Here is a 55902-nt window from a genome sequence, read left to right as displayed (position 1 = left end):
CAATCACTTGGTTTGGCTCATTCCAGTCTTAATGAAGTGTGAAACATTCGCACCGTTGACCAACACTTCACAAGTTTATGATGCATTATATTACCCGCATATCAGGAACAAAACGTTGAAAATTCTGCCTTGCCACAACACATCGGAACTTAATCTTATTTCAATGTTATTTTGTCCTATTACGCAACAGATGCAACAGGTGGATGTTCACCCAAGGGTGGCAATCATGATCATTTTTTTTCGCGAAACATTACCTACATGGTTGATTTTACAAGGTCAACACTTTTGACTCTGTGTGAAAATAAAATTGTTTTACCAATGCTTTTAAATCTGAATAAACTGATCAGCGTTCGACTTTTGAGATTGCACTGTGGATATTGCACAAACATTTTTCAGGATTCAAATTTGAAGTGAGACAGCAAAGTAAATCAGCTCACAGTGCATCACAGTGATTATTTTGAAATTCCATCAGTCAATCCATTTTTCGATCCGCTTTATCCTCACAGGGGCCACGGGGGGTGTTCGAGCCGATCGATGAAAAACCTTGTTTTTGTGAGCTGCACTCCAGAACTTTTTTCTACCTACACAAAAGGCCCCAAGTATTTCTCAAGTTCACAAATCTGTCTGAATATGCATTCGCAAACATTCCTTGGCCGAAATAATCCGGCCACCTCAGCGATAGGATATATCAAAATGCAGATTAGACACCGTGATGATTACAAATGCGTGCTTTCATCTGCCCGACAATAAAAAGATCTTAAACGTGTAGTATCTTTTCCACCTGTACAAAAGTACAGAAAACCTACAAAACATCTACAGTATTTTCCGGTATATAAGGCGCACCCAAAAGCATTCATTTTCTTCCAAAAATGACCCTGCGCCTTATACGCAGGTGTGCTATGTGTATACTGTCAGCAGCCACAACTCCATTTTCCCCTGTAGAAGTTGTGCGTATGCGCTATTGTGCCTTATAATGTGGTGTGACTTATATTTGGAAAACTTATATATTTATACTTCATATTTGGAAAAAGAAAATCATTCATTGAAGGTGCCTCTTATACCGTAGTACAGTGTGCCTTATATAGGAAAAAAGTGAAAATACATCATTCATTGGGGGTATGCCTGGTACTCCGACGCGCCTTGTACACCAGAAAATATGGTATTTACCAGGCATTCAGTGGCACCACATCGATAGTATATCTCTAAGCATCCCCAACATCTGACAATCACAGCGATTGATGGTGTAAGTAACAACAGTCATTTTGGACCCTAATCTATAGCCCGGCGTCTCAAGGGATGAAGCCATCACACGTTACTCTCGGCCTCATCCTCAACGAGAATGGTCACCGCAATTGCGAGAAGATGTATTTGGAATGTGCTCGGCTCAGCAACCCCCTCTCCGGTCCACTAAATCTGTGAAGGAACTCGCAATGGGAAAATGTCACAACCCAAGGACACTACAAGGACCTCGGCCTGACACTGCCCGGAGGTAATTGGGGGGTGAGTCAGTCAAGGAAGGTTCAAACCTCCTGTTTTTTTTTAAGTACAAATGAGAGAAAAAAGGAGATAGAGAGGTGAGAAAAAGAAATACATGTAATTGCTCAGTCTGCATGACCTCCCCCACACCCACAGTAGTTCAAACTTTATAACTTCATTGCTTCAAGACTAAATAATATTCTTGATACAATTGAAATGATACATGAAATGCTTCAATAATCTATTTATCATGAGTCTACTGTATATGGCTCATTTATGAAATGAGCGTACAAACACGTTTACCCAAATATTCTTGAGTATTTTATCCGTATGAGTGTAATGTATGAATTTGTTTTGAAAGCATTTTTATTTTCTCAGCAAATTTCAAAAGTCCAGCAGCAAGCACAAATCTCACATGAAGGTATTGATTGTGCTCGATGACAAAATCTATATGGAACGCACTGAAGTATTAGAAAGGAGAGCGCCGGGAAAAAGAAAGCCAATGACCTGCTCGATCGAAGGTAGGACAATCTAGCGGTTGCGTGGTTGAGCGTCGCACAGTCACAGGATAACGACATTTTCATGGACTGCAAATTATGAGGGTGTATCGTGAAATTAAAAGCCCGTGTGTGCAGTAATTGCTCAAAAGGAGCTCAGGAAATTCCCCTAGGGAAAGCGATGTGTGGCGGATGTTACATGCATGTCCTCTCCATTAACTAATTAGAAGGATGGGGCAGTTTAATGACGTATTGCTAAATGTGTTGAATATGTCTCGTGTCTGTTTGTCACTGGTACAAAAGTGCAGCCGCTTTTCACAAGCTTGCCTTAAGTAGATCAAACAGATGCTTGGGTGTAAATTAAGGCACGAATCAGAGAAGAGCAATGTGACGATCATCTTTCATTGTGTGTTTGTGTGTGTGTGTGTGTGTGTGTGTGTGTGTGTGTGTGTGTGTGTGTGTGTGTGTGTGTGTGTGTGTGTGTGTGCATGTGTGTGTGTGTGTGTGTGTGTCATACCTAGTCCCCACCACATCACAAAAACTTGGATTTGTGTGTGTATGTGTCTGTGTGTGTGTTTGTGTTTGTGTTTCACACACCTAGTCCCCACCATGTTCGAAAACGTGTATTTGTGTGTGTGTATGTGTCGCACACATAGTCCCCACCATGGAATGAAAAGGTGTATTTGTGTGTGTGTGTGTTTGCGTGTCACACGCCTGGTCCCAACCATGTTCGAAAACGTGTATTTGTGTGTGTGTTTGAGTGTGTGTTTGAGTGTGTGTATCAGTCTGTGTTTGTGAGTGTCACACACCTAGTCCCCACCATGTTGCGAAAACGTGTATTCGTGTGTGTGTATGTCTCACACACCTAGTCCCCGCCATGCCGTGAAAACGTGTGTGTGTATGTGTCACACACATAGTCCCCACCAGTGGAAAAAAACGTGTTTAACGCGTCATTTTGGGTTCAATCCTCATTATGGCCACCCTGTATTGAATTTACATGTTCTTCCCGGGCATATGTGGGTTTCCTCCAGGTGCTCCGAAATTCCAAATATATGCATGGCAGGCTGATTGAACAGTCAAAATTGTTCGGAGATGTGTGTGTGTGTGTGCGTGTGCGTGTGCGTGCGTGTGTGTGTGTGTGTGTGTGTGTGTGTGTGTGTGTGCGTGCGTGCGTGCGCGTGTGCGCGTGTGCGTGTGTGTGTGTGTGTGTGTGTGTGTGTGTGTGTGTGTGTGTGTGTGTGTGTGTGTGTGTGTGTTGATGTGGCCTTGACAGTCAATTCTCAGGATTGTTTCAAACCGCCCCCTGAACACTGTGCCTAAGCGTTATGGATAAATATGTTGAATCCGAAATACCCATAGAAGACATTTTTATGATCATAGCGAAAGTCATCTTGTAACGTTGCTTGGAAATAATGTAGGCTTGTGGCCCTAATATGTACTCAGTTATGATTCCTTTTTAATTCATGCAACCATCACATTCACTTGTCTGGAATAAAAAAAGATAAATTCTCTGTGTTCGGAAAGCAAGAAATATAGGGCCTGTGTGATTACTCAAAGTCGTCAAGAAGATGGGTATCAATCTCATTGGAGTCGCTCTATCAAGCACAATGAGATGGGGACTCTTACACTCCCTATCATTTCTCGGTTGGATCATTAAATTCTCCTTTGGTCATGGTAAGAGGACTTTATTCCTCCTCTAAGTTATCCTTTCGACTCCTGCAGATTGGCAAAGTGACAAGTCAAATCATTGCCTTGTTCTGGATGGGTGTACCGTGTCCCACGATTTCATTTGGGGATCTCTTTATAAATGCTTTTCTTTCTAAAACATATTGGAAAAGAAGTTTGGAGTCTCCACGAGTGTTTCGCTTGGTGAAACAAAAATATAGAGATGAAATGGTTACATCTCAAGTGATTTACAAAGCAATGTCTCAATGAATAATAGGCGAGAATCTTCAAGATCACACAGAGGAGAAGTGAAGCAAAATAAAAAGTCCATATAAATTGCTACTTGTCCAGACAAAACTAAAAAGTCTGTCCTTCAAAAAACAACCAAACCGAAGTCTACTTTGAGACTTGTGTTTCCCTCATTGAATATCTATTTTGTAGAAAATGAGTCACTAACTGGTCCTTGAGAAGATATTTGCAAAACTGATGAAGGACAGACACGAGTATACCGGACAATGAGCGTCAAAAACACAAAGAACCACAGAAGAAACTTAACTGCTACTTTCTCAAAGTTGACTTCAGTGTCCGCTCCTTATGGGATCTGATATAACTATCATATTTTCCGGTATATAAAGCTGATAGAGATTAGACAGAATAAGAAGTTATCATATTTAAAAGTTTCATGCTGTTATATGCTTAGTCAACATGTGTGACTCGATTGAAGCACAGACAACCTGGGGTCAATCAGGTCAACAGACACAGCGAGTTAAACTGTCAACTTCATCTAGGAGATCTGGCCTTGGACAGAATTTAGGACTTGGGATACTCCTTTCTCACTGAAGTTATTTACGACTTGAACATCCTGCACAGGGAGAGCTCATTAGCCATGTTACAAATTTATCAGCTCATGTAAGAAACAATGTTTTATTGCTTACAGCTGTTGGGGCTCAGAACGTCCAGAGGCGTGGTATTATAATCAAAAAAACTATGTTTTACTAATGTATCACTTTAATTTGCATGTACTCTCAATAAATAGCTTTGCACAGGGCTGCAGAATTCAGACGTCTGTCATGAATGGCTACGTTTCCTGCCGGCAGTATAGACGATCTTTCTGGTTCCGAGTCTTCGTCCACAGTGTCTGACTGTCATATCTCTGACAAAAGCGCACACAAAAGCCTTGATTTTCTTCAAAAGATGACCCTGACATTATACACAGGTGCGCCTTACATATGTGAAGTAATATTGAGCCACAGCAGGTCTCGGAACTCTCTGTTATCCCCTATAAAAGAAATAGTGCGTAGCCCCAGCCTCTACTGTAGTGCCTTATAATGGGGTGTGCCTTATATTTGTATTCTATTGATATATTATATTTGGAAAACTTTTTTCATTAAAAGTGAGCCTTATTGTTCAGTATCCTTTATATATGGAAAACGTTTGAAAATGTATCATTCATTGGGAGTGTCCCTTATACTCCAGTGTGCCTTAAAAACCGGAAAATACGGTAATGGTTAAGGTGTCGCGGTATATGGCTCGCATGGATGCATACATTTAGAAATAATATAAAAACTATATAAAATTCATTGGGACTAAAATGACTGTATACGAGGAAGCATACATAACTGCAATGCAAATGCCTGGATTTGGGTAAAGGACGGAAAATCAGAACCTCCCGCGGACTGTTCAAATTCAGATCACACGTGCAGTGATGAGAATAAATATGATCGCATTAATCATATTTGTGTGGACTGCTTGGTAATTCAATCAAAAGGCGACTTCAAAAGAGAGTTGAGCTGCTTTTATTTTCTTGTCTTCGCAAGAGTCGGAAAAGCCACTTAGCACTTTAATGAGATCAGAAGAGCTTAGATGGAGCACTTTTCTAAAACGTTCCAATCCTCCATCACCTGTGTTTTGGATTGGATTGGATTGGATTGGATTGGATATGCCTTTATTAGTCTCACAGTGGAGAAATTTACATTTCACAGCAGCAAAGTTTTAAAAAAGTAAAGTAAAGTAAGTAAAGTTTTAAAAAGTGTTTTGCCACATAAGGGAAGGGACGAGTGTGTGCATTTTGACTGGAATTTTGAACGATATAGAAGATAAAGGTGAAGGCTTCATTTCATAAGAAACTAATATGAATCCTTTTGGGTGGCACTGTGGTCCGCTGGTAAACATGTGTGCCTTACAGTGGCTTTCATTCTGTTTTCTCCATAAACAGTGATACCTTGGCTTACGAACTTAATTGGTTCCCAAACAGAGTGTGTAAGGCGAAAAGTGTGTATCCCAAAAATAATTTCCTATAGGAAACCATTAAAATGAATAAAAACAATAATCCGTTCCCAGGTCCCCATAAAACATAATTTTCTACTTTCTAATTTTCTAAGCCTTATAACTACAGAAAATATACCTTAATTTATGTATAATAAATGGACTATAGTATTATAATTAAATAAATAAAATGTAGTGTATAATAAAGTCGTTTTATTTACCTTTGTGATGGTTGTTGATGGCTTGACGGATTGGAGTGGCTGGTTTCATCAGCATTGAACACTTGATGAGGAACGTAGCCTTCTTCATTCTTTCTAATTTTACCTTGTTCCTCATCAATTGTGTTCTGTTTAGCTGGGTTGATAGCTTTTTGCATCAAGTGTGCAGATGGCTTGTGCGGGTTATTTGTGGCGCCTGATTGATGGGAATTTTAACCTTGCAGTCTACACTCTGCTTTTGAACTATCAATGTTGAAACGAGTCCAAATTTCACTGTTTTCTATCCATTTTGTCCCTCTCTGTCTGTCATCTGTCTCTTTAATGTTTAAACCACCTCCCCTCACTGCTGCGTTCTTGACCAATCACATGGCTTTAACCGAAGACTGGGGGCGGGGAATAGAGGACCAAAACAAGACGGCTGTCGTTTTCTTGTTAGATGAACGGGCTCGTTTGCGAATGACACATCACTCATTGAGGCAGCTCCGTGTGTATCCCGAAAAATAGTTTGTATGCCAAGGTAAAATTTTCATAAATGTAACGTTCGTAAACCGAAAAGTCCGTAAGCCAAGGGGTTCGTAAACTGAGGTATCACTGTACTCCAGTTTGCTCCCACATTCCAAAAACATGTATGGCAGGTCAGAATCAGAATAATCTTTATTGGCCAAGTATGTAGAACACGCAAGGAATGTGTCACCGCTAGAACACGCTTCACTCGTATCATCATAAAAAAGACATGACAAATAAGTATGGAGGACAAGAAAATGTCCTTGAGAATTTTGAAAGGTGCTTAGAAACAAAATGCATTATTATTATTATTATTATTATTATTATTATTATTATTGTTATTATTATTATTATTATTATTATTATTATTAGCGTTATTGTTATGATGATTATTATTATTAATATTAATATTATTATTATCATTTTTATAAAGGCTAATCTAATACGACAATAAGACAATGTGCAAAATATCAAGCAGAGAGGTTCTGGTGAGTACAAAGCTGGCGCTACAATGATTAGAACGGGTTTATTATATAGTTATATTTGGGCTACTGTTTAGAGAGTTAATGGCGATGGGGGAAGGAGCTGTTCAAATGTCTGCTGGATTTGGTGCGCATGGATCGGTAGCGCCTGCCTGATTGAAGTCGCTGGAAAAGGTGGTGAGCAGGGTGTGGAGGGTCCAGTAGGATTTTCTGTGCCCTTTTTTTTATTCTTGGCGGTGCCAATGATTTTTTTCCGCTTTCCTAACTGTCCGTAGAAGTCGGTTCATAGAACACTCTAAAGTGTCTGTAGATGGGGGTATGAGTGCAGATGGTTGTTCATCTATGTGTGCCTTGCGATAGACAGGTAACCGGTTCAGATAGGCTCCAGTACACCCATGACCCTTGGAAGGATAAGCGGATTATAAAATGAATGGATGGATGGATGATTAATTTTGCCCTTACAAAAATCCAGTATTCTGTAGCTGGGTTGAAGAAAAAAACACTCCTCTTGATGCTTGAAGGCAACTGATCCCTCTACAGGAATTTATTAACACATTTTCCTCACAATAATCGGGTGATGGAAGCAGTGTAGGCAAAAGGTTTTTGATAAGTGGGAAATAGTATCTTGAACGCCTGATTACTGATGATCACGTGGGAGTATTCACTAATTGCCTGGTTATATTTTCGGCGTGTTTCTAACACATTTCTATCCTCTGGCATCACCCTTCACATTTTCAATGTGATTTCTATATTGACACAAAAAAATGTCCCGCAGGCCTCACTGTCTTGTGGGAGCAATGTGAACATGACACCCACCCACACACCCCCAAAAAAGTCAGATTCTAGTAAAATGCACACACTTATCAGTCATTCATTGCTTTCTTGGGGTATACTCAATGATTTATTCAAAGTTGGCTCGCAGCGGTGGATGATGCCATGGAAAGCAATGGCAACCCACCACAAAAAAAGGAGCCACTCGAAGAAAAAGACAGCAACCCCTGAAAAGACCGCAAAATTGATGCAATCAAAACCGGCGATGATAATTTACTCATGTCTCAATCGGTTTGGATGAGCAGTACAATACCCACTGAATCGTCACGGTTGTACAAAGTGATCTAACAGAGCATCAACACAGCATTTACTGTGATTGCCAACTACAATACTTTACACACAGTTGTACCTTCACCAAACATCCATCGAACTCGACCACAATATCCACTATCCCGAAAAATATCCACCGCACCCTCTGTGCTTATCTCGTAATTTACTGCCTATTAATCCAGACAACCACTGACTTCTCCCCTTTGTTTTTTGGTTTATGTTCACTGGGAGGCAAATCGTTTCTTTAATGTTCCATTGTAAACACAGCAAGAGAGAAGATGGTTATGTTTAGGGACAAATGTAAACTGCAAGGACAACAAATTATTGCCAATGTGTTAGTTATTGAACAATATATTGCCGGTTAGTGTCAATAACAGTAAAATTGAACACTGACGTTCCCCACCTTACAAACGACATACGTTCCAAGCGGTCGTCCGTAAGGTGAATTTGTTCGTAAGTTGCTTCAGTGCTATAGTTTGTATGGAATGTATGTTTAAGTCAAACACTGAACAGGAAAGTATAAAACAGACGCTCTAACAGTCATAAAATCAATTCACATCTACAGTAGTACAACGACATATATCCTTGGGTCTTCACTAAGCCATTACTGAAGCTGCTGGCACGTAATTACTGAATTGCATGCCAGCAGCCATGACTTTTTGTTATGCAGGGCGTCCTCATAGAGCAGGGGTCGGGAACCTTTTTGACAAAGAGAGCCTTAAAAGTAAAATATTGAGAAAGGCTTTTCACTGAGAGCCACACACACGCACATGTGGCCACTTTTCAACAAAATGTTAGAATGTATTATTTAAAATAACTTTGTGATGGTACACACCATTAACATGAATGGTTTTCCGTTCCTCGTGTTTGGTAAAAATCCAGCCAAACGATCGGAATGAAAGTCAACTCTCCGGGTCCATCCGCGAAGTTACTGCTAGCAAGCCTGCACACTGCTCATTAGCTTCCACACTTGCTTTCTGCTGTCTCTCGCAGCTCTCAAGTACAGTATATTGATGCTAACGTTAGCATGGGGCTTGTAAAAGTGCCACTGACATTCGACTGTTTCATCGATGGTCTTGTTTCATTGCAAATTAGAATCAGAACCTTTTATCTCCACAATGGTGAATCCTTCGGTTTAGTCAACCTGAAGTGTATATTTTTTTACTCGTCTGGCTCATTTAAAAGGGGCGTTTACCTGTTTCAACAACGGCCAGTATCATCCAATCAAAATTGCGCTTTCCGCCAACCTAGGTCAGTATCATCCAATCAAAATTGCGCTTTCCGCCAAATGAAGCCCAAACAGGAAATGAACAGCGAAAAAGCGAGAATATGTATTTAATATTATTGGCGAGCCAGATGCAATCATCAAAAGAGCCATATATCAGAATCAGAATCAGAATCAGAATACCTTTATTCGTCCCGCAATGGGGAAATTTGCAGTCCACAGCAGCAATTGAAGAGGGATGGGGTTGGGGTGGGAGTGAAAGGATAGAAAACAAGATATTCTAAGCATAACAAAATAAAAATGTCAACTGTATACTGTGCAAATGTAGATGTGCAAAAACCGTTCTATAAACAAGACTGTACATAGTGCAGAATCAAGAGATGCATTAAGATATATTGCAACAACCCATATTTACAAGTGTCCAGTTTTTTTGTTTTTGTTTTTTTTTTTTCACATGTGATCATTGGGAATTGTGAAGCCTGACAGCAGTCGGTAGGAACGAGCGGCGGTACCTCTCCTTCTTGCAGCGCGGGTGTAATAGTCTCTGGCTAAAGGAGCTACCCAGAGCTGTCAGGATGGGCAGGAGGGGGTGGGAGGGGCTGTCCGTCATAGCTTTTAGTTTAGCTAGCGTCCGTCTGTTGCCCACCTCCTCAAGAGAGTCCAGCGAGCAGCCCACGACAGAACTGGCCCGCTTGACAAAGCGCTCCAGTCTTTTTCTGTCCCGGGTGGTGATGCTGCCTGACCAGCAGACAATGCCATAGTGGATGGCTGATGCCACCACAGAGTCATAGAAAGTCTTTAGGAGTGACCCCTGAACTCCAAAAGACCTCAGTTTCCTGAGGAGGAAGAGGCGACTCTGTCCCTTTTTGATTAGGGCATCCGTGTTTGTTGTCCAGTCCAGTTTATTGTTGAGAGTAACACCCAGGTACTTGTAGGAGGTCACCCTCTCAATGTCCGAACCCTGGATGTTCAATGGTGCAGGTGATGATTGTTTCCTGCAGAAATCCACCACCAGCTCCTTGGTTTTGCCAGTGTTGATCTGGAGGTGATTCTGCTGGCACCAGTCCACAAAGTCCTTTGTCAGTCCCCTGTACTCCCTATCGTCTCCCTCTGTAATGAGGCCGACAATAGCTGAGTCGTCAGAGAACTTCTGAAGGTGGCAGGTTGGGGTGTTGTAGTTGAAGTCCGAGGTGTAGAGGGTGAAGAGGAATGGAGCCAGGACTGTTCCCTGCGGCGCTCCGGTGCTGCAGAGAAGCCTGTCCGACTCACAGTTCTTTACCCTCACGTACTGTGGCCTGTTTGTGAGGTAGTCTGTAATCCAGGATGTGAGGTGATGGTCGACTCCGGCATGCTGCAGCTTGTCCCCCAGTAGACTGGGCTGGATGGTGTTGAAGGCACTGGAGAAATCGAAGAATGTGATCCTCACCGTGCTCCCAGCATCCTCCAGGTGCAGCAACGCCGTATGGAGGAGGTAGATGATGGCATCCTCCACACCGATGCTGGGCTGGTAGGCAAACTGCAGCGGGTCCAGCGATGAGCTTGCCAGCGGTCGCAGGTGGGTGAGGACGAGTCTCTCCAGCGTCTTCATCAGGTGAGACGTCAGCGCCACCGGTCTGTAGCTGTTGAGCTCTTTGGGGTTGGCAATCTTGGGCACTGGGACCAGGCATGACGTTTTCCACAGCTGTGGAACTCTGCCCAGCTTCAGGCTCAGGTTGAACAAGTGCTGGACAATGTCACACAGCTGGTCGGAGCAGGTCTTGAGGAGTCGGGAACTGATGTCATCCGGACCTGCTGCCTTCCTCACCTGCATCCTCCTCAGTTGGTTCCTCACCTGCGCAGTTGTGACAGACAGGCAGGAACCAGGAGGCAGAGTGGCGGCTGAGGGTGTGGCAACGGTTGGGAGGGCAGATGTTGGTTGTGGAGAGCTGGTCGTGAGAGGGGGCAGGGAGGGTAAGGCCACAGTGAGAGTTGGTGCAGGTGCAGCTACAGGTGAAGTTGACGGTGGGCCGGGGGCGGCTGGCGTCTTGTCAAACCGATTGAAAAAGCGGTTGAGTTCATCTGCCCAGTCCTTGTCTTTTTCGTTCAATGTCACTGGGCTTTTGTGGCCTGAGATGTTTTTCAGGCCCTTCCAGACACCAGCGACATTGCTGGCTTGCAGCTGCTCCTCCATTTTCATCCTGTAGGCCTTCTTCCCCTCTCTGATCTTCCTCCTCAGTTGGATCTGCACGGCCTTCAGTTCCTCTCTGTTGCCCGACACAAAAGCCCTTTTCTTCTCCTTCAGGAGGACTTTTATGTCGGGATTAATCCATGGTTTGTTGTTGGCAAAACACCGCACAGTCCTGGTGGGTACGGTGTTTTGTTCACAAAAGTTAATGTAGTCTGTGATGGTGTTGGTGAGTGAGTCAATGTCTTCCCCATGAATCTCAGTAAAGAGCTCCCACCTGGTTGAATCAAAACAGTCCCGCAGAGCTTCTTCAGCTTCTGTGGACCATCTTTTGATCGTGCGGGTCACAGCTGGTTGCCTCTGGACAAGGGGTTTGTACACAGGCTGGAGATAAACCATATTGTGGTCTGCTCTTCCGAGAGGGGGGAGGGGGGAGGGTTTGTATGCATCCTTGGCGTTTGAATAAAATAGGTCCAATATGTTATTGTCTCTGGTGGCACAAGTTACATACTGTGTGAATGTTGGGAGGGAGAATTTCAGGGAAATGTGATTGAAGTCCCCTGAGATGATAAACAAGGCGTTGGGGGACTGGGTTTGCAGCTTGTTTACAACAGATATGAGGGCATCGGAGGCAGCGCCGCCATTTGCCGTAGGGGGAATGTACGTCGTCACGGCTATGACGTGTGAGAATTCCCGTGGCAGGTAATGCGGCCGAAGGCTAACGGCTAGCAGCTCGATGTCCCGAGTGCAAAGTTTTTCCTTCACCGTGATGTGCCCAGGATTGCACCATTTGTCATTCACAAATACAGCAATCCCCCCTCCTTTCTGCTTACCGCTGCCTTCATTTCTGTCCGCTCGTACGAGTTGGAAGCCCTCCAACTCTGCGTGGGCGTCCGGAGTGATTGCCGAAAGCCATGTCTCCGTGACGAGTAGCAAGCTGGCTTCCCGGTACTCCCTCTGATGTCGCGTTAGCGCCGCCAGCTCGTCCATTTTATTTGGGAGCGATCTCACGTTCCCCATGATGACGGACGGGAGAACGTGTCGGTATTTCCTCGTTCTTTTGCGGCGATCTTTCCCGGCCCGACATCCTCGTTTCCTCCTCTTCAATTCATCGGGGATGTCTGGTGCGGCGGCCGCTAGTCCGCTATTAGCCCGCCACGCTAGTAGCTGGTCTCGACTGTAAACAATGGGATTCCGCGTGCGCGTGGATTCCCCGTTCACAGGAGCGATGAAAAAGTAAAAAATAACGGCGATGAGCAAAAGAAAAGATGCCCATCTCCTCTCCGTAGGTTTATGGAGCGAGATCAGGCAAAACAAAAACGGAAAAGTAAAGAAGTGAAAAAGTAGACAAGAAAGGGAAAGAGCTGCTGTGGAGGCAGCCACACAGGGGGGCGCCATCTCGCGAGCCACAGGTTCCTGACCCCTGTCCTAGAGCGTCAACTGGGAAGAGGAATTTTCTCCCCGCCCACATACTCTACGCAGCCAATCGTGAGCTAGCTCGGCGGATCGGGGCCTGAACTCGTTGGCAAAACTTCAGCATAGACAGGCGCTGATTGGCCATCCTTGGTGTCCATCACGTAAACATCCAGTCGTGTCCGTGTATGTGCGTGAAGCACGGTATGCAGCCAATTGCAAGCGAGCTCCGCCGGAAAAAGGCAAGCAATACAAATTCTAACTTACAACATCTCTGTCCAAACAGTTTTTGACATACAGTACCCGCAACAATGTTCGTATATTTTGTGTAACTTGAATGTTCGTACATTGGGAAGATTTAGTATTGTAGTTATTTTGCTGCGCGAATTATTGTGTTACACTAGTTTTGCCCACTTGTACAGCCAAAACAACAATAGAACAAGTGTGACATTTAAATTTTAAATTGGAGACGCTGAATGCCCTTTATTGAGACAATACAAACACAATGCATGCGGTTATCATAATTACAGTCAGCAAAAATAATTAAAGTGAGGCAAAAACACAGACTATTGAAAACTGGGTAGTTGATTTGATCTTTGTGATGTTTAATTATTGGTCCCGCATTTTGATTCCAACTCCTGCCTTCATGTGTGAAGTTAGCCTGTTACTCCCACATTCTTAAAACATGCATGGCGGGCTGATTGAACGCTCCAAATTGTCAATAGGTTTGTGTGACCTTGGATTGTTGTTTATCTGCCATGCGATTCCCCCCCCCCCCCGAACACCGATTTGTTCGAACTGTGAGGCGTTCGAGAACCGAGGTACCACTGTACGGTAATTGACAACAGCAAATTTTCCATGATAGTTATCAAGGGTATGCATATTGAACAAAAAGAGACCACAAATTAACAAAGTCTGAGCTATAATGATGAATGTTTATTGGGCTTTTACCATGGTAAATATGACCCCCACGTTTTAGAGTAAAATGAACCAAACATAAACACAATTAATAATTGAGGCAATGGGGAGTAGAAGTACGTACGTGATGCATACATTATAACCGGAAATTATAACATTATAACCACTAAGGATGCCAGATTTAAACATTAATTCATGTCTACCCAAGGATGCTACAAAATGTCCAAACATAAAAAACTGATAACTACTACTACTACTGCTGCTGCTGCTGCTGCTGCTGCTACTACTACTACTACTACTACTACTACTACTACTACTACTAATAATAATAATAATAATAATAATAATAATGATAATAATAGTAATAGAAATAGTAATAGTAATAATATTAAATGATGGATAACTAAAAAATAAATACATAAAAATAAATAAATAGATAGAGAAATAAAATAAAAATTGGCAGGGAATATCTCCCATGAAAGCAATCTTCTCACGCAAGCTACTGAACGACACAGATATGGGTTGTTCATATTGGCATGCAAAGGATATGAAAGTTTGGCTCAAGCGATCCATCAATGTAAAATACACCCATAGTCTGACCTTGGTGTGGATGCATCAACAAGCCAGAGAGGGGCAAAGAAAAAATATACCAGTCTTTCCACTCGTTCAATTCATACATTTCCCACAGAGCCAGAGAAGGGGCATAAATTATTTACCTGTCCAGATATGGCGCAGATGGAAATGAAATAAAAAGAGAGCAAAGGGGCAGAAGAGAACAAGAAAGAGGTTGATTGAGTCATTAAAAGCTTCCACTAGCGTTCTGATAAAAGAGGCAACAACACTTATGTTGACAAGGTAACCTCTATTCTCCACGCATTGATTGTATCCATCTTCCCCCAAGAACAAAAACGGCACAAGGATCCTGATTGGGTCACGTGCACAAGCCTAAAATACTTTTTATGTACTTCATTTGTCATCTAAAACTTTACCGAAGTGAGGAATTATTGTGGTTGTGTCTTTCCTCTTAATCGATGAAAAGGTTTCTTCAGCCATCATCTGTACTTCTTTGAACATGTCGGACGTTTCGCTTCTCATCCAAGAGGCTTCGTCAGCGAACTAAAATGTTGCAGGTTGCTCTGGCCCTATATACATATCCCTACTGTCCAGAGGTGGCGGTGCCAGACCTCTGCTATGATAGGTCCCTCCTCTGAGGTTGGGGGGAGCAGAGGACTATTTCCTGAGGTAACACTTATACTGCTATTGTCCTGACTGATTATGGTCTGCGACTGGCCTGATATCACTGGCCTGATATCACCTCATCACAATAACTAAGCCTATGTGGTAACGATCTCAGAAGTGTGTTGTAAGCACGATCCAAATTAAACCTCACACCACCATGCCAATTTAGTGAAGGGTTTTGCTGTTTTATAAAAATAGCTTCTTTTACTCCCTTTTCAAACCATTTTCTATTTTCGTTCGCTAATTATCTTCTAATGAGTGTTCAACACGAAGTTTTCAGACCAAACAAAGTACCGCAAAATGCATTGAGGTGATGCAAGGTATGTTCTTTCTCGCTGAGGGGCGTTGCTTCAGTGACGTAGGGTGAGGACTAGGCACCAACTCAAAAACAAGGCTTCCGGAATATTCAGCGCGAGTCTTAAAATGTAAAATATAGCTATATGCGGTGGAATCTTTGTAAAATACGCTCAGTAGAAGTCATTTGAAGCCATTTTACAAATTATGGACACAACTTGTCCAGAGACGTCGGCTGTCCTTTAAATTGCAATTGCGAGCAAATCATTTCCCATACGATGTCGGCTCACATCTGCCGTCGCTATTTTAACCGCCTGGTTGGTTTGGATGAAGGTCCTCAGGTTAATAAAATGTCATGAGCCCGCATGGTAGCCCGTGGGGGTACCCTTTTAACAATTAATTCTTACTGTGCACTTGACACTGACGAAACACAGAGCGAACCCACTCATAACTCTGAGCTCATCCGCTATAAGGATATGCACCACCGTCATCGCTTACCGGGATAAATTACTCGGCGACGGCGCGTGTCTTTCCTCCTTTTTTCTCCTTCCCCGCAGAGCAAAGTCTTTGGGACGTGGGTGAGGGGAGACAATCACTTTCCAAGCGAACTATTTCCTAAAATGGCTCGTGAGACCGGACGTAGCGTCTCTGAGGCGGCGCTGACAGAGAGATTGGGCAAAGGCGGTGTGGTTAATGACATCACCCGAAGTAATTGCAATTAATTCACCTATAAGGTCGCGTGTCAGCTCAGCAGTTGATGGATGTTTCTCATCTTCCCCTTCCGGACTTGACTTATTTTATCAATGACAGTCAAATCAACACGGTGACATAAATGGCCGCACAAATGCGGCTGTTTATCAAGCTAGCAAAGTAGGTTGAAATGAAAGCACCCGTTTCGAATGGTTATGAGAGATGTTATCGAGCTTGCTGGTCCCCTAATTTCCGTTTGCTGTCGTCGTTTTATCATACGACCACCCTCGTTTTATTGCTATTCACCGTCCCCTGTACGTCACACATGCAGTATATGCGGTCTATGTTGTGACAAGACAGTGACAGTTTTATTACCATGTTGAGATAAGCTAGGCAAATAAAAACGGCAGATAGTTGAACATTCATCTTGCATTTACTTATAATTCCCTTTTATAAAGTGACACGCTCAGTCAGTCTCCAAAATCGATGGTGGGAAAATGAGATTGCTATTTTCTATAGCGCTCTGCTAAATAGCATCCGTTTTAAAGGACAACCGACATCTTTTTTTTTTGTTTCCTAACTGACATCAGAAAACGTTTTATAGCATCTAAAATACCCAAAACATGCGGGCTGATATTTTTAGTCAAATGCAAAATACAGTAAAGTCTCGTTATATCGATATCGGATATATCGATAGTCCCGGTTATATCGATACTATTTCTATGCACGCACGGAGAAAATTACATGCAAACAGGGTCGGATATATCGATAGTCCCGGTTATATCGATATTTTTTCGGACTCCCTTGAATATCGATATAACGAGACTTTACTGTACCAATAAAAATGAGTTAAAGTGTCCCAAAACTACTTCAAAATGACCTCGGAGATGCCGAGTTTCAGAAGGTCCCGCCCCTTTGTTTGTGATGTCACGCCAGGACGTCTTGCCTTGCTCTAGAATCAAAACAATGATTTCAGATTCGAGGAAGATGCTTTCTTGTTAGTCATCCAGTAATGAATATGATTCAAATAGTTCTGAAGAGGAAAGCATAAATGTTTGCAATTGATTGAAGAAGTCCTCACGTATCAATTCGAGCTGTCAGGACTCCAATGTAGCGTCCCAGAAAATGCACAAGATGGCGCCCATGCTCCGTTGGAAATGGGCTGATTTGTCTGCTGGGAATTTTTGTCAAATAGTAGTCTTGGTGCAACACGCAACGATTCATCATCGCGTTATTTATTAGTTTTCCTTCTAATTTCGCCATCAACACGGATCAACACGATGTTTTCAGACCAAATAAAGTACCCAAAATGCATTGTGTGTCGCTTTCTCGGTCAAGGGCGTCCCTGACATGACGTCACGTCAGGCATCACCATCAACTCAAAAACAAGACTTCCTGAATATTTAGCGCGAGTCTTAAAACGTAAAATATAGCTATATATAGTGATTTTTTTGTAAAATATGCTCAGTAGAAGTCATTAGAAGTGATTTTACAAATTATGGACACAACTTGTCCGAAGGCGTCGGTTGTCCTTTAAGGGTAAATTATGAGATGAAAACTATCCCAAATGAGTTTGGACAAGTGGTGGGACATTGACATTCATGCCCCCCCCCCACACTTCAGGGTAAATTTGAGTTTTGATATGCATATTTTCAGTGAAGGAATTGTAGTACAGAGTGAAAAATGGCATAACACAGAAAGAGCCCTCCAACTCCACACATGAAGAGCAGATCGGATATTAAAACCGGGAATGTCTGAAAACTGAGAGGGAGACATGCTAAACCAAATCAAACGCGACAATATGCAGCATCCTTTTTTTTTCTGGAGGAAGCTGTTGCCAACCGACCACTAACTATTTGGTGCCAAAAAACGTAGAATAGCATACTGAGAAAAGAACAATAACATTTTGTGCGACAGCAGCGCAATAGAAAAGCTACTGTGTACATTTAACCCTCATATTATGTTAATAATAATAATAATAATAATAATAATAATAATAATAATAATAATAATAAATTTAATTTACTTTATAACACCTTTCAAACTCTCAAGGTCACTTTACAGTCACAGGATAAGTTTTTCTCTGGGTGAGCAGCGGTAGCCAGACGCACCAGCGTTCACTCAACCCGGAAGAAACTCAAATAGATTGAAACCTAGCTAGCTGATAGATGGGTAGCTCAATAGCTAGCTAGCTATAATATTGCTACCTCGATAGTCAGCTAGTTAGCTAACTAGATAGCTAATATAGCTAATAGATTGAAAATAGCTAAAAATGCATTTAGCCATCTGTGATTAAAATTTGTTGCTGACCAAAGTGATGAATTTTACCCATTTCCATTTTTGTGTTGACTAAAACACTGGATATCCTCTCCTTTTCCTTTCTTCAAAACAGTCCTAAAATATCCCAATGGGATAGAACATACGGTGCCTCTCTTTTCCAGTATGTTTATGACATCTCAGAAACAGTTGTTGCTGATGTCGACTATTATTTGATTGTTTTGTGTGGATTTTTACATATGGGTAAAAATGACCCACAACATAATAAATGTCTGTGTAAGCTCTCAGTCGTACAGGAGTGGTCCATCGATGAGAAGGTTTCTTCAGCCGTCATCTGTACAAAAGTGAAGGTTTCGGACGTTTCGCCTCCTATCCAAGAGACTTCGTCAGCGAACTAAAGTCTGACTGGTCGTATCGGCCCCATTTATATATCCCTAATGTCCAGACCTAGTGGCGCCGGACACAGCTATGATAGGTCCCTACTCTCAGGTTGGGGGGGGGCGCGGGACCCCCCCCTTGTGGCCCCACTGATTGTTCCTACATTCCTGACTAACGATTGGCCTATTACCCCCACTCCCCCCGGTATCACCTCATCAGCATAACGACCCTCATCAGCATTGCGAAAGTTGCCTAACCTGTTTTGCCTGAGCAGGCTATTGTATGAACGATCCAAATTGAACCTCACACCACCCGACCGGTTTAATGAAGGATTTTGTTGTTTTATAAGAATCGCCTCTTTTACCCCCCTTTCAAACCATCTATGTTCTTTCGCTAAGATTTTAACCTCATTGTCGTCAAATGAGTGGTTAGTAGCTTTTAGGTGCAAATGTACTGCCGATTGAGGCCCACTAGTATTATCCCTGCGATGTTGATAAAGTCTTTTTTTGAGTTCAGTACATTGGGGAGACTCAACAAATTCTCAATCTTAGCGAAAGAACATAGATGGTTTGAAAGGGGGGTAAAAGAGGCGATTCTTATAAAACAACAAAATCCTTCATTAAACCGGTCGGGTGGTGTGAGGTTCAATTTGGATCGTTCATACAATAGCCTGCTCAGGCAAAACAGGTTAGGCAACTTTCGCAATGCTGATGAGGGTCGTTATGCTGATGAGGTGATACCGGGGGGAGTGGGGGTAATAGGCCAATCGTTAGTCAGGAATGTAGGAACAATCAGTGGGGCCACAAGGGGGGGGTCCCGCGCCCCCCCCCAACCTGAGAGTAGGGACCTATCATAGCTGTGTCCGGCGCCACTAGGTCTGGACATTAGGGATATATAAATGGGGCCGATACGACCAGTCAGACTTTAGTTCGCTGACGAAGTCTCTTGGATAGGAGGCGAAACGTCCGAAACCTTCACTTTTGTACAGATGACGGCTGAAGAAACCTTCTCATCAACATAATAAATGTGATTTTTTTTTTACATAATATAAGGGTTAAACAAATCACCTGGCATTCATTTGTGACTACAACTAAAATGTCACTCTTGAACGTGTCATTTTCAAAACCTGGTCAAAAAGTGCAGAGCCAAGTGAAAACACCATCCTTGTAGTTTCTAACGATGCACTTTAGTCTTCTGGCTAGACATCCCAACAAAAGCGGTGTTTTATAATTCATCTTCCTGCTCTGCGCTCACAGATGCCAAATCACCTCTCTCACCTCTTTTGTATGGCACTTAATTCCAATGCCAATTTCAGTGTTTGGGACATTCCCTATTGGCCTGTGAGGCAACAAAATGACACAATAGATTCTGGTCCCCCCATTCTCCTCTGGCCTGTTCTCATCCTGTCGATCCGCAACTACCTCCAGACACACACATACACACTATATAGTTCTAATTTCCTGGAATTCTGAGGAGAGTAGATCTGCTCTCTTCTGTCCCCCGTCCTGTTATCCCCCCCCCCCGCCCCCCCTCTGTGGACATCCTTGCAAACAGATTGCAAATAACTTTGGTGGCAGGTCCAACACACTCCCCACCTTCATCCCCTACCCCATTAATGGGTTTACTCGATGGAGGGAGCCACTACCCGTCACAGATCCACCTGCCTCATAACCCCACCCGGCCCCGATTCCCCCACCCCCACCCCCTCACCCTCCATTTCTTCTCTCTTTCCTGTCATACCATTTACCTGCTGGGAGGCAATTTCATTCCAACTTGAGCGATCTGCCTCCTGTCGCCTCACATTTACTTGGCAAATGCACAGGATGATGATATAATGATGACAAATTCGATCTCATTTGCATACATGCGTCAAAATTATGTATTGATATCGACGTCACTGAAATGAAAGAAGCAGAAAGTGATGTTCCACGTTAAGTGTAGAGGTAGCTTTCCAACTCGAAAGCTCATTTCTCACTGGGCTGTCCCAATGTGAAGCGGTCGTGTGACAGCACAGACAAATGACGATGCATCAGTTTTCAGCATGCCCGTATTTGGAAGTCCTGGCAGGAGACCGGGGTATACATACACGCAAAGGCGGGCATTTTATATCATTTTGTCATCCGTCAGTGATATCCATTTTGGTCAGTCCATCGATCTAAACTGGAATTGTCAGTCAACGAGTTCGTATTGGTAATCAGGTTGGCATGTCAATCAGTCACTCCTCCCAGAGCCCCACCAAAGAAAACTAAACAAAAAACAAGAAAAACTAATGAATGGTGCAACGGATGAAAGATCCTCTGTTCCGTCTTCATATATCATCAATAGAAACAATCTTGCTTGTATTCATGCATATATGGAACTGTGGCAGCTTGGAATTGAAGCGGATTTACGTGGGACAGGAGATGTGAGACATACTCTTTTCGTCAATGGATGCCACAGCTTCGTGTTTGCTTTCAACATTTAGCTTGTAGCAAACGTGCACATTTCACCATGACGTCCCTGATCCACTGGCGAAAAGGATGCTTTGATCTTCTCCTCTTTCATCTAGAACTGCTTCATACAACAAAAAAGGCTGCAGAAAGTGCTTAAAATGGAGTCACTGTCTTTTTGTGTTGTGTCACATTAGTTGTTATTTAGTTTTTGTTGTTGCTTTGACTTGAAGATGGCGCCGTGAGAGTGGGTGCCTTTACAGCAGGTCCTGTATTTTGGTTTTCTACTTCTTCCTTTCCTCTTACATTTGTCCATCAGCAGTTGACCTGATAACACTGTCGGACAAAAACCTATTTTTGTCAGTGTTTAGTCCAACATTTTTTAATTGTTATTTTTTTCCATTATTTGTCAATTGTAGGCGAAAAGCATGTTTGTAAATGTGATCTGCTGTCATGATGTGTTTTTGTTGATTCGTTCTGTTAGTCATGTTGATCTTAAGATAAATGAATTGCCTCTTATTTGCTGTTTTTGCTTTGTACCTTGCTCTTTTCTGATTTACAGTTACGATGTTTAGCTTCCCCCACCCCATTGTTTTGATTTTTTTTAATAACTACTTTTCCAAGCAATATCAAAATAAATTAACTTTGTGCACATTTTGTCACTTTCAAGTCATGAGATTCAAAAAGGGGACATTCACAAATGGGTATTGATTGCACAGCGACTACATGTGTGCATGTTATTTCCGAAATGCACGTCAATATCCCGTGTGACCTTTCGCATGCTGTTTGCCTCTCAATTGCGCTGTCAATGGAGATTTAATTATCCCGATTACCCTTTTTCTAAAAAGCGCCAGAAACCGGCATGGGCTGGAGAACGTGTGTATGTGTGTGGGAGGGGGGCCTATGAGCGTGTGCTAGTGTGTTTAGGTGTGTGCATTTTTTTAAATGGATGGCAGTACAATTGTAAATACGTCAAGGAGACAGGTGTGCGGCAGCACCTGGCCTACTTTTGCTTGGGATCTATGACGAATTCAATGCTCAGTGTGCCATAATACAAGTGCAATGGAAACTTTTTGTTATTTATTTCTTTTTTTTTGTGTGCAACCACAACGGGAAAAAAATGGGAAGTGTGGTTATGACTTTTCCCTGTTAGGCCTTTTTATGCTCAGGCATAGGCAGGCATTATTCAACTCTATGTATTTATTTCTCATCCCTTGATTGCTTTTCTGTTTTTTTAAAACCATTGCGTCACTTGTTTTTCCATTTCGCTCCATGCTCTCATAATTGTTGCAATTACTCAGATATATCTTAAAATGCCAGGTGGTTCTCCAACATGAGATTCACAAGGCCAGCCCCCAGACAAAGAAACAAAAAAGTCATGTTAATTCATATTCCAGCATTAAAAAAAAACTATGCATGTTTTACTTTCCTGAAATGATCTGTCACTGAGCACGTTCAAGTTCATACGGACAACCGTGCATCTTCACATTTGGTCTACTGTACTCATGTCAACTTTCCAGACAACATCATTAAATAACTTTCAATTCCCAAGGTAATTTCAATTTACAGTCAAATTCTGGAAGCACTCCGATCACAGTTAATTGCTGTGCTCAATACGTCAATCTCCTCATAACAATTGGTCGATCGCATGACAAGGTGAAGTGACATTGTCATGAACTGACGCGATACGAATAAAGTTGCGTTAAAAAAAACCGTCAGCCTATCCCATCACTTGATTGACAGACCGGATAACCAATCAAATGACATCTCATTATTAGCTACACTCCGTGCTCAAACAACGACCCTTAGCGATGCAACGTTAACAATGTAGTTGTTAGTTACATCCTAATGTTTCGGTTTTTTCTCTTAAACGTAACATAGTGTGTAAAAATGAATGGGGGAGCTGGACAAAATAAGAAGAAAAAAAGTATCCCTATCATACGGAATGGGAGGAGGACTTTTTTTCTCACGATGACATTTTCAATGTGCGTATGTCTCGTCTGCCAGTGAGCAGTGAACTCAGGTAATGGCAACAAATGTACACAATTATGGTGTGTTGTGCAACATACGCGGTGATACATCAACATACATTGGGATTCACTTGGTTAGATTTCATATTTTTTTCAAAACACGTTTACTCCCCCCACCCCGTCAAAAAAAACCTCTTGTCTCCTGAGTGGCACTAACCAAGCCTCGAGGCATCCTTTATTCCAGATTATAGCGTCAACCATCAAGGTCTCCATGACCTCAAGAGGGCTCTCAGGATCAGACAGCTCTTGCTTGGCTTGCATTTCAGCCACACTAACTCGGATGGCTTATCCGTTTCATTTGTATTGAATGTGGCGAAGGTTTCCTCCTACCCTTGGGCTCCATGGGGGAACGCTTACATGCTGGTGTTAGGGAGCTTTTTATGCTGACTGAAGAAACATGTTAGATCCCTTACAGTGAGAGGAATGACATGGCCACATGCCGTCGCTGCACAAAAGTACATTGCATATTTGTCATTGGCTCCATTGGAGCTGTGGGGGAACAAGGAAGTTGCCGTATGATATGGATTAGCCTTTATTAGTCTCCCAGTGGAGATATTTACATTTCACAGCAGCAAAGTGATGGAAGGAAGAGGAAAGGAAAGGAAGAAGTAGAAAGACAACATTCCCGAATAAATTTGGGAATGGCAGCAAATTAAGTTGTGTTGCTATTAAATATGCCTCTGAGTTGATTGGCTCATTTACATTATTCACTGACTCAAAACTGAAGCACATACTGATAAAAATGTTCATAATTTCTTGATATATATATACTAAACTAAGGGCAGGATATAATAAGACAAGTATCAATCTTAGTAAGATGGTATCTTGTTTTTCTGTGTTTTGTACGTAACTATTCAAACTGATATCATTCCATAGTCCAATGCCATGCGGTTAAAATGTCCGACTAACAATAAAACTTTGCAGGAGCATGTTAGGCTAACGCTGGCAGTATTGTCCTAACATTAATCAACACGGACATGACTAAATGGATCATGATATCATGTTCTGAATGGAGGTGCAAACAAATCTTTTACAAAATGCCCGCAGCTGTTGACCCGATCTGAGGCGGCTGAGCGGAGAGAAGAAAATAAACGGTGCAAAGCTGGTACCACATGATAAATTTAAACATCAATACAAAGGGGATGGGAACACAAACAAACGCGAATGCTTTTAATATTATATTTTATAACAGACGCCACCTGCACAGTGACACTCTTGTCATCAATTCAATCAAATGTAGCTTTGTTTTGTGGAAATATTGGAACCACTTGTGTTTAATAACTAAAATACTGTGAGTTCATATATTAAAATAAATATATTTACCATCAAAAATTAGATTGCAGACATGCATGTAGAAACAATGAGGCGTTCTAAGGGATCTACACCAGCACAGAGATTATCACATCAGTCTTTTTCATAAATCGTTTTACATCCTTTCTCCTTTGCCCTCTCTCTGTGAATTGTGTGTAGCCATGGCCAACAACGAGGTACTCTAAAGTAGCCGTGCCATCAGACTATCTGAAGGGAAGGATGATAGGCATGGCTAGCTCACTTACAGTATATACTTCCATATAATGTCATGAAAAATGCGCAATGGCATGTGGGAATCAGATTTTTAGACAATACAGTGATACCTCGGTTTACGAACGCCTTAGCTAACAAACTTTTCGCCTTACAAACATTAAATTCGTCAGAATATAATCTTGGCATACGAACTATTTTTCAGGAAACACATGGAGCGCCAGAATGAGTGATGTATCATTCGCGAACGAGCCAGATATTGGAGCTCCTAATAAGGAGCTGAAAATGTCCGCCGACTTTTTTTGTCCTCTATTCTCCATCCCCAGTGTTCGGTTAAAGCCGCACGTGATTGGTCAAGATCTGTGGTAGAGGAGGGAGCGGACACACGTTCCAGGAAACACGAAGCAGTGAGCGGGGGGGGGGGGGGGTAGAAAACAGACAAACACACACACACACAGGAAAGGGAGACGTACGAAAGAGGATTAGGGCCACTGAAGAAAGGAAAATATGGTTGACAAGATTTTCACTTTATTCTCAGATTTTATGACTAAAGTCAGACTTCTGAGTTGCAAATTATGTTTTATGGGAACGGATTATTCTCATTTTAATGGTTTCCTATGGGAAATTAATGTTTGGAATACACACTTTTGGCCTTACACACACTTTCTGGGAACCAATTAAGTTCGTAAAATACAGTAAAGTCTCGTTATATCGATACGCAAGGGAATCCGAAAAAATATCGATATAACCGGGACTATCGATATATCCGATCCTGTGGGGGGGGGGTCTTTGTTATGGCATGTAATTTCATCATTGGGTTCATGGATTGCGTATCTAACATGTTTTTTTGTACAGTAGTGAAGTGAAAAATAAAGTTGTGCATAAAATAAAAACGTCTTTACACTTTTTAATGACTATTTCCTTTCAAAAATGCAACCAACCAATGCTAAATCGTCAAGTTCTATTCACACGAAGTCACGAACGCCAGCATGTACAATCATATGAAAAACAGTGATTGTTGCAAACAATAAAGATATCTGGATGCAACACAATTAAATACTGTACATGGATGAAAAACCAAAACTGCAACGTTTACATAATTTACGTGACGTTCGAGAGTGGCTGAATAGAATGCCGGCGCGCAGCTGTGACGTTACAACAGCTTTTTGACTGACTCAAGAAACACAAAAAGTGATGTTGGTTGCCCTTTAATGCACAGTATGGAATGTACAGTCATTTTCAAAATCATGACGCTTCAGCAGACAAAACAACAAACATTGTTGCAAAAAACGCTTGCATTCATGTAACAGTACATGTACATAACACTGCAATTAGTATGTATGTAAGCTATTTAAAAAAGTCATCAATCTTCTTCTGCTTCCCATTTTTATATTTTAATATGAACACTTCCATCTTGTTTAACGTTTCTAAAAAACCGGATGCATTTTCTACGGATTCAAAGAAAGATCGCGTGTCCGCAACCCCTTGCAACGCTTTTGTCGAAGTTGCAAAAGGTGTGCATTCAGTCGCTTCTTCTTCATCGTCATCAGCATCATCTTCATCACGGGAATCTCCTGTGGCATATTTGGCTTTGACCTCCGCTGCGATATCCGCATCTGATGAGCTTGGGAATGTCGCAATGTCTTTGTCGACTGCGACATACGATGCAATGTCGGCGACTTTTAGCTTTTCAGCCAACACTGCAAGAGGAATGTTGTCGTCATCCTCTTCGTTAGCTGCAGATGTTTCCTCACTGCACCCTGGATTTTCAAATTTGCAGTGACGGAAGCAGTTCTTGATGGTGTTTTCGGACACCGTGCTCCACGCTTTGGAAATTGCTCTGATGGCATCCAAAACAGTCCATTGTTGAAGACACACGAGCAGCCGTCTGATACACACGAGCTGCCGTCTGAAAATGGCGTCTGCTCGGGAGAGCGTAACAAGACACGTGACCAAGTTGACCAATGGCGCAACGGATATATCGATGTAAACAACAAAAATGGCCGGCGGGGGATGAAAAGGAGCACCGTAATAACCGGATTATCGTAACAACCGGGTATCGTACTAAACGGTACAAATTATACATAAAAAGACTAGAAATGTGCAAGGGAAATGAAAATAATATCGTAATAAGCGGTACTATCGTTATAACCGATATCGATATAACGAGACTTTACTGTATTCAAGAATGAAGTTGTTATAAAGGTAATGTCAAAAAAGTTAACTATAATGACAACAAAACCCGAGTTCTTCTGACATTGTCTCTTTGCTACATATGTTACGTGACAGGCCAAGAGAATCCCCGTACATCTGCTTGCTCACAAGCTAGCAGGTGGCTAACGCTTCTTATTGCGACAAGGAATAGCCTTGCGTTAACCCACCAGAGGCCTTAAAGATGGCTAACATGAATATGTCTAGACATATGACAGATGCTACACAGGAAAAAAAAGCTTTTCTGGTCATATTTAACCAGATGAGCTTTAAATGTGCTTTATGGTACATTTTTTTTCTGGAAGCTGTTGTTTATTCTGTGTGAAGCTAATGTCTCTCTGCCAGTTTGATGTGATGAAATCATGCAGTGTGATAATCACTCATTCGGCCTGAAAGGTGAGCAGAGATGAGCGGAACTTGAAAAGGTCACAAGTAATTATTGGCTTTCTTGACAGGTCTGAACTTTCCAAAACCACCTATTTTTTTGTTCTTGGGTTTGATCAGTTTGCGCATGAAGACAGCCACATTTCATCCGAGGCCTGCAGATTCCTCCATTCTCCACTGAGACCCTGCAATATGAAGGACAATTTTTTTCACTACGAGCCAGCCCGACAGTAATTTAATCAACTTAATCCCAAAACGGGATTAAAACAATCACGGTGAAGACAAGATGGATGTTTGATAGGGCCCATGGCATAAGGTCATCAAGCCACCTGGAAGTGGAGTTTAAGTGATTATTATATTGTTCCGGGCCAATCACTTAATTTGATTGCTCCATTTTCAATTATTTTGATTCCTCAGAGGTGCATCACACACACATGCGCACGCGGCGAATGTCATCTTCTATTTCCATTGTGAACAGGCCACACATATGACCAAACAATTGTCATCATCGTAGCAAATATCCTTGGCTCATCTTTTCTTTCGTTCCCCGGGTACCTGTATGACAAAGAATACGGCGACGATATAACAATTCCCCCCACTGTCACATTTATTAGTATGTAAAATGTGTGCGCATGCAGAGAGTTAATGGAATATTCTAACACCTCAGAGAACACTGTGGATTGATTTATGTGAAGCTGAGTTAACACCGATTGTTTTTATAATAGGCAGCGGACGTTGGCAAGATTGCATTATCTCCCCATGTGTTCGCAAAAATAGATTATTTTAATGGTACATGAAAACTATGTCAATAAAAATGATATACCTGCAATTTCAAATATGCCAACTCTCTGACTCTGGCATGCATATATTCATTAATTGGGTGATTTTATAAATGGGGGGTCTTGGTGGATGAATACTACTACCTTGATTGTGTATTATCTTGTCAGTGGGGCCGTTATGTTGATATTTCTGGTTATAATGGAGCTAAGATACACAAATCTCAATAATGTTATTTGTATCCGTGCCTATACTGTCATTAAATTATATTCGTACAGTATGTGTACGGTATGTATATATATATATATATATATATATATATAGAGAGAGAGAGAAAACCATATTTTCCAGCATATAATGTGCACCTAAAAGCCTTGATTTATTTAAAAGATGATCCTGCACCTTATGCGCCGGTGCGCCTTGTATGTGAGGTAATATTGAGCCACAACATGTCTCGCAACTACAGTCAGCAGCCACCGACTCTATCTCCCCTTGTAGAAGAAGTCGTATGTTACCTCAGCCAGCCTCTACTGTAGCGCCTTATAATGTGGTGTTCCCTATATTTGGAAAAGCTTTATATATTTATATATTATATTTGGAAAACTTTTGCTTTTATTGAAGGTGCGCCTAATAGTCCGGTGCGCCTTATATATGGTGAAAGTTTGAAAATACACCATTCATTGGGGCTGGGCCATATACTCCAGTGCATGTTATATACCGGAAAATATGATATTGATTTATATATACGTATATATTGATGTTCTCAAATGTTAATACTCATTCTCAGTCTGGGAAATGATGCATCATGATAATGTGTAACAGAGAATTTGATAAAAATATACAAATGATAGCTCTCCAATTGTCTCTTTATCCAACCGTTCATGAAAGGGCATGGCTGGATTACGAGCCGATGAAGGGGAAAAAACATGCAAGCATGGATTTTGACAATGCAGAAATGACTCACAGGAGCTCACTCTTGGCTCAAGGGATTTCATTTATTGCCATTTATGCTGCTTCATGATAGGAGGTAAAAGGGAGGTACTCTACATCAGCCTGGTTAAATGTATTATATGGTTATTTGTGTTGTTCTTATAGTAAGGTATATATTTTCCCTATTCATAGTGAGATAAATAAAAATACATTCAACTCACCATTTTTCTTCAGTATAAGATGAATGGAATAAATAGAAGAGAATTGGTCCTTGAGTATAATTAGGTGTGGCATTGAGACCGGTCTTTGTGGATAATTGTTTTTGTATATACAGGAGGACTCGGTCACTCCATTATACAGCAAAATTATAATTATGAGCTAAAAAAGGATATGGTGCTGTCAAATGCAATCAGGATCGCAATGCACCACAATCAACTCAGCTTGCAAAGTTAAAACTACGACACTACGCTCTTAAAGATAAAAATGTGGCAGACACTCATTTAGGTGACCAGCTGTGCATCTGATTATAGCTGGCAAAGTAATGAGGCTGATTGCTCAACGTGCTGAGAGCCACCTGCAGCACGAAAGACTAAGACTAGGTCGTATGAACAAACAACTAGGGATGTTCCGATCATGCTTTTTTTTTTTGCACCCATTTCAAAATCAGAGTCACCATAATTTGAGGGTCTAATGAGACAAGGAGGAAAAAAAAGAGTTTATACTAAGTGTCTTTTTTTTTTCCTGATTAGGCTCCCTGGATATTAGGATGCAGACCGCTGATTCTGACTAACTCGTATATTCAGGTAAACATAAATCATTTTTCGTACAAGACACTTTCTTGACTCTTTCACCAGTGACAACTTTTTCGGTACGAGAGACAAACTCACAAACTTTTTTTCCTCCTGTGTCATTGCCTGCATGCCCCTCCATGGCGGAGGGCTCGCAGCGGGGTAGGGCAGGTGGTCACCTGTCAAATGCCACCAAGCAGTCATTGAAAAGCAGCAGGGACACAAACTGGTGTGATATAATTTACAGGCACACGGTGATTTAAAAAATGTGATGCGCATAAGGAGAAAAAAAAATCTGCAAGTGGGCAGTTACTGTTTACAGAGTTTGTTTTGTTTTTGAGGTGACCAACATAAAAACAATAGGGCCGCCCACAATCACGAATATCCTCCTCCAATCCAGGTGGCTAAGACTGACCTGTGAAATGTAACAGAGAGACTGCTAGGAAATATAAGAACATACGCGAGTTGACAACTAGTGTGCAGGAAGAACACCAGAAAATACGGTATTTTTCCTGTGTATAAGGTGCACACAAAAGGCTTGATTTTCTTCAAAAGATGACCCTGCACCTTATACGCAGGTGTGTCTTATATGTGAAATAATATTGAGCCACAACACTGACTCCATTTCCCCTTGTAGAAGAACTAATGTGTAACCTCAACCTCTACTGTAGCGCCTTATAATGAGGTGTGCCTTATATTTGGAAAACATATATATATATATATATATATATATATATATATATATATATATATATATATATATATTTATATATTTATATATTATATTTGGATTTTTTTTCATTCATTCATTATATGTGGAAAAAGTATAACACACCGTTCATTGGGGGTGCGCCTTATACTCCGGTCAACTTATACCCCGGAAAATTTGGTAATCTTGAGCCACAACAGGTCTCGCAACTACTGTCAGCGGCCACCAACTCCATTTCCCCTTGTAGAAGAACTAATGTGTAACCCCAGCCTCTACTTTAGTGCCTTATAATGAGATGTGCCTTATATTTGGAAAACGTATACATATTTCTATATTATATTTGGATTTTTTTTTCATTCATTACATACGGGCAATCCTGCCTATAATGTTTTATAGTGGTAAATAAATGACACAACAAAACGATGGTTACTTGAAAACAGTCTTTTGCATTCTATTTCAAAATATCTCATGTCATTTATTTTCTTCTCTGGAGCTTTTGGTCTTTTCCGTTTGAGAGCTCTTGTGTGACAAGTTGAGAGGTGACAGCATACCCAGTTGTTTTTGTGTTAGGATCAAACACAAACGTGCAAGGCAGCGGTGACTCAAAAAGAGGAAATTAAATGCTGTTGACACTGGGTGTACTGTGTATCGCTTATAGACTCAATTAAACATTAAGGAGCGTTTAGGGAGAGAATATTACTTGTATAAAACTCCATCATGAGTGCTCTTTTCAGACGTGTACCCTGGAGTGCCCTCCCATCATCTCTAAGGCTTGCCGGATCAGTGGACTGTTTCCAAATGAGCCTTTTTAATTCAGCAACAGGCTAGTTTATGAATGTGTCACTCTATGTTTTTATGTATGTTTGATTACTCTGTATTGGTTGGAGAATCATGGCTGGCTTCCGCTGTTTGTTTGTTACAGAGGCAGTTTTGAATCTGATCAAATGGCCATGACGTGGGGTACCTCAGGGGTCTGTCCTCTGACCCATTTAGTTCTGTCTCAAAATATAGTTCTTAAGACATTTGAATGATGTTAATGAAGCAGTTTCTGATTTGGGAGGAATGTCAGGGCCATTTGACTGTCATCGCTGGACAGCTCTGGCGTGATTGTGCTTTTTTGCACCTGTAATGGGCAGTATTATCACAGCCTCGAAAAAGCGCCGATGCATGTGTCGACCTGTCGCGGCTTGGAACTGAAGCGGATTTACGTAGGTGAGATGTGAGACAATCTGTTTTTGTCAATGGATGCTATAGCTTTGTGTTTGCTTTCAGCATTTAGCTTGTAGCAGATGTGTATATTCCACCATGACGTCCTTCATCCACTGGTGGAAGGAGGCTTTGATTGTCTCTAGAACTGCTTCATGCAACAAAGAGGGTTCAGAACGATTGCAGATGTCTGTGTTTTTTGTGTTGTGTCACATTGTTTGTTATTTTATTTTTGATTTCAAAATGACGCCGCGAGAGTGTCTGCCTTTACAGCAGCTTCTGTACTTTGTTTTTGCTGCTGTGAAATGTAAATTTCTCTACTGTGAGAGAAATAAAGGCTCGTCTAATCTACTCTAATCTATGAAGATTGTATCCCCCAATACCTGGTCTCGCTCAACTCGCCATTCAAGCGAGTATATAGCCAGTGACTCAAAAAAAAAAAAAACTTCACGCAGGGACATGTACAGTCGCCCACTCTGTATTTATTTCTTTTCCCCTCTTCATATAGGGCAAAATAGTCAATAATCTACACCTCGTTCATGCTTCCAATACCGTATGTGGTTTCCTTCTACTTGCACACCAAGTAGGAGGAAATCACATTACTTCAACATAGCCTCTCTTGAAAGCTTTCTCCCTGCGTAATGGCCCTGGTCCGATTGACAGGACCGCTGGCCCCAACTTTCCCATTGATCAGATCACCTCGTTACAATTTTACACCAGGGCATCCCAGCAGGGCTACATATTGCACATTTTATTTCAGTTTCTGATGTGACTCTCACAGGATTAGAGAAATCTGCCACAGGCAATTCCCCCCCAAACCATTGCCGTTTTCCCTTTTTCCATTGAACTTGATAACACACTCCAAAGTTTAAGACTTCCAGTTAAAATGAAAAAATATTACCTTGATCCACACCAAGTTTTAAAATATGCTACTTATTCAAATAGTGGCCATTTAAAAAAAAACTTCCCTTTTTCACTGAAAATCTCAGTTCGCAGTACAGTGGAACATATCTGCATACAGCTAACTTTGAGCCCATTTCAACTCTGTTGCAAACGAACCAATCAGCACAGCACATTATATACATTCCCTCATGACTTGCAGCATGTAGTAAAAGAGTTCCTGAAAATATATACGAAATATAGAATGAATTCAGCAAAGGAAGAAGCGGGAAAGGCTCGGAGATGACAAGTTTTAGTTCATTATGAATCGATGGTTAGAAAAGCGGGGGCATGAAAATGCAACTGTATGATGTCCAACATTAACATTGTGCTTAAAGTCTTCGATCTGTTTTTGTTGAAACTCTTAAATGATATTCACCGAGTGTCACACTTAACCCATAGACGGCGCTCCCATGGAAACCACAACAAAATTATTTTTTCAGACCGTGTGATGAAACCAACGTTTCAGTCAAGCTTTGTACTGTAATTCCCAGAGGCCACCTGAGGAATAAGTTCAGCACATTTAAATTATCCAACATCATTTAGGCCGTTTGATGATGTTACCTTTCCTTTTATAAAGTGCACGCCCCATTAAACGAAGGGCAGGTCCACTTTTTTCAGGCCAGCGCGCACGCTCATTGCACTGTAAAAAGATCATTAATGATTCTACTCAGAGCGGCGGGGGCTACTTAGCAGCACTTTGCGGCTTAAGCATGTCTGCCTGGTTGCTTTCGGGTATTTTAATGCACGAGTGTCAGACTGAGGTCGTTGAGGGCCATTATCCTACTTCGTTAGATGTTTCCGTCCTCCAACACGTTCGATTCATATGATCAGGATCACGATCAGGCTCTTGCAGAGCTTGCCGATGAGCTGTTGATGAATTGAATTAGCCGTGAGAAGTCAAGAAACTCGGTATTTAAAGAAATAAAAAAACAAACACATTTTTTGTCAATTTTTTTTTGTTATATGGAGGCCAACATGTCAATTCACTTCAAAAAAGTCAACTTATTAATGATCGGAGCAGCTCATTGATGTCAGACAAAATTAATTTCTTATGACATGATCAATTTGGTAAAAACATAAAAAACTTTCTAATATATATATATATATATATATATATATATATATATATATATATATATATATATATATATATATATATATATATATATATGAAATGTAAATTTCTCCACTGCGAGACTAATAAAGGCAAATCCAATCCAATCCAATACTGAATATACTGTGTGTATATATATATATATGTATATATATATATATATATATATATATATATATATATATATATATATATATATAAATGTGTGTGTGTGTGTGTGTGTGTGTGTGTGTGTGTGTGTGTGTGTGTGTGTGTGTGTGTGTGTGTGTGTGTGTGTGTGTGTGTGTGTGTGTGTCAAGGAATTTTCAGGGGTGGTGAGACCCGACCAACTGAAATTAAAAGTGAGGTCCTTGACATTTTTGACTCGTATTTTCTCGCCGTACTGGCACCATCTGCGGTTTAAATGAGTTCACGTGGAAATGGCGATTACGTTACCGCTCACCCTCAAGGGATCAGTTGAGCAGCCCTGAATCTTTCACAAAGAGACAAAAGACTGTAAGATGAATTCAAAAGGAAGCTGAACTTCACTTGAACCAGATGGGTTTGCATCTCGCAAAGTCTCTGACAGGTGACAGGTGACAAGGGAGAGGTGTTTCCTCGGCCAGATTGCAAATGAATGCTCCCGACGTAGTTGCTGCTGCCGCGCAGCTTTTGAAAGGATATTTGTTCGACAACAACGGTGTAAAAGGCATGACATTTGTGTCAGTCAAAGGTCGCTCTACGGTATCAAAAATCAAGTGGAATCAGAGAAAATGAACCTCGCGTGGGGCATCTGTTCGAATCTCCTGTGTTTATAAATGTGTTTGCCAGACTGAATTTGATGAGAAAAGACCCAGAATACGATTTCCCACTATTAGCATAGCAACCAGCGCAGATGATATCATCTTCTGAAGATAGTCTATTACATTCTCCCCGCTGAAGTCGAAGCCCTGTTTATATTTGCGCAAATAAGCATTTAAATAAAATGATGCTATCGTTCTGAAATTAAAAAAAAACCTTTTTTCCTCCCAGAGTGATAAATCTCATTGCGCCAACCACGCACTTTATTGCGAGCAGTAGATAAGTTATATTCCCTACCTTGATGGTGGCCTACAGCGAACATTGGCTCGGGCATAATGATTAAAAAGGGTGAAAAAGGTTGGCGGATCCATTACAAAGTTCAGTTCTGTCTGCACAGCAGCAACATATAGTGTAGTTGTTACGTATCGTAATGGCTCTGTATGGTTGAATCATAAAGATCATTTTTGAAACAAGATGTTTATTTCCATCCTCACATGCATCGATGACTCATATATAAAACGTGCTTGTCTCCAGGCGTTTGTCTTTCAACAAAAATAAAACAAAGTTCAGCACGCTGTGCTTTTGATCTTCAAATAACGCAAAAGAATCATAAGTGCCAGTTTGTTAGTCCCTCCATCCCAGATGTTAGATGTACACACGGATATCAGTTCCAGTTTCTTCTATTTTTGAGATTAAATCAAACAGCAGTGCGACAACGATAAATGGATTTTCAAAAGATGCCGAGTGTACAAATAGGACGTCTATCCCCCAATGTGGAATTTGTTAACAGGCGATGAAACGGTTTACTGGGCGAAAAAAATAAAAACATTATTTCTTCCACCTGGGAGGCAATCCTTTGTTGATTTTCAGACTTAATAAAATTCAAATGACACCCTTTAGAAAATGTGTTCATGGAAATGATCTTATCTATGACCCCCAAACCTAAAAGTATGCAAATCATGCATAGAACATCACTCATTAAAACAAGTGCCACACAAAAAAAATTATCATTGTTATTTTCTGCCTTCAAAATCAGTCTGGTTCCACATGATTGGATTGCACAGTTAGGGTACAGCGTGTCGTCTAACTGCCAAATATAAATTAAGATTGCAAAGAAAAACTGCTCCATTTTCTCATCAGAATTTTTCACAGTGGTTGAGAAGAAAAAAAGGGGAGGACGGAGGATTCTATTTCTCCGGGGAATCATTTTTCACTTTGAATTACTCACTCTGTCCATTCATCTTCTGGCCAATAAAGTATCGGATCCTGCGCACACCTTGTCATCTTGAAGATTTTATATCAGTCCAGATGAATTATATTTGATCCTTGTTCCACTGTGCTCCTATTGGGTACGACAGACGAAAGCTGATTACTTAAGGGACACCCAAAGTGCTAAATAAATACATTAACGAACAACATATTCAAAGGAGGAATTAGGACCGTTGTGCACCTGAATGAAAATGCGTTTTCCCCTTTGGATGGGTAAATACAAATAAAGTAAATAATAATAAAAAATTGATGATGATAAGAATAATAATTATAATAATAATAATAATAATAATGTAAATAGTAACACATAAAAAGAGGAAACTGATAGTAACAATTATTTTCATAATCACTCGAATTCCAAATTACGTTTAAAAATGTGAAATTTGTAATCTAATCTAGATGGGTTAAAATGTATTACTTCATTCACTGCCATCTCCAAATGTATTTGGGAATTGAAAATATGACATGGAGGGCTATTCCCAGATTTTTTTTTTTTTTTTTTTTCTTGCAGGGGGCTGCCGATGAAGCACTGGTCAGACCTCTGGCAATGTTTATTCCCTTTCACGTGGGGGCAGCATTTTCCTTTTGCCCATGTTAGCGTTTTGTTAAAGCTTCAGCTGTTGTATTGTATTGTATTTTGTTCAGCTGCCCCCATTTCAAGATCAGATACTCCAGGCTCATATAACTAAGGAATTACTGTAACTCTGAGAAGACAGTCTAAAGTTTTTAACGCTGTATTAAATGTTTATATAGTCTTAAAACTCAATATTCTGTGGGTCCTGCAATTTCAGTGAAAATGACAAAAACCCTGCCACTGGAGTGGACACATTTTTTTTCACATCATCTGGCAGTGAATTAATTAATATAAATTTTGAACCTGGCTGCATGTTTTATATTAAGACAGATGTCACTGACAGAATACAATGCAATACAATACAATGCATATTGATTTATATAGCGCTCTAAAGACAACTGAAGCTGTAATAAAGCGCTTAACATGGACACCTATTATATAAAGGAAATAAAGCAGTCACAAAAATAATAGAAAGCACCAGGAAGTAAAACTTAAGTCTGAATCATGCTGAATCAAATGTCAAACAGTACAAGTGAGTTTTTAGGTGGGTTTTAAAGGGCAGAATCAGTTGAGTTCTTATTTCGGTACAGGATGAAAATTAATAGGCTGCAAACTGACAAGTAGCATGTTCATTGCTATAGACGGACGGGTCACACTTATAATTAATAGCTCTCCCTACCTCACCCTACTGCCATCTGAATTTTAGCCTTTCTGACTGCCACTTCACTCACCTGTTCTTGTAATGTGTGTGCTGAATGGACAACTGTGAGAATCTATAGGGTCCTCGTGGTGACAATTTTCCTTGGTTCCAGTTCTCTTTTTCCTCACATGACAAACCCCAAAGCAGACATAAACTGAGCCCGGTGCTCAAGCTGTCAATAAATGTCAAGGTTGCCCATTTTATACAGTAAATGCTTGTCACCCTCAGGTTTGCGTCAGCTCCGCACCATGCTGATTAGTTTTATTTGTTTCTCTCTGCATTCCCTGGAGATATCTATGTTAAATTGCTTTTTGGTCCAGAAGCTCCTCAAATTCATTAGAACTTGTAATGGACTTTGCCTCGGTGAAGGCGTCGCACGCTTTATCGATTGTGCCTATTGGGTATCGCGGAAACTTCTTCACGCTGCTGAATAATTCATCCCCGCATTGCGTTTAATGTCCTAATTGTTGTAATGTTTTGATGGCAAACTGCTTGGGAGGAAACAAGGCTGACTGTGTCTCTGACAGGCTAATTTAAAAGAGGGGATAGAAATGTGATCATTTTTCAAACAGTATATTTGTTTGCATTATGAAGACAATAACTGGAAGGCAAACAAAGTTTGAGAAGGGTGACGCCTCTTCGTTTTAATTAAAAACCACAGACGGCTTAATTGTGGTGCAGTTGTGCTCTGGTGGATCCGTGATGGCTTCAGACACCAAAACTGAGATTGCAAGAGGCTGTAGATATTGCTTTCCGGTTTATGCCCCATGGTGTCAGTATCATGTATTGAACCCATTTTTCCTCCCAAACTTTCTTTCCGAGGGGTAATGAAGTCCCCTTAGATTTGTTCAGTTGTTTGGAGACACGCGAACACCTCAGAGTGAAAAGTTACTGCGGTTTTGCTGTGTATCGACTAGATAAAGGTGCGCTAAAGGGAATATAATACAATAAAACACAGCATTATTTAGACACAGCCTGTACAATCACTGCAGCTGTAACAAAGCCAAGAGAACTGGTCGCTAACATGGACGTCAAATATATAAATGCAAATTGGATGACAAAACAATACATGAAAGACAAAAGTTATGAAGATAATCCCGAACACATGCGGTGTGCCTCGGGAACTACTTTTTTTCTACTGGTTTTAGCTTCGTACAAATGAGCCACTGAATAATAATAATTCTTTTCATTTCTAAACGCCTTTAAAAACTCTCAAGGACACTTTAAGACCCCACCGCTACCAAACCATACTATGAACTCCTTCAATTGCAGCTTCTGGTTATCAACTATTTGTTGTTATTAGTAGTAGTCACATTTAGTAGTGTGCGCGCGTGCAAATATGTGTACATTATGTCATGGCTTATACTTTTAAATTTAAATATATTTTTTTCTCTCTTGATGACACTTTTTGAAGTAGACTCAACATTTCTAGCTACATATCGATTTGCTAACTATTAGCTATCTATCTATCTAGATGTTAGCTGTCTATTAGCAAGCTAGCTTTCTATCTATTTGAGTTAGTTAGCTATCTATTTATCTAGCTGGCTATCTAGCTAGCTAGTTATTTGCTGTATATTAGCTATCTATCTCGCTAGCTATCTGGCTTGTGTGCAACTGTGAATCACAGATGCAAATGAGTTGGGTCTCAAATCTGATCAAATGCTCCTCAGACACCTCAGTCAATTTGACTGCGCTCATTAGCTGAGTGACACCTGACACACCTGCTTTTCTCTACTCTGGATAACTGCAGAAGTTAAATGTTAAAACTTTATTCAAGGCCACTGCAAAGTGGCTAAAATTAGCATGAGTCAGCCGTTTGACTCCATCTTAAAATCCTGCCTCAAATGTTTTGCTTTAACCCTAAACGAATCCCATTTGATGGAATTTGTATGAACACAAGGCAAAGTAGATGCAGATAAGATTTTGAGTGCCACTCAATGATAACGAGAAAATCGCTTACCTGCAGATTCCTATGAATACCTAATATTAGGGCTGCCGTTCTCAAACATTATTCATGTAAAGTGCTTATTTTAATGACATTTCTCCGACAAAGGCAAAAGTTAGCCGACACAACGGTGCGGATGAGCGAGCGATGTTAAAAAGGTTACGTGGGCCGCATGTTCTCTCAAAAGTGCCAGCGAAACGTACGCCGTGTTGGGAACGCCGAATTGTCATCGCTGGGATTAATAAAGAATGAGCTTCTTTAATGTTTCGCCTGGGCGAGCTCATAAAAGCTGGCGTGTGCAAAAGTCAGAGATGGAATACAAATAACACCAAGACCAATAAATGTCACACCGTTATTTTTTTGTGTGTGTTTGCGAGGCTTGCAGGAAATGTGAAGTGTTATGTGCCCCCCGATATAGAGCCAGGCGAGCAGGAAAAAGTCATTTTTACTCATCATCATGGCAGAGAGTATTGAAATAAGCCGAGTCCATCAAAGGAAGGCTTGTTGTCATGTGAGGCCCGTCCTTCATCTGGCTGCGATTGTAGAATTACTTCAATGACCTTTTGCAAACATGTTCCTCCAAACGTATTTTTCACGTCATCTTTTCCTCGTGGCTCTCCTTCCGTCTGCCTTTTCACACATTCAGAGTCATTTCAACGCGCCATTTGTCATCTCAGTTCAATTTTTAGCCCCCATAACAATCTTTTGCCTTTGCTTGGATAGGCTTCGAATTGGACACTTTCGCTTTCTTTTTGGGCTACAATACTTATTTTGGTCAGATGGCAGCTGATTTGAATATTTTTTTTGTATATGTTATGAATGCCATTGAATGTCACGGAATAAGATTGTTAGATATAATAAGCCAGACAGATGGAGCTTGTTTGTGTAATGTGGTTTGACACAATCATGTTTTTCTTTTAAATAATGAAAAATAATAATATTGTACTTTATAAATGAACAGTATATGGTAATAACATTCTCACTATTGTACCCTGTACATGGTTTGGCTTAAGGTAGAATCCATATATTCAAACAAACTGGGGAAAAACGCATTTCTGCTACAAGTGAAAGTGCAGTGATATTTAGCAGAGCATAAAAAATAGATGCTGGTCTACATTATTATCTTTTCTGTCTACATGTGTTGCTGCAGTGTGTGGGGGTCACGAAATGTGTTATTTAAAAATGTATGACATAACACATAGATGCTCTTTGTTAGCCTCATTTCTCATTGTTTAACGTGAATCTAGCAGATGTTTGACTTTTTTTTAATAATGTGAGTTGTTTATTTTTCACCCTGTTCTCTAAAATGTTTTGCCTGTAGGATAAAGGGCCGTTTTTGGCTGCGTCTTTAGGGACGCTCACAGACAAGAAAAACAAGAAAAGCTCAGTTTGAAAAATGCAATAGGTTTGAAACGAGACGAGATTTAAAGATGTTGGTGTTTCTTGTTTTAATGTCTTGTCCTGCAGCTGTGATGTCTCACTTGCGGTGGGAACCAAATCAGCGAGTAGTTTCAGCTCCCACTTGGTTGAATCATTGCCATTGGTAAGGTAATTCCAGTTAATTGAGATGGGGGTTGGAGGGGGGATGTGTTCATTTGGAGAGAGGCATTTATTTGTATGTGTGCCTCGTAGAGGCTTGATCAATGTTAATGTGCAAGCAATTTATCACAAACATTTTGGATTTTGTTCTGAAGAAACACAGTTTGTGTACTACATGACGTTTTGCATATTTAGTCAACATAAACTAAAACATTCAAGACCCACGTAAACAACAAAAACTAGAATGCTACATTGTAACTCACACACACAGTCACACACACACGCACTCACATCATGTCTGTGCCTTAACCTATGATCCACCAGAGACAAAGAAAACACAGACAGAGGCCTCGGGCTAGAAAGATCCGTCAGCGATAAAAGAAACTTAAATCAATTCCATTTGGTTTGGTGCCTTAGTGTTACGATACATCATTAGAATTCTGCTAATGCGGGCATGAATTTTCCAATGAATGTAACTGCAGGCAAACAGTTGGCATAATTGTATGAAATGGAATAAAACTCCGTTCAGAACACGTGTGAATTTCTTCTCTTTCATCCTTATCTGGCATGCTTGATCTCTTCACTGTTGCAAAACTACATCCTGATATGCTACTGGAATGCTTATTTTTTTCCTTTTCTTTCTCGCTTTCCATCATATCAGTTTCGACTCAGTGGGCTTGCGTTAGCAGGTCAAAACTGTCGTGCTGTTGCGCTAAATTGATCGTATGCATTGCATTAATTACCGCACACAGAGGTGAAGCACCCCAACGGGTCTTTTTTATTATTCCCCTACTTTGGTATTGTGTTTTACAGCTGAAAGGCCAAACTAAGAGGTGGTCAAAGAAACCTCATTGATAGTACAGACGTACCAGAAATAGGATGAATCTGAGTGGTTTGCTGAACCCCTCTTGTGATGCTCATGGCTTCAAGCTGACGTCGGCCATTATACTTTAGTGCTTTAGCCCAGTCTGCTTTGTTTTATGAAGAGTGAAAGAAGTACGAATGGTGGGCTTTTTTCTTAACTTGTAACCTGAACTTGATTTTCTTAGATTTTCCGCTGAATCAGAAACCGACTGTTATTTTACAACAAAGGGTGTAAGACGTACTACTGGATACCTTTATTCCTGTTGCTAGCATTAGCCACGGATGTGTATAACGACGGTGTCACTTTTTATTTTTAGAACGAACGTTGTATGAGGAAGTACTACTGGCTACCTTTATTCCCATTGTTAGCATTAGCCACGGATGTGTATAGCGACTGTGGATGTTTTTATTTTTAGAACAAATGGTGTATGAAGAAGTACTACTTGCTACCTTTATTCCCATTGCAAGCATTAGCCACGGATGTGTATAGTGATGGTGTCACTTTTTATTTTTAGAACTAACATTGTATGAAAGTACTACTGGCTACTATTTAATCCCATTGCTAGCATTAGCCACGGATGTGTATTGCGACAGTGTCATTTTTTATTTTTAGAACGAACAGTGCAAGAAAAAGTACTACTAGCTACCTTTATTGCTATTGCTAGCATTAGTCAAGGATGACGATAGCGAATGTCAGTTTTTAATTTTGAGAAGGAATGTTGTATGAAGTACTACTACTGGCTATCTGTTATTCCCATTGCTAGCATTAGCCACGGATGTATATAGCGACTGTGGTAGTTTTTATTTTTACAACAAACGTTGTATGAAGAGGTACTACTGGCTGGCTACCTTTATTCCTGTTGCTAGCATTAGCCACAGATGTGTATCACGACTGTGTCAGTTTTTATTTTTAGAACGAACGTTTAATGAAAAAGCACTACTGGTTACCTTTTTTCTTGTTGCTAGCATTAGCCACAGACGTGTATAGCGACGTTGTCACTTGAGGCTACTACTGTGTGAGCTAATAATTTGTATCTGATTACTGTATTTTGCGATTGTATGTTATAAGATGAATGTAACTTTGTTTATTTTTCCTCTGAAGGGGTAGCCTACTCTGTTTCTTTTTAGAACATTGATCACAGTAAAACACTCCTTGAGCAACATTGGCACACTGCGTTGCAACTTTAATGCAGTTTCCTCATAAAATATTTGTGCCTCTCAGCCCAGCAACACAATGCTGACTGATTGCTCTCTTTCACCATCTCGGAAAGTTGCCCTGTGCTAAACGGACGTTGCATGCATTCACAGAAACATATGGTCAGAGTTGAAGGTCATAGTCCTTTGGGCTGTGAGGACGGAGAAGTCTGAACTACTAAAGCAACATTTTAAAATGAATGATGTTTAAATTAAGTCTGATGTCACAGTGATATCTTTTGCAAGTATTGGATTGCCAATTATCACTTTTTTATTAGTTATTTTCAATTTTTTTCGTAACATATTCCACTGAGTCATTCAGATTTTTTTTCAGCAGCCTGCAGTCAGTGAAATTGCCTTTCTCTTGTTATATTTTGTATTTCAGAGTTGGAAATTACACTTCACAAACACGGTAAGAACCAGGGAGCAAAACGAACGAACCGGACCAAGTCAGAAAATTACATTGCATTTATTCATCTGGTAAGTTTGATGACTTTACTCGCCTTTGAACTGGATAGGTCAAAATATATTTGTCAAATTTACAGCTAAAATTTGTTTTTCAGCTCGATCAACACTCCACCATTGCCTGACCTTGTCTCAAGGTCCCCAGAAGGCAAGATGATAAACCTCCGAGTCCACTTGTATACATAATCATGTTATTCACAGCGATGCATCTGCCACGGTCACAGATGAGTACAACTTTACTCAGATGGTTACGTCTTTCTCTGTGAGCCAGAAGCGCTAAGCCAATGCCAATGAAGAGAAACGCGGCAAATGTGCCAGTTTATTCCGAGCAATGGGAAATCAAGAAAAGATTTATGGGCATAATAATGAATTGCATGTCTGCTTTAATTACAACAATCCTTGGCTCTTTGAAGTATGCGGCAATGCGCTCGCCTTATGTCTTAGCCCTTAACACTGAATAGATAAGCGTGCATCATATATTGGATTTGCATGTTGTTGCGATGTGGTTAACAAACTATAGCAAAAGAGGCTTAATTGCCTGCATAAATACTTCACATGTATTCCCGTGAACATTTAGGATGACAATTCATTGTCCGTTATTGAAATATAAGCCAAACAAAGCTGCCAGCATACAGCGTTTGCGAAATCCGTCCCATTGGAAGCCACTCATGAGTCATGAGCACCTCCGATGTCATCCAAGCATCATTAGAGGGGCAGAGGAGAGCCAACACAGATGCTTTTCACTTACGTGGCTTCTGCTGCACCTGTCCCTGCCGTATGTTAAGAGCTGCGACCATTCCAAAACAGGAATGAACAATGTGAATGGGTCAAAATGACCTGCCAAATCATGTGTGTGACAGTGCCACCTGTGTCTCTGTGGGCATTAACTTCAGCCTTCTCTCTGTACACTGAGTTCGTAAACTAGTGGTTTAGAAAAGAACAACAATATGTCAGTTTTTGGCAGGCCGCAGGTCTCCAAAGAACCAAACCTCCCAAATAAACACCTGCTCAACTCAGTGGCACATCTGAGACTTCATACATTTGGTTTGCATGTTGTTAATTTCACTCATTCGTTTGTTGACAGAAGAACACTTTCTTCCGGGGTATAAGGCGCACCCAAAAGCCTTAATTTTCTTTCAAAAATAACCCTGCGCCTTATACGCCAGTGTGCCTTATATGTGAAGTAATATTGAGCCACAACAGGTCTCGCAGCTACTGTCAGCAACCACCGACTCCATTTAGAAGAAGTAGTGCGTAACCCCAGCCTCTACTGTAGCGCCTTATATTTGGAAAACTTGTACCAGTGTTTGAAATAACGTCTGCCCGGAGGCCTGGGGCGTACAACTTTTATGTCGGGCGTACAACTTTCAAAACGTCTCGGCCCGGGTGGCCGACAACTTCTTAAAAAAAGAAGAAAAAAAAAAGATGTTTTTTTTTTTCAAATCAAACGTTTGTTTTATTCAATAAAGCAAAAGCTACAAGCAAACCGCCACAAGCCACGTGGACTCCTCTTTCTAAGCGCCTTTCAAAACTTTCAAATACACTTTACAGTCACGGTATAGTCCGAAGCACGAAACAGGCTTCTGATTGGCTGCCGTGCCGCATATGCAAATTGCCAAGCGAACGTTCGTTTGGCAATTTGCATACACGAACGTTTGTTTGGCAATTTGCATACACGAACGTTCGTTTGGCAATTTGCATATGCATATGTCTTGATCTGCAACTCAAATCGTCGCTCACATTTGAAATGAATGGAAATGCCATTAATCATTTCCAGCCACTGAAAAAACACCAACTATTTTATTTCACTTTTTAAGTCTAAAAAATACCTCTAAAGCATTGTAGTGTAAAAAATATACTGAAAGCATCATCCTCAATGACTTTAATGCCTATAAATGGCAAAATGTGGTTACATTAATCACACAATCTTGACTGATAAAAAAAGCTATTTAATAGCAATCACTTTTATTTACCTGGATGTGCAGACTTGCTATCCTTTTTTTTCCCTGAAGCCACATCATGTCCTCAAAAGTACTCTGCATACTCTCAGTTGACAGAAGCGGTATGAAATAACCTGTTGCTGTACTTAATAATAATAATACATTTAATTTAAACAACACAAAGATCATAATTTTAGATGGAAAACACCTCTCTCATACCCTTTTTTTTTTTTTAAACGCATGTGCTATTTTCATCTGCTTATCTGCATTTGGTTAGCACACACCAGTTTCCTTGTCCATGTGTGTTTTCTCACTGTCATTCACGACAGCCAAACGGGAAGGAACCGTTGTTAGCATGGGAGAGCGACGGTAGGAAGATACGGCAGTTTGACAGCTTTTATTAGTGTATTAGACACAAACAGTGGCACAGATGCTCATGGTCAGTCCTTGGTCAGCCTGGGGCTTTGTATAACCCCCTACTGACAGGTGGCTTTGTGGCCTTGTCTCATGGTTGACAGGGTGCTAAACCGGGGGCTCATCTTCAATGGACTACTGGAGAAAAAAACTACATTATACGTATATACTGTATGAATATACTGTATAAATATAGTTATAAAAATATACTGTATAAATATGAATGGGTGGCTAGATGGAGAGCTAGGTAGCTGGATAGATGGGTGGATGGATAGCTCGCAAGCTGGATGGATGGATAGCTCGCTATCTGGATGGATGGATAGCTCGCTTGCTGGATGGATGAATATCTCGCTAGCTGGATGGATGGATAGGTCACTAGCTGGATAGATGGACATCTCGCTAGCTGGATAGATGGATGGATAGCTCGCAAGCTGGATAGATGGATAGCTCGCTAGCTGGATAGATGGATTGCTAGCTCGCTAGCTGGATAGATGCATTGATAGCTCGCTAGCTGGATAGATGGATTGATAGCTCGCTAGCTGGATAGATGGATTGATAGCTCGTTAGCTGGATAGATGGATTAATAGCTCGCTAGCTGGATAGATGGATTGATAGCTCGCTAGCTGGATAGATGGATTAATAGCTCGCTAGCTGGATAGATGGATTGATAGCTCGCTAGCTGGATAGATGGATGGATAGCTCGCTAGCTGGATAAATGGATAGCCCGCTAGCTGGATAGATGGATGGATAGCTCGCTAGCCGGATAGATGGATGGATAGCTCGCTAGCTGGATAGATGGATAGCTCGCTAGCTGGATAGAGGGATGGATAGCTCTCCAACTGGATAGATGGATGGATGGATGGATGGATTGATGGATATTTTTTTACCTTATACATGAGGATCACGGACCACATCTTCAACAACAGACCTCTCATGCTCAAGGTGGCACATTTTGGTATAAGTGGTTGTACTCTCTCCCTATCAGTCTATATTGGTTTTAATCTTGGCCAGACTCATGTAGAGTATGAAATATTTTGACAAAGATTGATGGATGGATCGACGTTATAACATTGGTGGATAAACAAATTGAAATTTGGGCAAGGGGGATTGAAGCAAGTGCAAAAAGTTAGGCCAAGAAACATTGATTGTCAAGGTGTTCTGCTCCAGTGGTTCCCTTTAGACGGAAATGTTGCCTTTACGGTAACTATTGTCATTTGTCACAGCACATAGATCATCAAAAGTTCACTTTTCACTTTCACGTTACTAGTTGCGGAAAAAAAGAAAATTCTCCAGGCTCCAATGCTTTGTGAAACTGAGGAAAAAAATACAATATATTTTTTTTCCATCACATCTTTTTGAAGTTTTGGAAAGCCTCAGGGTTGAAGCAGAATGAGTCGAATATGTAATAGAATCAATAGGAAGACGAAGAAGTTTTCAAGAGAAAAAAAAATGGGACAGCTTGAAAAAGAAAGACACTGAAGAATGAGTGACCCTTTTGACACAACTTTGTTTTCATTCGCTTCGCTCCAAGTTTTGGTGTCACGGAATTCACATGCGCTGTATGCAGTTTAAGATGTTCTTACTCAGCTCAGAGTGAGTCGGCTTGACAGAATGCTTTTACCAAAGAAATTTAGAGTCTTCCGAGCACTGAACATGGAGGGTGATTTGGATGGTGATTTGTTTTTGTTTTCTAATGTCTGCGTGAATCAAACTCGTCATTTTACATGAGCTGTGATTATGAACGCAGCCCACAAAATCATTATGCACCGTGGGTGCCTCATTATAGATTTGTTTACAAATGTGACCAGATCAAGGTAATGTCAGTTCAATGCTAATTGGTAGTCCTAAATGATGGCGCCGGTTATTATTTCATGAGACAGATTTGTTAAATTATTTGCATGCTGTGGGGATTTTTTCCCCATCTTCTTTCCACCCACATTGACCACTGGCAAAGCATATAGCATACAAATCCAACAAATGTCAACTATTAAACTTAAACTGAAAGGCTTTCGGTGAAGAAAAAGGCTATTATTCTTATTATTATTATTATTATTATTATTATTATTATTATTATTATTTTATTTTATTATTATTATTATTATTATTATTATTGTTATTGTTGTTGTTGTTGTGTAATGATGACCATTTTATGTTACTTCCGGGTTGAGTGAACGCTGGGACGTGTGGCTGCCGCTGCTCACCCACAGAAAAAATATCCTGTGACTGTAACGTGACCTTGAGAGTTTTGAAAGGCACTTAGAAATTAAATTTATTATTATTATTATTATAACTTAATTTCAGGCGCCAGATAGTAAAACTTTCATTTTTTTAAGCATTGGTAAAATGTAAGCAGAAACACTGAACTGTTCAAATAGAAATTAAAACAAAAAGGTTTATGCTATCTCGTATAATTCAAAAATCGAGCCAAAAAGGACTGTTTAAAGTAATAACTGATGAATATCAGCATTAACTGGAGGCTCATGTGATTGAAATTCTGACAGTTTACCTCCTATGTTTAATATGCTTCATAATGAGCTTCAATATGAACTAAATGTACATGTTAATGAAGATCTGGCTCTGCACAGGGACAAGACACTGGGAAGCGTGTCTCAATGAAAAGCTCTCTATTTACTGAAATGGACACTGATAATTTTGATGAAAAGCATCCTATCTTACAATTATCGCGAGCCAGCAGCAACTCATCTGAAAGGACCTCATTGCTCCAGAGATGGCCTCCTGGGTAGTTACTCTTATGAATGTGTGCGTATGAATGTGTTTAAAAACTTGAATACATTAATACAGTTGGAGCTTTTAGTTGATAATTGGTGAGTTGATGTCCTTGAGAGCTTTGAAAGGCGCTTAAAATGAAATGTATTATTATTATTATTTATTGATAGTCAGAAACAGTGCATCCTAAAGTAGTGACTGTAAAGTGACGATGAGACTTTTGAAAGGCACTTATAAATGAAATGTATTATTATAAAGCGAGTTTATTTGTACTCGAACTACAATTCCCACAGCGTCTACAATTCCCGGCATCCTTTGCACCAGACATGCGCACTCTCTCTCTTCCACAGAAACAACAAGGTCGCAGTTAGCGCAGAAGGCAAATCAACTCTCCACAATGTTAGGACAAGCTGTAAGGCGATTCACGACGTCGGCTGTTCGTTCTTCACATTATGCCGAAGGACCAGGAAAGGTAAAATAAATTAATGATTTCCAGCAGAAGGTCAAGGTTTAATGTCATTTTAAATAGCGGCCTACTCTTATGCGTTGGACCATTGTAGCAAAGGTAACATGGAGGTCATGCCACAAACTGCTCAATTGTAGAGTTAAATGCACGTGTAAAACAATAATAGACAACAAAAGAGAGAATGTAGATAACTCACGTTTCGTAAAGTACTAAAGTCACGTCGGAAACATGTGAAGTCGCTAAACGATTGTTCTTGCAGTTAGCATTAGCTTCGCGGCTAAACAAGCTGATCGACCCTGTTTTTTTCCAATTACAGTATCATGTTTGTCAGTGTTATTTAATGCATTTGTATTAATCAGTGTTGAGTGGTCAATAAAGCAAATGGGAGGTCTTGCTCCCAAGGGTTGAGCTGTAAATGACGTTTGTATCTATCCCAAGTTCAACGAACGTCTTGTTGAGTCCGTGATAATTCCGTGTTATTTTTATTGTCTTTCTTTTGCCTTCCATTTCATTGACGTGTTGCTGCATTTTTTGTGAATTAGAATATAAATGCTAATTGTTTCTTTTAGCAAGAGTAGAACGTCCGCTTTTATTGGTCTAGATAGCTTGCTGAAGAGAGGTTTAATGTATTCATTTTGCAATTGTCATTTCATGCTCATATATGACTGATGAACCCTTGTGTTTTCTTTCTAGAACCTTCCATTTTCCGTGGAAAACAAGTGGCGTCTACTGGGCATGATGGTGCTGTTCTTTGGCAGCGGCTTCGCATTCCCCTTCATTGTGGTCAGACATCAGATCTTGAAGAAGTGAAATGTCCTTGACGGTAAATGTTGTTTATTTGGTTTTGTAAAATGGCTAAATGTTTGCTTCCAGTGAGTTATCCTGGCAAAGCCTCTATCTTCAAAAGTGTCTTTACAAATGTCATTTTTTTCCTTTTTTTCCACAGGCCATCAGCAGGAACATATTTCGTCAACAGACTTCTACATGTGTGGAACAGTGGGACTCAATCAGTCTTTGTAAATAAAATTCCCTCAAATATGACCGTGTCTTTTATTGTATTTATTTATATCATACGCAACTGCACTGTCTTTGCATAATGGCCAAAATACCAATACGCATTTGTTGTCAAAGTAAATAATTGTAAATTTGATTAACTGTTTACTACCTTGCTCTCCAACTCTGTTTTGTGCCATATAATTATAAACTGCTAAAAAAAAACAGGCAATGTTTCAATAGAACAATGGAACTCCATGTTTTTCGCGTATTTTTTTTTTAAATCAGTATCTGCTGTTGGACCAAAAAAAAATAAAAAACACAATTCACCCTTATGATGAAAGTAATTACCATATTTTCCACACCTAAAAAACTTTAAATTTTTCCAAAGCTGACCATGCACTTTATAATCCAGTGCACCTTGCTTATGGGAAAAAGTTTTAATGTCATTCGTTGAAGGTGCACCTTATAATGTTGTGCATATTATATATGTAAAAAAGTTTTAAAATACATAATTCATTGAAGGTCGGCTTTATAATCTGGTGCAATTTATAGTCTGGAAAATAATGGTATACATTACTTTAATTATATGACCTTGTTAGTCTTCAATGAGCCTTAGCATATAACTACATTAGTATGGTGCTCTTGGAGTTGTGGGAAAATAAACTCATGCCTGACAACTTCCGGTTTTGTCGAAATTACTATCGTTTTCGTTATCCCATTCCGGGTTACGGGTTAAAAAATGAAAATTGCGGTTTCCAGATCGGCACAGTGCTAGCTTTAGGTGAATTGTGCGTGCGCATGGTACGGGTCTTTCCTGGAATCCAGCGTGACAGCTCATTCCTGCAATCGAGACTCAAGACTTAGCATCGTTATTAGCATTGTCGTGTAATGTCACCTGCTGGAGGGAAATCAACGAAAAGTGTGAAAAGTAAAAGAAAACCATTTCATTTCGTAAGGAATACTCCCAAGCATTTCGAGGAGTTAGACTTCGCTCAAGAAAATGTGAAAATGACACGAGTTTGAGTTTCATACCTGTGAACCTTGGCTAATAGCTGCTCTCATAAATGATTACAATTCCCGTATAAAAGTTGTTGTACGTCGTACATTATTTGAAATGATTTTAAAAAACGCGAACAGGCGTAAATGCAGACAGTTTGTGCGCATGCGCATTAACCTGGCCCCAGGCGTGTTAGTCGGTTTTTCAGGTCTCAGAAGTTGACGCTGTCAACTTCAGGTATGTACACTGCTGATGAATAAATATTCCTAACTGGTTGATAACATCCATTTGGGGCTGAAAAATGCCAGGTACCAAATGATGCCAGCCTGTGGACCAGTTGTTGTGTACACCTGTTTTAACCCACCTTTAGCCTACGCTACCCGTAAAAGAAAATAACAATGGAACAGAAGCAACAAATGGTGAGCAGTTAATAATTTATATAGGGTAGCACGATCGTCCCATATCAGCTTAGCCTTTCAGTGAGGAGTGTCAATGCCCTTCCGGTGCTTGCTTGACTTCTCTTCCGATACATCCCAAAAAAATGTGCTAGTTAGGTTAATTGAAGACTCAAGTGCATTTCTCAATCCAAGATGAAGACGTGCGTTGCTTGCACAGCTCTCTATGGTTAGGCCTTTTACGTACAAGTAGTTAAAATCCGCCACAAAACTCATGCATATAGTTGTCTTTTGACCCTCAGATCTGCATTCGTGAAGTCCTCGAGAACATCGCTGCTCTAAACTACCTTTCGACACGAGAAAATTATCGGCGTGTGGGGAATTTTAGTCTTCCTCCTGATGACTATACGCCTGCTTTCAGCTGAACTCTTCGTCACTTATATTCGTTCAATTAACCTTATGCTCGTGGCGATGATTATTTAAGGACAAAGTATTCAAAAGCTGGTCTGTAATGTGTTTTTTTTTTGTTCTCAGCGCTGCGCCTTGGCTGGCACGAATCCACGAGAGGTGACGCGAGCGTGAAAAATAACCCGACAGGCCTTTTTGTGTCTCACAAACACGTCCCTAATAGTGACTTGTAAGCCTGCCAGGTACTCGTGGGTGTGTATGGAATATGTAATGTATTACATTGCATCTGCCTTTGGCCTGCCACAACTTTTGCTTGGCTCTTATAACGTGATACGTTGGCTTACGAACGCTTTAGCTCACGAACTTTTCGCCTTACGAACATTGAATTTGCGAGAATGTAATCTTGGCATATGAACTAGTTTTCGGCGGACGAACCAAAGCACACAATGCCACGGTGGCTGGTGGACTAGTTTTCCACACTGACCTTCTTTGAGTGTACTCGGTGCAGACGTGGTTTGTTATCAAGTGGAGTACTTTTACTGTCATGGGACCGAAAAAGACCTCACCACAGGCTAATTTTAAGCCGAAGAGGACACAAAAAAAAATACGGTCGAGCAGAGGAAGGAGATCATCGGAAAACACTAACGAGGTGTACGTTTGTGTAACTTGGCGTCCCAGTACCAGTATGCTAAGTTGACCATTGCTACGTGTAGCTAAGAGTCTTTCTGTGTTGTCTAAGCAATGGTCTCAGGTAAGAGAAGAGGTTGAAAAAACTTCTGTTGATTTGGATAAACAAAAAGCAGCTAGCAGGGGACAGTGTGAGTGAGTGTATTATCAGCGAGAAAGCACGGCAACTTCACTCGGATATCATCAAGAGGCAACTACATCAACGACCATCACAAAGGTAAATAAAACGACTTTGTTATACAGTACAGTTTATTTCTTTAATTGCAATACAATAGCACATTTATTATACATAAAACAATGAATATCTCATGTAGTTTTAAGGCGTATTTAATAGAAAATGATGTTTTATGGGGACCTGGGAATGGATTATTCTAAATTTTAATGGTTTCTTATGGGAAATATATGTTTGGCAGACAAACTTTTCGCCTTACACACACTTTCCTGGAACCAATTAAGTTCATAAGCCGAGGTCTCACTGTATCAGAAATCTAACGAGGTCAACGAGTAGGGAAGTGTTTTCGATTTGTTTAACTTCAACTGGTTTGTCCTTTATGGAAAGCCCAAGGGGAGAAGGGGATGTTAAGGTATATTGTCGCAGCATTCTCAATCTCCAAAGGGTTTTCACTTCAGGCCGCGTTTAACTCTTGTGGCAACCTTTAATTTGTCCTGTTTCTTCACGTGCCGGAACGCCATCAGCGTCTCATGAGAAATTGTCAACACTGCATAATGCATGACATTGAAATTCTGCTCCCTGTGATCTCGCCATATCTCTCTCTGCTTTATACAGACGACGACGCCGGGGCCCGTCGTCGACAGCAACAACAATACTCTTTTCAGGATGCTCCCTCATATCAGCGTGTAATGAGCCATCCTTCATGTCGCTCATTCTTTTTGCAGACACCTCTTAAGAGCTCTCGAGGCATCAGAGACAAATACGTGTCTCTGAAGTGATGTTTCATCCCGCCGCCCTCCACTGAGTACTAGACAAGAGGCTGTGAATATGCGACTTTTCATGATGCCATTTGTCAGACAAGAAACACAGCGGCCTGTGGATTTTCTTCTCCCCCTCCTCTTCATGTTTGGAATCTTCGAAAGATGAACTTTTGTTCTCTGAACTGTGACAAGGGATCACCGTAAAAAGAAGAAAACTGCCAGCAGGTACGCTTGCTTTCAAATTGCATTTTGTCTGACATTTGACTCAATATCCTTGATACGCTGTAAGTCAAATTTATGATGATTTAATTGACCAATTGACCTTCTTTTGCGTACACTTTTAATGAAAAGCCACCGATTTGCACACTGACTATATACACCTCGTTGAAAACGTCCAGATTGTGCATATCCAACATATTCTGGACCCCTCTGAAATTATTTGTTGATTAACTCATTCACTGCCAGATGATATGCAAAAATGTGTCCACTCCAGTGCCAGGGTTTTTGTCATTTTCACTCAAATTGCATGACCCACAGACTATTGAGTTTTAGGGCTACATAAACATCCAATACAGTGTTAGAAACCTTAAACTTTCTTCTTTCATCAGGAAAAAAAGAGTTATTCCTAAATTATATTGTTTTGGAGTTTCTGAACTTGAAATGAGGGCGGCTGTACAAAATACAATACATACATATTGATTTAACAACAGCTGAAGCCGGAATAATGCGCTAACATGGACAAAAAGCGAATGCTGCCCCCTCGTGGAAGGGAAAAAAACGAGGTCTGACAAGTGCTTTATCGGCACCCCCTGCAAGAAAAACCAAAACCCGACCAAATTTGGGAATGGAGCCCAACATCACACTTTTCAATTCCCGAATTAATTTGGGGATTGCAATGAATGAGTTAAGGTGTAGCACCATGTCCAGTTAATTGAAGCAAAATGCATTATTTTGAATTATATGGTGATTGCATGTTTTAATAGAGCACAATCCCACTTACACACGCATTACTTTTTTTTTGCAGATAAAATGGAACGGATTAATGGCATTTCCATTCAATTGACTGGAGAAAGATGATTTGGAATACAAACATGGTCACTGACAGTTTAAATGTGTTTCTCAAGGCACCATTATAGTAGTAAGTACCATATTTTATTTTAAGATTGGTTTTTATCATCACGTTAAGTAAGATTGTTTCTGAAATGTTTGTTAAAATATTCTCTGTATAGCGACCTGGTCACCGACTGTCTTGGAATGGACTGTGTTTGACTTCCTGTATTTAAGCGTGCCCCTTCAAAAGCATTTCCATATTTGGAGCTCTTTTGTCTGAAAAATGACATGGAATGTGGATTTGCGCCTAGAGAAAGTACAAATTTTGGCTTAAATGGAGTGGAAAATCACATTATTTGGGCGTCTCTGAGAGAAAAGTGCACTCTTTGGGCATTGATGCAATAAATGTTTGATCTATTATCTTCCATTACGCTCCTTAGTGGGGCTTTTAAGAACCCGAGGTGATGCTCCATTCCATCAGTGTGGACAAATTACAGACAGCGATGTCATCCCGTTTCATGCGGGGGCCAAGCTGTATATGTATTTCAGGCGACTTAGCCAAAGTCTGCGCTGTGGGAGGACAGGTTTCAGCAGGGGGTTCCTATGCGGTGCTCATAATAGCCCACACAACACATTTCAACTGGGCTCGCCGTGTCTCCCCGGCATGGAGAAGCTGGGGGAGGGAAGCACAGAGTACCGTACCGGAAGGATCACACTAGCATGCCAAGTCTACTGCAGGAGTTTGTCATGCTACGTTCAGTCTGGCAGTGGAAGGGAATATGCTATTGTGTGTTTCTAACAGTTTTTTTTCATGGTTTTACCCTCTTTTGCATCTTCATTAAAACCAGTAAACTCATTACTGTAATCGTTGTGCCGAATGCTTTGCATTCCCGTGGCGTTCGGGCTCTAATTAAAACAAAGCGTAGTCATTAAAGATCAATTCCATGCCAGTTTATACTCATTCGGAGATTGCTTAACGTCATGCATGCTAATAAAAGAAATAGGTTATCCTGATTACTGCAGCAACTAAAAAAGTACGTCTTCGCATTGTGATCTCTGTTGCGGCAATTACTTGGAGAATTCGTCCAAGTGGCTAAACGCTGTTTCATGTGCCCTCCCTGACACGGCGCCATGTTTGCTGCATCTGTGTGTAGTCGTTGCGGCACTATAAAGGGTTCAATACTCGCGCTTTTCACATGTGGAATCTAATTATAGGACTCATTTGCACTTCAGAGCTTGGCTTGGTGCAGATATCCAATAGAAAGAGTCAATATTTTGGATTCTCTTCGTCTTTTATATACAGTGAGACCTCAACTTACGAACTTAATTGGTTCCCAGACAGAGTGTGTAAGGCGAAAAGTGTGTATCTCAAAAAACAATTTCCCATAGGAAACCATTAAAATGGGAATAATCCGTTCCCGGGTTTCCATAAAATATACTTATATAATACTTATATAATATACTAAAAATACTAAATATACTACTGCCTTAAAACTACACACAACATACCTTATTCTATGTATAATAAATGTGCTATTGTATGGTAATGAAAGAAACACACTGCATTGTATCATAAAGTCACCTTATTTACATTTGTGATGGTCATTTATGGCTTGATGGAATGGCGTTGGAGGTCGAAGGTCAAAGGGAATTGCTGTTTGGAAAGAGAGGCGCATTACATGAGGACTGTAATTAAAGAAGTAAACTGTGCT

General features: G+C 40.6%; 1 protein-coding gene and 1 long non-coding RNA gene across 2 annotated transcripts; both read left to right on the top strand.

Moving 5' to 3' along the window:
* The first annotated feature begins 23030 nt into the window (after positions 1 to 23030).
* On the top strand, positions 23031 to 43325 carry LOC148898845 (uncharacterized). The gene is made up of 4 exons (XR_016114648.1): positions 23031 to 23258; positions 29838 to 29891; positions 43098 to 43192; positions 43276 to 43325. It is a non-coding gene; the product is annotated as an uncharacterized LOC148898845 (long non-coding RNA).
* Positions 43326 to 48570: 5245 nt separating this feature from the next.
* Positions 48571 to 49765, top strand: cox7c (cytochrome c oxidase subunit 7C). The gene is made up of 3 exons (XM_088993777.1): positions 48571 to 48730; positions 49418 to 49547; positions 49671 to 49765. The coding sequence occupies exons 1-2, from the start codon at positions 48656 to 48658 to the stop codon at positions 49532 to 49534; spliced, it is 192 nt and encodes a 63-aa protein (XP_088849903.1). The 5' UTR covers positions 48571 to 48655; the 3' UTR covers positions 49535 to 49547; positions 49671 to 49765.
* The last annotated feature ends 6137 nt before the right edge of the window (positions 49766 to 55902 follow it).

This window comes from Hippocampus bargibanti, linkage group LG04 (genome assembly GCF_051943395.1).
Source record: "Hippocampus bargibanti isolate YZ-2025 linkage group LG04, ASM5194339v1, whole genome shotgun sequence".
NCBI classification, from domain to species: Eukaryota; Metazoa; Chordata; class Actinopteri; order Syngnathiformes; family Syngnathidae; genus Hippocampus; species Hippocampus bargibanti.
The sequence above is the reverse complement of the archived record's forward strand: the minus strand, read 5'-3'. Positions and strand labels throughout refer to the sequence as shown.

What these genes read in the sequence shown, in the direction of transcription:
- cox7c (XM_088993777.1), top strand. Translation starts at nt 48,656, where the DNA reads ATGTTAGGACAAGCTGTAAGGCGATTCACGACGTCGGCTGTTCGTTCT. An exon ending in ATGCCGAAGGACCAGGAAAG is followed by an intron (nt 48,731 to 49,417) that starts GTAAAATAAATT and finishes TTTTCTTTCTAG; the next exon opens with AACCTTCCATTTTCCGTGGA.